Below are 72,089 nucleotides of genomic sequence, written 5' to 3' on the forward strand. Positions count from 1 at the left end.
ATTATTTAAACTAGTTCCATAATTCTCTTTGGTATCTTTTTTGTAGTATAATTGTTATAGCACCAAATCTATATGTTAATTTTGGAAGTATTACAGTTTTTGCTATGTTGGCATGGCCCAGCCATGAGCACTGAACATATTTCTAGCTGTCTAAGTTCTGCTATATTTCTTTGAGATGAATTCTTGTAATTGAACCTATACAAATAATGAGTGTACTTTAGTAGAGTGACTTCCAAATATTTTACACATTATGTAGTTATTTTGAATGGGATTCCCCTTACTGTTGTTGCCTCCTGGGTGGGATTATCATTATCTAGAAATTATACTGATCTTTTTTTCAGATTTGTTTCATAGCCTAAACTTTACTGAAGCTATTGTTCCAATTAATTTCTTTGCTGATTCCCTAGGATTTCCTAAGTAAATCATCATGTTGTTCACCAAATATGAATATGTATGTCTCCTCTCTATCTTTATGTCTTCAATTTACTTCTCTTTTCATATTGCAATTGCTAGTATTTCTAGAACCAGGGAAAGGAGACATTTTGCTTTACTCTTGTAGTTATTCAGAAAGTTTCTAGTGTATTCCTACTACATATAATGCTTACTTTTGGTTTTAGATACTCTATTCCTCTATTACTATACTTTGTATGTTTTTTAAATAAATTTGTGTTGAACTTTGTCAAAGGCTTTTTTTTTCTGCATCTACCGATAGATCAACTTCAATTAAATCTCAACCTGAGTCCCAACCAGAATCCCACGGGTTCCATGGGTTCCATGGGTTGGTTTGTCCAACATACCAAATCATGGAGGCTAGTGAGGGAGAGATCTTGAGTGAGTGCTTATAAGGAATAGCATTCTCCAGTGTTAATTCATAGAGCTTTTGCCATGTTGGGCTTCTTCCTTTCCTGTCCTGTGGATTCACATGTAATTGTTCAATTTCTGATACATATTTGGAGGAGAGGTAGGTGAGACTTAGTAAGGACTGAAGAAAACATCTAGTACATTTTGTTGATCACATGACCTAGAAGTTCATAATTCTGTGAATATCTAAAGAATAACTGATGCTCCGTACTTTTAAAAAAAAAACACATAAGAACAAGTGAGTGTTGCCTTCTTTGAAGGGATCGCTATGAGAGGGATATTGAAAGGAATCTACATTGCTCAAAACACCTGTGGAGCACCTTTTTAAATCATCTTCGTACAATATATACAATGATTACAAAAATGTCAATCAGTGGTATGGAACTCAAATAGAAACAGGGCCATAAAACAATGTATAAAGATCCCTACAGATTGAATACTGACTTAGAGAACCACATATTAGCATTATCTATGTTCTACTGTAATTTTATTTATTTTTGTCAAATATTTACCAAATTCATTTTAACCTGGCACACACAGGAATGTTACAGGCTGGAATGAGCCAAAATACATGATCTATGATATAAATAATAACACTAAAAACCTGACAGACTCTGATAAACTGTAATGTACAATTCTGGTCCTGGAAAACTGATTATGACATTCCTCCTCCCTCCTAATAAAGAGGTAGGGCCACATAAATTGTATGTAAAAATATTTTAACATTTGTTTTTAAAATTTTTTAGTTCCAAGTTCTTTCCCTTCCTCTTTTTCTTTCCCTCTTCTTGAGAAGTCAGGTGATTTGATATAGATTATACATGTTAAATCATGCAAAATATATTTCCATATTAGTGATATTGCAAAAAAAATACAACATCCCCCTCAAAAAAAACTCAACAAAAATAAAGTAAAAACAGTATGTTTCAATTTACATTCAGACTCCATTAAGTTCTTTCTCTGGAGGTGGATAGCCTTCATAATTGTCTTGGATCATTGTATTGCTGAGACGAGCTTAGTCATTCACAGTTGATCATCGTACAGTATTACTGTCACTGTGTACAACGTTCTCCTGGTTCTGCTCACTTCACTTGGCATCAGTTCATAAAAGTCTTCCCAGACTTTTTCTGAAATCATCCTATTCATCATTTCTTATAGTACAATAGTACTCCATCACAATCATATGCCACAATTTGTTCAGTCATTTCCCAATTGATGAGCATCCCCTCGATTTCCAATTCTTTGCCACCACAAAAAGAGCTGCTATAAATATTTTTGTACATATAGGTCCTTTTCCTTTTTCTTTGATCTCTTTGGGATACAGACCTACTATTGGTCTTGCTATGTCAAGGAGCATGCACAGTTTTATAGCCCTTAAGCACAATTCCAAATTGCTCCACAAAATGGTTGCATCAGTTCACAACTCCAGCATTAGTGTCTCAATTTTCCCACATTCCTTCCAACATTTATCATTTTCCTTTTATGTCATATTAACCAATTTGATAAGTGTGAGGTGGTACCACCGAGTTGTTTTAATTTGTATTTCTCTAATCAATAATTATTTAGACACCTTTGATTTCTTCTTCTGAAATTTGCCTGTTTATATCCTATGACTATTTTTCATTGGGTAATAACTTATATTTTTTTTTTACTCAATTCTTATATATTTGAGAAATGAGGCCTTTATCATTGAAACTTGCTATTAATTTCCTCTTAGTTTCTGGTTTTCCTTCTAATACGGGCTCTACTGATTTTGTTTTGCAAAAACTTTTTAATTTAATGTAATCAAAATTATCCATTTTATATCCCATAATGCTCTTATCTCTTATTGGGTCATGAATTCCTCCCTTATCCATGAATCTGACACATAAAATTTTTCCATGCTCCCCTCCCCTAATTTGCTTATGAAATCAATCTTTATGTTGGATCGCAGAATTTTTGAGTGAGAAAGGACCTTAGACAATAGGTAGGCCAAATCCTTCATATTATATAGGAAAAACTTGAAGCCCTGAGAGTGTTAATGAGTTGCTCAAACAAGTTAATGGCACAGCTAGTACTAGAAACTAAGGTTGGTTTTTTCTGCCTAAGCCAATGTTCTTTTTGTTACAACAACCTTATTCAGCTCCAAAAATCCTCTGTTTTCAAAAATTAAACATTTCCTTTAAGTATAAAACATTGCCACATTGCAATCAATTCTGAAAGAAATTTGAATTAATTAACCACAAGAATTAAAAACCTATCAATTAATACCATTCAATCAATCAACAAATATTCAAAAAGCACATATGTGCCAAGCATAGTGTCGGCCACTAGGGATACAAGTACAAAAATGAATCATTGATTTATCTAATCTATGATCAGAATTTAATTCATTAGTGTCTAAGTCTCCTGCTAAAAGGAAAAGGACACTGAGCTTCAATACAAGTATTCAGGCTAATGGGACAGGGTTAATTTAACCTTATATCAAATATTAAGGACTCATACCTGGGGCTCTTAAAAAGTCAAGACAACTCTTCCTCTGGTTCCTCTAACCTTCTCTAGTGACCTACATAGTCCACATAACTCACAGAACCAACAAAGGGATGGGTCCAGGTTACTCCTACCCCAGACCTCGACTTCCTTTCTCCTATGGTTCCATAGGCTTCTCTACAGAGAACTCAGTCCAACTTTTCTCATTTCATCATAACTTCTCTCTTTGACTTTGGGAGTCTACTCTTGAGGGTTGTGTAACCTCCCTACTGGTGGGTATTACCTGCTACTCTGATATCTCTGCTCTCAGCCTTTCTTTCTGTCACTGTTCCTCTGTCTCTGTCTCTCTGTCTCCGTGTGCATGTGTGTGTGTGTGTGTGTGTGTGTGTGTGTGTGTGTCTATCTGTCTCTCTCTTTTCTTCTTGAAGGTTGGCATGTCTCCCTCTCTCTTCCGGATTCTAGGTACTCCCCCTATCTCCTTTTACAGACACAGACAAAGAAGAAGTTGAAGTGTATAAATTTCATCTTCAGTGCCAGAACTTAAGGCTACATCTATGGGGTAACAAGGACCCCAGGTCTAGGCAAGTTCACACTTTGTCAAAGAATTAAGTTTCAGATCTCTCAGAATTTCATACCTTGTTTAGGAGATAGTAGAAGGGAGAGGGGCCCACCTGACTTCTCTGTAGCATGTGTTAACAAGCCTGCTACACAAATATAATTTTTTAACCCATAACATTCTTTTCTACATGAAGTTGATTTTCCCACTGCCCATTCAGTGTGTGTGGGAACATAACAACCCTTTTGGGTTACAAGACTCTTATCTTGGGCACAGAAACAATAACTTGCAGTCTACAAGAGTTCATGAAGTATCCAAAGGTCCCTAACTTACAACCAGGGAATATTTTAGACCCTGGCAGCATCTGGTTCCTTTTTAAATATGTTTACCTTTGAACATTGTACATTACATAGTCAGTACAATCTTTATAATATCAACTTACTTCAACTTTCTTTTGTCCCTCTGCCCATTTCCCCACTTATTTTTTGGCTCCTGTTCCTTCCTAGTGTTGCTCTTTCATTTTTCAAAATATATACACTTTCCCAAGGGCATAATAAAGACTTTTATGAAGCAGTACACCCATTCCTATTCTCTGCTTTATTCTAATTCTCCTCAACATTAAGCCAAAAGAGGCCAGATTCACATCATCAACTTCACTGTAGACTCCCTCCACACTGAGACCTTCATGTAAAGAATGACCCACTGAACAAAAAATCTGATAGACACTCATTTTATTGCCTTTTGAGAGCAATGTATGTGTTGCCAAAGGGCACCAGAACAGTCAAAAGCTTTGTTAGAAAAATAGATTCTTTCCTATATCATAGAAAAGAATTTCAATGCTTGTCTTCCCCCAAACTCCCCTCTCCCACTAAAGATTCTCATTATTTATGATGGAAAGGCAGCTGAATTGCCACTTTTAATTCCTGCTTGCCTTCTCTGCTTTTATTATGAACTCAAATCCATGTAATCTCATGAAAGTAATTTCAACACTGTATAAAAATTGTATATATTAATCAATCAACAAGTATTTATTATCTACAAAGAATGAAACAAACCCTACTCACAAATATATTACTTTTTTTTTTACATTTTAATTTTTTTAATTAGCAAAAAAATTTTCTTTCACTTGGACCTCCCTTACCCATAGAAACTTGCACTCTTTTTTCTTTAAATTTAATTTAGTTTTTAAACAAAAATATATTTTCTCTCTCTTCCAATTCCCCTAACCCACAGGAACTTATATCTAATCAATTGTACAACAAATGCACATTTAATTACATATAGCATAAATATAAAGTGAATAAATACATAAATAAAAGGTAGGTTGAGAGGTAGAGCATTAGCAGAGAGGGAGAATCAGAAAAGACTTACTGTAAAAGAAGGCCTTAGAAAGAAGAGAAGGATTATATGAGAGAGAAGTAAAGAAGGATTACCTTCCAGGCACGGAGAACAGTCAGGACAAAGGCACAGAGATGAGAGATGGAGTGTCATGGGTGAGTAAGAGGGAGAGAGAGACAGAGAGACAGAGAGAAAGAGATAGAGATAGAGAGAGAGAGAGAGAGAGAGAGAGAGAGAGAGCACCAGTCTGATTTGCAAAATATGGGATGGGGAGTATTGTACAATAAAGTAAGATAAGCTAGGGCCAGGAGGTTTAGGAATTTAAAACCTAAACAACGGTTATTAGCAAAGGATTTACTGTCTGACTAACTTTCCACATAATAGCATAAAAATGTACACTCTAACTCAGGGAAAGGCTATGCTTTTAAGAATTCAATTCAATTTAATTCAATTAAAAAATTTATTAAATCACTCCCATGCTCAAAAGAAATTATTGCATTTATGTCATATTTTTTCTTTGTGAATGTCTCATTATGTGCATGGTGGGCTGCTATCTGTCATCTGAGAACTAGCCTGGCTACTTTAGAAGAGAGCATCCTCAGGTTGGTTGCAAAGAGGGATGGATTTTTTGGCCACTATCACTATCAATCTGTGTCAGTGGAGGGCAGTGTCCACATCTAGGAAATTATATATATTTGAAATACTGTAATAATCGATTTTATAAGAGGGGCTTTCCATGTTAGTATGGGTGTGCATATGGTTGTATGCTCATAAGTCACATACTCTGAAAGATCAACAATTTTGTCAGAGTGGAATTCAAGTCACTAATATAGATTAGAAACCCTCCATACATCATCAGATAGTCTCAACAAGATGTCACAAAATCTGCATCGCTAGATGGCCGACCTTCTTTCTGTTAATTCAGGGGTTCTTAACTTTTTTGTGTTATAAACTCCTTTAACAGAGACACAATAACCTATGGGCCCCTTCCCAGAATAACGTTTGTTACCTATGTTCATATCTGAAAGTGCTAAATTTCAATTAGAAGTTAGTGATTTTTTTCCCCATCCAAGTTTATAGACACTCTGAACCTCTGGGTGAATTAGCCTCTCGGAATTTAACTATATTGGCGCTGGAAGGCTACTCTGTCACCAGGCCCATACTCAAAGTCTTTCAAATTGCATAGGACTTCTGCCTCTTTGGATCTTTGGTTTCCTTCAAAGGTCAGCTCAGATGCCACCTCTTACATGAGGACTTCCCTGATGACCTGTCTCCCACCTCAATTACCTTATAACTATTTGGCATATTCCTATTATTTTATATACCTAGATAACAGGGGAGCTGGTTGATGAGAATCTAAACCATGATGAGCATGCACAGGGAACCCATGTGAATACCTGCAGAGTCTACTTCTGGATGTGCATAAAGAAATGGAATGGAAGAACCCCAACGCAGATAGAGCATATTTAGACATTCTGTATAGGTATTCCTATTGGCCTAGTGCCAGGTTTAAAAAAAAAAGCCTATTAAATGGCCACAGAGCCAAAAGCTAAGTGGTATTAATTGCTGATTAATGATACCAAGGAGATGATCCAATTATATTGGGACAGTAATAAATAGTATTAATATATTCAAGAGAACACACTAGAATGGGTTCTGGAACTGATCACATTGGAGAAAACCCATTACCCCTGAGGGTTCCCTTTAGAACTGTAAGGTGAAGATTTATCCAACTACGCTCTGAGGGACCTAGCCTTCCAGTTCACATATAATTTGGGAGAGTAGGTCCAACATCTCAATACATTTATACATCTACATGCTATATGCTATATGTGTTGTCTTTGCTTACAGAATACACATTCCTTGAGGTAAGCAATGTTATATTTTTAGCTTTGTATTCCTAGTACCTAGGACATTGCCTGGCACATAGTAGATACTAAATAAATACTTATCGGTTGAATGAATGAATGATTCTGCATCAAAGGAATATATAATACTATACATACTTAAAACTAGCATCCATATACTCTGGAAAGCCACACCACATAAATATGGAATGGCCTGATGCTTTGTGCCAGCTACTACATAGTTGGGAAACTATGCATCCGTTAAACAATGAAATTAAACACATTGAACCTGCTATATTTAAATATTTAAGTGCCATATTTTAAACAAATCATACTAATGGACCTTCATGAATAACCTTGAGGATTTCAAAGATGAAAATGAAGTCTGAACCTTTGAGAGTCCTCTCTTTTGGGGGGTGGGGGGAAAAGTGGGGATAAAAAGTGAGGCATAACTTCATACAATGATGCTATTCTGTTCCACACTTTTTTCAAATGTTTTCAACTTCTTAGAAGCTACATTGTTTTGTAAGAATAAACTGTAGGTCTTCCAAAGTGCCTCTCTCCCACTCAGCTCCCCCAGGGGATCTGGAGCCTCTGCACACAGCTTATTTTCATTTCCCTTGCCCCAAAATGATCAAATAAGGACTGTATTTCCCTACCCAACATTTCTAGGACAAGGAGATCTGACAAGCGCAACTCTATCACTACAAATATCTCTCCTCTTTCCTGCCGAGGCAAGTCCGAAGGAGGAAAAAAGACTCTTTAATACACACCAGCCTCATTAGATCCAGGTCCTGAGAATAATAACAGTGAGACACAAGGTGAATGTTCAGTGTTAAATAATCAAAAAGAGAACACATTCCAGCTCTCTGGAATCCTGCCACCAGCCATTGGGAGAGCTCCATGAATGCTACCAAATCAGTGCAATTCCATTTTGGAATCCACTCTCCTGCCACCGAAATAGATGCTTGTTGGCTGCTGGACTCTAAGCATCCTGGTTCAAGTAAGGATACTGCACATTACATATTCTTTACTATTTTGAAGTTGCCATGGCAGAAAAGGGAAGAGATATTTTTGTTGGTGCAGCTTCATTCGACACAGCTCCATATTTTTGTCTTCCTGACCTTTTGCCGCAGTTTTACAGATCTGGTTTAGAATGCCTCCATGTTTGTTTGTTTGTTTGTTTTTTTATTTGAAATAACTAGCATTCCAAGAGACTAGCAAGAGTAGCCTCTATAATATATGAACTATTAAAATGAGCACCTGTCCTGGGGTAAAAGATCTTTTAGACCAAGACTAAAATAAGTCAGATAACAGTGCATCTGTCAAAATTTCAATCAGTTCTTTCCCTTTCATGTAAAACTTGTTTCCCCTTTTCCTGCTTTTTCTTTATCTTCCCTCTATCATGAAAAAAAAATTATAACTCTGAAACAGATAAATTAGGGAGGATTGATAACTCATACTGCGAAAGGATTCAATTCAACATTTATCAAGTATATGTTGTATGCAAACACACACACACTACATGCTAAAGACCGAAATGTAAAGTTTAGTGAAGAAAAGGTCATAGGATCACAGATCTAGAATTGGAAGGGCCCTTCCAAGCTACCTGGTCCCACCCCCTCATTTTAGAGATGTGTTATTGTCCAGAGTCACACAGGTAGTAAGCGTCCAAGACAGCATTCGAATCCCGAGCCAGGGATCTTTCTACTGTACCACAGATATGGCATGGGAACATGATATACACAAAAATAATTAAAGTACAAAATAACACATTTGTGATACAAACCAAGTGTTATAGGCAGCTCCAGGTGAGGTAAAGTGATCATTGAAATTGAAGGAGGAGGAAACTAGGGAAGTTTCCTAGAGAAATGAGAGAATAGATAGACATCTGAGGTGGGCTCTAAAGAACAGACAGACATTCACTTGGTGAAGGACGGGGAATTCTAGACATAGAGAACAACAGAAGCAAAAGCAGGAAGGAAAGAACATGTAGAACATGTAAGAGTGTAGAACATGTATAGGGGAGTCAGAGGTACTCCACAAAGTGCGCTATATTTGGAGTTGGCTGACCCAGGTTCAAATGCCACCTCTGAGATTCACTATCTGTGTGACCTTGGGCCTCGGTAAAAATAAAGGGATTGGAAAAGGTAGAACTGAATCGCCTTCAAGCTCTAGGTATATTATCCTATGATCTTCCATTACAGAGCAGGTGTTCCAATCTGCTTAAGTAGAAGGAATTTCCTTCCTAGGAATTCTCTATATTAATAAAAATCAGAGTCCAACCAAAATAAGTAAAACAATAAATGTGCAGAATTCTGAGAAACTGAAAAAGATTTATGAACTGACAAAAATGAAGTAAGCAAGAGCAGGAGAACAATTTACATAATTATAATGATGACAAATGAATAGATAAATGAAAAAAGCATGTGTTAAAGTTATTGAGTATCAAGCACTATGCTAGTTGGTGAGGATGAAAATACAAAAGAGGAAAAAAAAACCACTTTGGTCCACATGGAACTTTTATTCTAATGGGAAGGGAGGGAACACACATAGGGGAGTGATAGCCAGGGAGGGGTCAGGTGGTTTGTAAAGTTACCAGGCTGTTGAATGGGGCCAGAGGGTAAATTGACACACCCTTTACAATATTGACTGCATTGATTTGATTATAAAGGGTGGGGAGGAAGAACAGCTTACAGAAGGCTTACACACAACAGTCAGGTAAATGGTGAGGAGATGGCCAGATAATAAAGTGAAACATGACTGGAGCAGGCCTGGTTTGAAATAGTGGGTCATGTGAAGCACTTAGCAATCATGATCAGCCACCATGCTTCACTTCATTCCCTGCACTCAAGCCGTCTCCTATACAGTCCCACCACCTGCCTTACCTCCCTGTTCCTCCTCCCTCATCACCCCTACCCCACCACTATTCGTTAAAGCCCAACTAGAAGCATGAACCAGAAGCAAATAAACTCGATCACTGCCCCAGATAGGTTGTGTCAAAATACCAACACCCGACCATGGCTCCCACTCAACGACAGGGCCCCAGGGTGGGGGTTCCAAGACAAAGGATAAAGTCCTCCAGGATTAAGAGAATTCTTAGAAAAACAAGAAACAGAAGGGACCATAAAAGATAAACCAGACGGCTTTGATTATATAAAGTTAAAAAGCTTTTGCATGAACAAAATTTGTGTAGCTAGGATAAGAAGAGATGAGAGAGTATCTTAGAAACAAATATCCCTAATAAAGATATGATATCCACAACATGTAAGGAATCAATACAAATATATAAAAACAAATGGCATTCCCTAATAGATAAATGGCCAAAGAATATGCACAAGAAGTTTTCCAAGTGACCTTTAATTTTGGACCTTCCTCTCTCTCCTGTTTCTATGCCCTTGAGATTCCTAGACACTACCACCTAACCTACCAATGCACCGAAGGGCTTTGCCATCCATCCCAACACTGAGCCCTTAGGACTTTGAGACTTTCCATTCACCCTTCAGCTGAACACTCCTATCTGTGTTGTTTCCCTCAATTAAGAGTGAACTCCTTGAGAATAGCTCCTTTCTGGATTTTTCTATTTATATCCCTAACTTAGCACTGTGTTTGGCACAAAGTAAATGCTTAATAAATGGTTTTTTTTTAATTCATTCACATTAATAAGAAATAAATGTTAGTCTCACCAACTATAAATTCAGCCGGCATTACCATCCAGGGAAGATTAATGTTGATATAAATACTTAATCTCACAGGTCTTATGTAACCAATTCCATGTTAACATCAATAAAGGTAGTAAGAGCAATCTCTGACATGAAGGGAGTTGGACCACTTGAAGAAAAGATTGCAACTGTGAGTTTGACATTTAGGATTTTGCTAGGGGAAGGGGGAGTTATAGTTTTTTTCTTTTTAAATGTTTTCCTGATGTACTTTCAAAAATACATCTATTACTTCCCAGTTACTTTCCCCCTTGAACCTTAATAGAACTCTGCCTTGTAACCAAGAAATACAGTTAAGAAAAATAACTCAATACATTGTCCATGTTTGACACGGACATGTCATTTCCTTGATAAAAGGAAAGAAGCTGTTTCACTGACAGTCCTAAGAATTCATGAGCAGGCACTGCATTGATCAAAGTTCTTAGATCCTTCAATCTTGTTTTTAATACATTTATTCCTTGTCTATCTCCTTCTCCTTGATGACTGCCATGCACTCAAATCAGATAACCTGTTATGATGTCATTGACTAACAGCTCCTTCAGATGATATCTGACGTCCTCAATATCTTAGAAAGCAATTTTCTGAGACTGTTCTTAAAAAAGATCAAGGGTTGTTGAGGTGAACTGTGGGCAATTCCATCAGTGCATCTCACAAGCCATTCAGACAATGAGAACATACCAATTCCCAAATTGAATTTCTTCCTCAGATGAGTCTCCATTCATAGGATTATTCATTCAGAGATGGAAGGAAACTTAGATGTCATCTAGTCCAACAAACATATTCTGCAGATGAGAAACCTGAGGCCCAAGGTCACACAGGTAGTAAATGGCAGAGCTAAGAGTCAAACTCAGGTCATGTGACTCTCAGTCCAATGCTTTTCCCATTACATTACATTGCATTCCTCAGACACTGAAGAATAACCACAAAATCTCAGAGTTGGAAGAGTCCTCAGAAGTGATCTGTGTCTAACTCCCAACAGAACAAAGATACCCTCTATAAGAGATTAGTAATAATAGGTAGCATCTATATAGTTCTTTAAGGTTTGCAAAGTACTTCACATATATAATCTCATCTGAACCTCACAACTCTATGAGGTAGGTCTCATTATCTCCTTTTTACATATAAGGAAACTGAGACTGAGATGTTAAGTTACTTGCCCAGGAGCCTATAATATGTGCCTGAAGCAGGATGGATTCAGATCTTTCTAACTCCTAATCTATCATTCTATCCCCTGTGCTCCTCATGTCTCTCAACAAGTTATTCTTCAGAGATTATAATGTTCTATGATTCACAAATAGCAGCCATGGAAGAATACTGGTATTTAAAAATGAGTATTGATGTCAAAGAATAGCTTAGGATTCTTAATTTAGAACTGTTGAAAGCACTTAACAATTTGCAAAACGCAACCCAGGAAGCAATCTTCCTTCTGTTCAATTTTGGGCCCAGTTCATTGGCTGTCTGGATTGCCTATCAATTACATATGTATTACTGAGCCAATTCAATGGCCCATTCATCCAACTGCACATCATAATTTGGACAATAGGTACTCTTCATATTTTTCCTATGTCAGTACATTCTCTTGAGATATTGTGGATCTCAGTGACAAGCCCTGTGATGCTCTGGGACTTGACGCAAGAAGCACTAAATCATCGAAAAACAGGAACAGCTGAAGGACCTCAATATCTATAGGAATTCCCTCTTCCACCTGGACTCTTGCTTAAGACACCCTCCATTACAATGACAAACTGGCAAGCTTATGTCTTCCTTCAAGTCCCAGATAAAGTCCAACCATCTACAAGAAGCCTTTCCCAATCCTTCTTAATCACAGTGTCTTCCTTCTGGGACTACTCCCCTTTTATATAACTATTTATATTTTTGTTTTTATATTTATGTACATATATGCATACATATGTGTATATATATTTGTACATATATAGTCTGAACCTAGGTGTTTGAATGTTGTCTCCCCAATTAGAGTATTAAGTTCTCCGAAGACTGATTTTTTTGCCTCTCTATCCCCAGAATTTAGTACAGTGCCTGGCACATAGTAGATGCTTAATAAAGACCTGTGGACTGGCTGATTTATGCTTTTCCTAATATTGATTGCTACAGGTTTGTTGAACAAAATTATTGCTGTAGTTACATCTGTCAAGTAATCTTGTATCATTTTAATATGCATGAGATACCTTGTTGAAGAAAAGCCATTAAAGAAGTATTTGCCTCTACCAAATAAAATTTTCAAAATAGCAACAAACAGTAAACACAGTGAGATCTTATATTCTCTATTTTGTTCAGTCAACTGTGTGGCTGTAAAGATGTGGTATGCTTTATAAAATCAACGGTGAAAGTATGCCCATTCTCTTCTCATACTTTAAATAACGCCACATTACATGTGTAAATTGGATTTGTAAAGATTTTTAGGTCAAAGGAATGTTTTTCATAAGAAAATTATTCCTAGCACGTTCCTTCAAAAGGCTAAGATCCCGCCAAAGAGTGAGACTTACACAGTTCTACCTCACTTAAATCCAATTCATGCATAAGTCAAGACATTACCTCTATGATATCACTAGTCTACTTCAAGAATGAAGGATGCTGTGTGACCCTGGGCAAGTCACTTAACCACATTGCCTAGCAGAAAAAAAAAAAAAAGAATGAAGGATCAACAACAACAAGATGCCATCATAAAAACAACAACAACAACATAAAGAATTCAATCATTTCATATGATTCATATGGAGTGATACAGGGTGAGGAAAGTGGGACCAAAGAACAATATAAATAACAATCACAACTATATCAAGACAACTATACATGTCAACAAAATTAAGATCAAATAAATAGATCACTCAATAGTCAACATTTATTAAGCATTTATTATGTGTCAGGCTCTATGCTAAGTGCTGGGGATACAACTACAAGTAAAAAGAAAGTCCCTGACCTCAAGAAGCTTGTGTTCTAATGGGGAAAATAACACTTAAAAAGAAACTAAAAAGCAAAGGGCCAGGGAATAAGACACCAGGGTGGGAGCACAACAGAGCAATTCAACTGAGTGTAGCCTGGGGGGAAACAAAGAGATAGCTAGTCCGAGAAGCCTTCTCCTTTAATGGAGGTTCTGGGAGGAGCCCTTCACTCTCCAACCAGAGGGAGGAGCCCCAAGGCAGACAGTACTTCTGGGATATGTCATTGGTACTAATTAAAGTTAAAGCACATCCCTCCTTTCTTTTAACAGACAGACACAATGAAATACATGAAAAAAGGTTTAACTCTTCTAAAGGAAGTGGTCTCCAAAGTAGAGTTTGGCATGACTCAGTAGGTATGTGATCAACCAATTGTGGGAATATGGATCAAACATTACCCTCCCCATGACAGCCAATGGTGACAAGTTTGTTTTGGGTTTTTTTGGGGGGAGGGAGAGGGTTGGTAACATAGCCATACCTACCCTTATCCCCAAACACTCCCCTTCTCTGCTCTTCCCTTTTATATGCAAGTTCCCAAGACACTCCCCTACACACATATACACTTCTGAGCTAAGCACTGACCACTGACCCCAAAAAAGTGCCTTGGCACTTAAGGAGCTTGCTGAAACCTATTGCTGCTCTACCCTGACTTTTGATGTCAAACTCTATTATCAAACAACGACATCTGAAAACTTCAACTGAAGCTTCTTCCACATTTTCTGAAACCTGGCTTTTCTCTAAGCATATTTCATCCCTTGCAATCATCTGCATTAGTAGTCATTCCACCCAATCCCTTCTATCTCTGTCACACTGATGTATAGGACCAAATTTTCTAACTGCTTGCTTCCCACTACCAATGTCCAGACTATCAGGATATATTTAGCAAAGGAAAGTCAGAGAAGTAGTTCTCTGCTGAGGCCACAGGATTGTACAATCAACCCACTGAGTTCTAGAAGCTTTCATTTCAGGTAAGTGGATCTACTCATTCATTGCTCCAGGACAAAAATGGTGGCCTAGGAGTACTTAGACAATAACCTAAAAAAGGGGACTGCTGAGAGCTCTATCCTAAAAACAAAGAATAAGAATTACTGCTTGAGAAAGAAATGAAAAAAATGTGGCATATGAATGTAAGGGAATGCTATAGTATCATAATAAATTACAAATGTGAAGAATACAGAGAAATTTAGGGAAGATACATAAAAACTGATGAAAACAAAATACACAAGACCATGTGAACAATTTATATGATGAGCACAACAATTTAAAGAAAAACAAAATAAATGACTTTTGAATGAATGATTTTTAAATTAAGATTCTGATTAATACAGTGTCCATTTATTAATGAAAAGAACTAATGGGGAAGCAAGTCTCCCACCTTTTGCCACAGCGGTAGTAGACTTTAAGTGAAGAAATGAAGCATATGTTTACAAACATGACTAGTTATTCTGATTTGTGTGGCTTGACAATTTTTTTTTGTTGTAAGAAAAGGATATATGGGTGGAGTAAGTCATTGGAAAATGATAAATATATATTTTAAAGATTAAAACATTAATAAAATACTTTTAAAAATATATAGGGTATTCTTTCATGATGACAGAAACATACAAAAGTCACTTCCTCTCAAAGTCTCCTTCATTTGTACTCCAGAGATGACACCAGCACCAGGTATTGGCCAAATTAAGGAATGCTGTTTGAAAAGGAGGAAATAAAATTGCTAACAGTACAGATTGACCCACAAAAATCAAATGTATTTCTGTATCACAATAGCAAAATCCAAGAAACAATGATAGAAAGGAAAATTCCATTCAAAATAACTGCCAAATATACTAAATATTAGGCAATCAATCTATCAAAGTACAGAAAATGTTTGGATAGATTAAATTATCAAGAGCTTCTTAAAGAAATAAAGAAAAACTTCAATGGCTGGAGTAATATTCAGCGCTTATGGCTGGGCCATGCCAATATAATAAAAAAATTATACTACTATCAAAGTTAAGTTAGTTTTAATGCTTTACCAAGCAAGCCATCAAAAGTATACTTTATAGAACTTGATAAAATAATAACAAAATTTGTTTGGAGAAACAAAATATCTAGAATATCAAGAGAAACAATTGTTAAAGGTATGGATGAAGAGGAAATAGCAGTTCTAAACCTAAAACCATACAATTACAAAGCAACAGTTATCAAAACCATTTGAGATTGGTTAAAAAACAAAATGGTAGATCAATAGAACACACCAAAGAAGAGAATCAGAAACAGTGGAGCTCAATAGCCCAGTATTAAATAAATCAGGAAAGACAAATTACTTAGGAAAGAATTCCATCCATCTTTTCTTTTAAACTGATAGAAAAATTGGAAAGCTATCTGAAAAAAAAAACAAAAACAAAAAACTGGCTTAGACCAGCATCTTATACCATATTCCACAATAAATTCAAAATGGATGTGTGACCTTAATATTAAAAATCATGCCATAAACAAATTAGAAGAAAAGCAGATCATATACATTTCACAGGTGTGGGTGGAAGATGTATTCTTAACCAAAGGAGGCATAGAAACAATTACAGAAGATAAAAACAATAACTTTGATTACACGAAATTGAAAAGGATTCTACACAAACAAAATTAATGCATCTAGGATAAGAAGGGAAACAGTTGAACAGGGAAGAAAAATCTTTGCATCAAATTTCTCAAAAGAACGTTGGTATTCCAGAAATATACACAACTAACAGATACACTGAAGACCAAAAAACCTTTTCCCCAATAGATAAGTGATCAAAAGATATGAACAAACAGCTCTCAGAAGAAGAATGATAAAGTATTAACAACCATATGAAAGAATACTCCAAATCTCTCATAGTAAGAGAAAATGCAAATCAAACAACCCAGATACTTAATCTGACAACCAGTAAATTATCAAAGATGGTAAAAGATAGGAATAGTCAATTTTGGAGGAGTTGTGGAAAGATAGGGACAGCATGCATTTTTGGTGGAGCTGCCAATCAGAACAACCATTATACAATTTAAAATTATGCAAATAAAGTAACTAAAATATTTATGCTCTTTGGCCCAGGTTTGTGCCCCAAAGAAATCACTTGTAAGAAGATAGTACCCATAAAGATCAAAATATTTATAATGGCACTTTTTGTGGTAGCAAAGAATTGAAAACAAAGTAGATAGTTATTGCCTGGGAATACAGTGGGGTATTATCATTCAATAAGAAACAATGGATGTAATGAATACAGAGAAACATGGGAAGATTTACACAATCTGAAGCAGAGTGAAGTAAGCCATCAAGAAAACAACATATATGACCATAATAATGTAAAAATAGAAAGAACAATAAACACAAAGTAATTGAAACTGAATATGGAATACAAACAATTCCAAAGGACTCGTGATAAAAAATCCTATTAGCCTCCAGAAAGAAAACTGACGAACTCTAAGTGCAGATTAAAGCATATTTTTTTCACTTTATTTTTCTTGGGTTTTTGGTTTCAATTTTTTTGTTTTGTTTTGTTGCTAATATGGAAATATATTTTGCATGACTTCACATGTATACTGGGTATCGTATTATTTGCCTTCTCAATGGGTGGGGAAGGGGCTGGAGGGAGGGAAAGAATTTGGAACTGAAATATTTTAAAATAAATGTAAAAAAGCTAAAAGGGTGGTTTTTAAAAGAAAGGACACTGAATGTGGCAAAATTTAAAGAACAAACATGGATTGAAAGAATGATATGAAAAAACGCCCTCATCCCACTCCTTTACAGAGATAGGACATTCAGACTTTTTCTATATTCCATCTATGCCATCAATTTTGCTAATTTCTTTTGTCTCTTCTTTCTCTTTTTTTTTTAAAAACAGTATTTTTTTTAATATGGAATGGCTCTCTGGAAGAGAAAAGAAGGAGAGATAGTAGAAAAAATTCTGGTGATGTAAAAACAAAAGATATCAATAAAAATGTGTTTTAGAAAAACAGAAGAGACTTGTGGGTGATCCATATAGAATTCACATAAAGTAGAAGCCCTATCTCAGTGGGATATTTCTGCTTCTGCAAAAGATATAGTAAAGTTCTTTATCTTGACAAAATACTATTATCACCTTCTTCATAGCTTTTTTCTTCCTCAACAATGCCTCTCATTGATCTACTAAAACACCCAAGCCTTTTCAATCAATGCTAAAAGCTGAAAGTACATTTTATGATCTGAATAATTAGTTCAGCTCAGCCCTTAATACATGGATTCATAGAAAGAGATCATTTTGTACAATAGAATGTATTCAATGTTGCCATGGAGAATATCCTCTTTCAGGCCATGACATCTTTCCTTAAACTATCAATCAACAAATCAATAACAATCATGTATGAAGTGTTTACTACATGCCAGGCATTATGCTAGATGCTAGGGACACAAAGACAAGAATAAAATATTCCCTGTCCTCAAGAAGCTTACATTCTATCAAGGGAATCAATACATACATAAATAAGCAAACATACACACACACACACACACACACACACACACACATACACACACACAAAATTCAAGGTAAATTGAGAGGGGGTGGAAATGCAACACTTCTAAACCATCCAGTTCTCATCTCATTCCTCTGTATTCATTCATGGCCAAATTCCTGGGAAAAATAGCCCATACCTGATTCCTCTGCCTCTTCAATATCATCTTTTGCTTAAGCCCCTTGCAATCTGACACTTACCATTCCTTTTATTTCTTTCCACAATCCTTTCCTCAGCCACCACCAATGTTCTATTGAAACTTTTCTTTCAAAGGTTATCAATTACTTCCTAATCATCAAATCCCATTGTCTTTTTCTCTGGCCTCATCTTCCTCGACTTCTCTTTCACTCTCTCTATTTTTTTTTTTTTTGCGAGGCAATTGGGGTTAAGTGACTTGCCCAGAATCATACAGCTAGTGAGTGTTATGTATCTGAGGCCGGATTTGAACTCAGGTCCTCCTGACTCCAAGGCCAGTGCTCTATCCACTGCGCCATCTAGCTGACTCCCTTGACTTCTCTCTTCCCTTCCTTCAGGATACTCTGTTTTAACTTGGTTTCAAAGATACCATCCTAGTTCTCCTACCTCTCTAGCCACTGTAACATTCTTTATCCTCTTTGCAACCCCTTAAAAGGAACATTCCCCAAGGTTTTGGCCTTGTCTTTCTCTCTCTATACTCTCTCACTTGGCAATCCATGTACTCACACAGCTTCAGCTTTCACTTCTAGGCAATGACTCTGAAATTTCTGTTTCTAGGTCTGACTTCTGTTGCAAGACACAAATTTGACTTTTCTACTGTCTATACTCAGTCTCCCACATTTAAAACTGTAGAGTTATTTTGGACTCTTCCCACTCTCTTACCTCTCATATCCAATTAGTTAACAAGTCCTGTTGATTCAGTCTCAATAATATGTCCCTACTCTCTCTTCTCACTGCCAACACCTTTGTACATAACCTTATTAAAATCCATCAGGGGGGCAGCTAGGTGGCACAGTGGATAGAGCACCAGCGTTGGAGTCAGAAGGACCTGAATTCAAATCCAGCCTCACACATATAACAATTACTAGCTGTGTGACTCTGGGTAAGTCACTTAACCCCAATTGCCTTGCCAAAAAAAAAAAAAAATCCATTAGGACTGCTGTGATAGTCCCATAACAGCTCTTACTAACTCCATTATCTCCATCTTTCATTCCTTTATCTGAGTAATTTTTCTTACATCAGTCAGTCAACAAGCATTTATTAAACATTTACTATGTGCCAGGCACTGGGCTAAACACTAGGAATACAAATGCATTTAGGAAGTTAGACAGTCACTGCCCTCAAGGAGCTGAAATTTTAGTGAGGGAAGACAACACATAAAAGGAAACTGGAAAGGTTTCTAGCACTGGGACATGATAGAGGAAATCTTAAGGCAAAAGGAGAGTAATGAGATATGTCTACCCTAGTCATCCTCTTGAAATGAAGGTTCGGGGAGGAATCATCCAATCAGAGGGAAAAGTCCAAGGGATGGCCAACATGTGAATTCTAGGATAAGAGTGAGGCATCAGGATAAAGAGCTGGGTCATGGCAGAAGAGGTCCAGGGTACATACTGGAGAGTACTGTCCTTCTCCCATTGAAATATGAATGGCTTGAGTGTAAAGACAATCCTTAATAGAGAATTCATCTCTCACCACAGGCTTTAATTCTAGGGAAAGAGTTCTAATCTGGGATTGGTGGATATATATATATTTTTTAAATTTATGACCATATTTCAATATAATTTGTAATTCTATGTATTTTATTTTATGCATTTAAAAACATTATTCCAAAAAGGTATCCATTAGCTTCATGAGACAGCCAAAGGAGTTCATAATACAAAAAAATGTTAAGAACCCCTGCTTTAGACTAAGTCTCTGGTTATTATAAACATTAACAAATCTAATTCTTCCATTATGTAAATGGACACAAATTGAATTAGATATGGTTGCATGAGGGGAAAAAAAGAATCACAAATATACAGTCTAGCTTCCCAAGAAAAGGCATGTTTATGCCTTCTTCCCTGCTGGAGAATTGTGTTCAAAGAGTCCTAATGTTGAGTTCTATTCTCCCCTTTCAATGAAAAAAAAAAAGAAAAAGAATGAAAGCAAGGCTACACAAAACACAGACATGGCCTGTTTGCTCATCATCCAGCCCAGGATGCATCTCTCTGTACACACAGGGGAATATTATGGCCACACACAGAGAGCCTCAGAACCACCACACACCCTTTCAACAATCCTGGCTTTCCACGCTACTCACAGAGGCTGTTGAATTCCAACCCATCCTCCCTGAACTCATTGTTGCCAACTTATTTGAAACATTATTTTGGGAGTACCAGTGTGTGCACAGCACTGAATTAGATACTGAAGTGCAGAGAGTGATGGAGAGAGGAAGGTGTGGGGGAGGGGGAGTAAAAAGTACAGGCAAGAATTTCCCTCAAAGCTAAGCTTAAAATGCATCCTGGAAGTCCAGGCCATCATCTGAAAGATTCAGCTTCATTTAAGTACTGCGTTGCAGAGAGGGAAAAAAAGAAACCTAGGCACCCCTCCCTATTTTTAACACATATACATTCCAGCAGCCCCTACTTATACTAATTGGCCCACTAATCAAGACATTTTGCCTTCCAGCTCTGCTTGAAGAATCAGAGAGCCTGCTTATGGCTGATTTGAATGTCTGGAAATCAAGAACATTCCATTAACGAAGAGCTAAACTCTATCCACAACACCACCTAGCTGCCGTTAATAATTTTACCTATAATAAAGGCAAAATTGCTCCACCTTCTATGATAACTTGTCAGTTGCAGAGGGACTTAAAAAATAAATGTAGTTATGCCTTGGTCACTTCGACTGGGTTTAAAGGGAAGAAACTGGGAGGAGGGTGGAGTATTGAGGCATGCTATTTCATTGATATGTGTAACCCTTATCAGTGCAGATCAACAGTTCTTCTGCAATTTATAATCTTAGAGATTTGCCCAAGACATCAAGAGGTCAGAGATGTGCCCAGGGTCACACAGTATGTGACATAAGATGGAGGATTTGAACCCAAGTCTTCCTAACTTTGCAGTCAGCTCTCCCTCCACTAGGCCAGGCTTCCTCTCTGCTTTGCTCATGGTAGGTGCTTAAAAATAATAGCTTTTTAACATTTCAGAAGTGTTTTGCACACATTACCTCCTTGGAATCCCATGCCAACTTCATGAAGTAAATACTACAGATGTGATTGTTCTCACTTTACAGAAGGGGAAATTGGGTCTAAAGGACATTAAATGACATGCTTATGGTCACAGAGAAAAGCCTTGGGCCCACTTCTTGATTCCCAGTTTAGCACTCTATCTAGGCTACTACTCTGCCACACTTAATAGATGGTTGTTGAAAGAAATTGGACTGGATTTTTCTTAAAACCTTAGCAAGTTCCTGACCCTTCCTCACTCATATCCAGACAGATATATGTTTGCCTTGTGCCACTGCCTGACATGCTAAATCAGAGGTGGATTTCCAAGCCCACAGAAAGCATCATTTGAAAAAGAAATCCCAATTACTGCTGGGGCAGGAAGTTTTGGATTATAAGACCCTGCATGAGGTTTCTAGCTAGAGAATCATACACATCTTGCAATAACATTCACTTACAAAATGAAAAGGGATGAGCAGCTAGGTGTCGCAGTGGATAGTGCACTGGCCCTAAAGCCAGGAGGACCCGAGTTCGAATCTGATCTCAGATCAGACACTTGACACTTACTAGTTGTGTGAACCTTGGCAAGTCACTTAATTCCAATTGCCTCAAAAAAAAAAAAAGAAAAGGGAAAGTTGGGAAGAAAGAACTGGAAAAGTATGCACAATTATCACTAGCGCTAGATTTTTCCCAAACACTGGCTGTGTTGTTGTTATTCAGTTGTTTCAGTCATGTCTGACTCTCTGTGACCCCGTTTGGGGTTTTCTCGGCGAAGATCTGAAGTGATTTGCCATTTCCTTCTCCAGTTTATTTTACAGATGAGGAAACTGAGTCAAAGAGGGTAGATGACTTGCTCAGGGTCTCATAGATAGTAAGTATCTAACACCATATTTGAACTCAGGAAGATGAATCTTCTTGACTATAGGCGCAGCACTCTGTCTACTATGCCATCTAGCTATCCGCTGGATGATATTTAATTCTCCTTCCTTCCCTAAGGTTTCTGCCTACTAAGCCTAGAAATACTCCAGAAGCAGCCAACTAATCTCTTCCAAACCCTGGTATTTCTTGAGGAAATATAAATTCCCCTTGACCAGAGTAACAAACAGCTGAATCATATGAATTTGCTTATGGAAACAGAGGGATTTATGATGATAGTTCAAGACCAGGTCATGGCCATCAGAAATGACAGAAGGACTTTTATTAAGGAGCCCAAACTAAGGAACCATTACAGATTAGGCAAAGAAATGATAGGAACTGTACAGTATATCAAAAAGATAGCATGATATACTATAGTACATAGGTGTGATATAGTAGATAATAGATATAGTAGATAGGGCACTGGGCTTAGATTCAGGAAAAGCTGTGTTCACATACTGTCTCTGATGATATCTGTGTAATGCTGGACCACTTAGCCTCTCTAGGTTTATTTATCTGACCTTGAAATATTCTTGGGTGCTAAATCAATAAATTATACTGTAACCAAGCCATTAGCATAGCATAAATGGTTGCCCATATAGCCAGCATATAACAGAAATCCACAAAAAAGTCATAACATTTTAAAAAAATGTTTATGTTTACCAAATACTCATAATCTCCAAATTGTATAGTACAAAAAGCTTAGCAGTAGACTTTACTTTAGAAGTAAAGAATGTAAATCTTTAAAGGTTTCTTTCTTGACTCTGTATCCACAGAGCCTGGCACAGTACATAACATACAACAGTCAATTAATAATGATTATTGAATGAAGCACAAACATTGTTATCCCCATTTTATAGATGAGGAAACTTAAATAAAGAGAAGTTGCTACATGGTCATGGTCATACAACTAATAAGTGTCAGAGTTGAAATTCAAAGACAAATCTGCTGTCTCTACATCCAATTCTCTGCTATAACTTCTGATATTAAACCATGTTACAATGTCAAGGACTCTTCCAGTGACAAGAGCTTTCTTCTTCATGTCTTAAGGAACTATGGTTGCTAAGGAGTCTGGGGCCATAGAACTTGCAGAAACAGGTACCACGTCAAATCTCCATAAGGGTTTCTTCCTAGAGGGTAGCCACAAGGGTCTGGGCCAACTGTCCAACCTACTATGTTTATACAAAAGAATGAAGAGACTCTTTTTTTATATTTAACAGAAACCTGTCAATCTTCTTATTTCCATTTTAAAAAGTAAACTCCTAAAGTTGAACATCTATGCCACCATCTTTATATAGAGCTTAAGTAAAATGAATAACCAGATACTTGAAAAATTATTTGATAACACTGTTAGTAATTTAGCATTTACAAAATACAAATTAGTTTAGAATATTAGTCTACTAACAAGAAAAATTGTGCATGCATGTAGAAACAACCATATGCTGTCTACAAATAACTATTTGGTGCCTTAATCTGGGTAATGAGAACATGGGTGAGTCAAGCAAAATACACAATTAGTGATTTTTTTCATGACCTTTGAGATACCACATTACTGCAGAACTAAAGAATGAAAAAAAATTGTTGAACGGTGATATAATAGAAGAGTGCAGTGACTCACTTTGTAATGCTCCTGCTTTTGAGCTAGAAGGTCAAACAGTCACAGTGCTCATTCTGAGTGGCAGTGCTTCAGTGGCAGGCGTGGAGTGGAGAAGAAGGGGCATGGAGAAGACAGTAACATGCTATAAAGTTGAAGTGGGTAGCATTAGCATACTACCCAGTCTAACCCGTCAGATGGACAGAATCTAGGGTTGGGTGCTTTGTAATTGAGAGAGAAGTTAGAGAATCAGAAAACCTTTAGAAAGACAGACACATATATGGTTATACATACATATATACACACACAAACAAGTAATAACAAACTTGGTATTCAGACCTAACACTGCCTTATTCTCAATATTTGGAAAGCATCTCAACTGTCCTTTTAGCTTATACTCTCCTATGCCAATAACTCACTGATATATACTGAGAATGTCCTGATGGGTTTACACCCACAGAGTGTAAACTTCATTGCAAGGAAATTAAGCTAACTTTTTAAAAAAAGTGACATGCCTGCCACATGTAAGATAGCACGTGAAATCTTGAAATGCTTGCGTCAGTCATCTTGCACAATGCCTAACACATAGTAGGCACTTAATAAATATTTGGAGATCGTTTAATTTTGTAAACTCTGGGTCTTCTAGTGGGGCTTGCAGACCTTGTATTATCACATATGGGATACACAAAAGATCACTATTATGAATTTTGTTCCTAATCTGGTAGAAAGAGAGTTTTGGAAGGTGATGTGAAATACGAATATGCTAAGAAATAAACTATAATACCTTTTGCTCATCTTTTTCATGAAAATTCTTAATCAAAACTATTCTTGAAGATAAAAAAATATGAAAGGAAATCCATTTAATTTTCAAATATGTTGCAATCATTACTCAAATTCTGAGAATGCAAGCCAAACAATTCAAAAAGCATCTATATACCTATCATAGAGCATTGTGATGGGTCCTAAGGATACAAAGACAAAAAAAGTTTGCTTCTGCCCATCAAAGATTTTATATTCTACTAGAGGAAAACAGAAAAGAATTACTGGGGGGAAAAAAAGAAAAGAATTAGTGCAATAACACAACTGATCTGATTTTTTTTTCTATTTTGAAAAATCGATACAAAGTGTCTATAGCATTCCCTTAGACTATAGAGGCAATTTCCCAATCTTCTTTGTTTGATGAAAGGAAAAGTAACAATTCCCATAAAGGACACAATGTTTCTGTGGGAAGAGATTTGCCTAGCCCTCCAGCTAGAGCAAGGCTAATACAGAACATGATTGCAATCTCTTTACCAAGCAGTGTAACAATGCTACTTGGGAGAGAAGAAAGGTTGGAAACTCAGATTTGCTTTGGAGACCAACAAAACACATAAAGGTCACAATTTTGAGCCATATCATCTTTACACTAGAGCATTAAAAAAAAATTTCAAATAGTTTAAAAAAAAACTAACTTAACATTAGCTTAATTCAGATTAAATGCAATGGTCAGTCTTTGTTCCAGAAGACAGATGATGAAACATACTTCTCTGAGAAGGAAATGAAGAAATGCAAAACCCTCTTTTCATTGGGAAGGTGGTAGACTAGGTTAGAATGATGTTGATTCAGTTGCTATCTAGGTTAGTTTTGCTTAACTGTTTCTCTTTGCTACATTCTAGGTACTAATTGTTGATTACAAGGAAAAGTTTGCTTTTAGAGGGAGGGTATATTCAGAAAAGTCTAGGATGTAAAAAACAAAAGATATCAATGCATCTTAAAATTTACAAAAGTTAAATTTGTCCTCCTCTTGGTAGGGTGATAGAGGATTACAGGTACAGAAAGTTTCGCACACTAGTAAACATAGTTGCTATACTGATCAATTTTACTTAGTTGTTTTGTTTAATTGGGAAAATATCTGGAAATGGTTTGGGTTTAATACACAAAAGGTATAAAAAGCTTTTAAAAATAAAGAAATAAGCACATACTTTAGCAAAAAAAAAAAAAAAAAAGATGTGTACTACTAATGTTTTCCAACTAGGTATTTTTATTCCACAAACAACACGCAGTTGTGCTGCAAGTCAAAAAGCAAATAATTTCTCTCCAAGTTTAATGCTTGGCTCATTGCCAAAGACTTCTGCAAGCCAAACTAATGATTCTAGTTAGATTCCATAGGTTGCATGCAGCCCTCTAGCCGAGCACAGTCTACACAAGTGAAATGCATGCTTTGGATAAAAGCTGCCTGTTTGGACAGCCCTGTCCATTATCTACACACTGAAGAGCTGCAACTTGGACAATTCCTTTCAGCTGAACAAGGGTGTCAGTGACAGTTACCCTTTGGTCAGGTCACATGACTTATCTACCCAACAAAGGCCTGTTTCCTGACTCTGGTGACTGGGATTCACTCCTAAGTAAGCTATTTCAGCACTGGATGTCATTCTGTGATATCAAAAGGACTGCTTTCCCTTCAATATGTCCTCTGCTCAAAGTGAATAGACTCATTTTTAAAAGGAACTCTGGTTCCTTTAGAAATCATTTTGGGCAAAATGAAAACAAAAAAGGACCCCAAGGACACCAAGATCTGTCTACTGCAAATGCTGAGTTTCCTTCACAGACATAAATTCCCATGAAAACTAAGCCAAAAGGTAACAGGGAGGGGCAAACTTCAATCACAGCAGGCAGAGGGTATAAAAGAAAGAGTCTCAAAGAGTGATGTTAAGTCTAGCTGAATTTCACAAAAGTCACACATACACTGACAAGGCTGTACATACCTAGGCTAGTCAGTTCGGAGCTGGCCGGGTATATTAGATCTTTCCAGGAGGCCTCAGTCAGAAGCAAGGCTCATCTGCTAAGCTTTGGTCTTTCTTCCAGTTTCAAGCACATACTTGCAAACTATGTCCCCCTCACCACCACCCTGGCCCCCACAGACACAGACACACACACACACGCACACACAGACACACACACACACACACACACACACACCAGGCATTATGAATAAAGCAGTACATATAAAGTATAAACAAATATAATGAAATGGCCTTTGCTGTATGCTTCCTAGTGTCACTATTTCTGACTCATCAACTTCTTTGACTTTGGACTCTGCCTCCCTAGATACTCCAAACCTGCCTGACTCTCATGCTTTAGGTGACTCCCTAGATTTGACCTATTAACAGCCTGACTGCTCTGAGATCTCTGCTTAATCAGTACAGACAAATCTATATTTCAGGTCTCAACCCATTTCCTGTGTAATCCTCAATACCTGCCACACCTCTCTACCAAACTGTCCTCTTGGTCATCCATATCTTGCTTCACCATCCATGTACCAGCATGCAAGTACATTCATTCGATGGGGAAAAAAAATCCCAACAAGTCTACCTAAAAGTCAATAGTAGTAATGTATCGTTATCAATGCATTTTGTTTTACTGCTATTTTCTTTTTTTTTAATAACATTAGTCTGTTCCCAATGCCCTCACCCCTACCCTCCCTATAGTAAGTAAATTCACAGTCAAGCAAAAAGCAAATCAACACATTGGCAATGTCTGAAGGTATATGCCTCATTCTTCACCTATAGTCTACCACCTTACTGCTAAGAGATGGGAAATATGTTTCACTATCAATCTTTGAGTAGCTCAGTTTTTAAGAAGGCCATCTGCAAAATAGTAAACACAGCAGCATCCCTTCCAAAGATCAGGAGGGGAAAAAAAACTTCATTTCACTGAGGCATTCCTATCTAACATTAGAAACACTGTGAGGCCGCTGCAACCTGTCCCTCTCCCCTAAGGCACCCATCTGCTCTATAGCCATGGCTACAATCTAGACTGAGTTCAGTCCTGGGGGAGCCTACCCATCTAAAAGATGGGCCACACTCCTTTTCTTGAACTTTGAACTTACTACACCACCTCCACCCCATCCCTCAAAGCCCAGGAAAAATATATTTAAAGCTTAGGTTTCATCGTGTCTACACATCTGTATCCCCCAAGGTGGGAGTAAAAGAAAGGTATTTAATGTACAACAAAATCAGAAATGGGATAGGTTTTTATTTCCCATATACAATAGAAATGCTTAACACAAAAGACTCTCATAGGCTCCCATTAACAAACAAGTGGCAGTAATAGCTATAGTTACACTCTGCCAGCAATCTAAGACTTAAAACAATCAAAATATAAAATATCTTCAGACACAGCAAATTAGGCATTTTATCTCTGTTCTACACTGTATCCTTTAAGACAGATATATTCTAACAAGCCATTCAGCCAGTGGTCATGTTCTCTAAGAGCTCTGGGATAGTTAGTGGGGACTCCTGCAAAGTTCAGCCAGAAACGACTAGGGACCCGGGATCTCTAGACCTCTTAAGCTCACATGATCATCTCCAAACCTGAACATGTCCATCTCCAGATAAATATCAGGTCACCTAGGAGAAGGCAAAGAAACACAAAATAGAAGAGGTAGTCAGAGACATGAACTCAGTTTACCAAATGGAGACTCTGTTCTGGCTGCCATGGTGGAGCAGCTGATGTACTACTAGAGAAAAGTAGGACCACACCTCCTCCATACCTCACAGAAAGTCTTAAAGTTATATAATAATAGTAGGTAGCATTTATATAGCTTTTTTAAGATTTATAAAGCCCTTTACATAAATGTTATTTCACTTTATCACAACAGCAACCCTTTGAGGGAGGTACTTAGCTTCATTTTACTGTTGAGGAAACTGAGACTTAGAGAGATTAAGTGCCTCGCTCAGGGTCACACAGCTAGTAAGTGTTTGAGGCAGGATCTGAACTCAGATCTTCATGATTACAGGTCCAGGACTCTTTAACTACTGTTCATGCCACTTGGGGGATTAAAAGAAAAAGAGGGGCAGGAGCAAAGTCACTCTCCTTTTAAAAGTCCACCGAGTCATCATTCTTTCTGACTTAGTGGCCATTAAAAGAATTGCTTAATCATTCCCCAAGCTTCCATGCTCGTAGGCAGCACATGTGGTCAGCCAAAAGCAGGCAGAGCAGCTATGCTCATTGAAGCCCCGTTACACCTGTTTCCAAACTGTCAGACCTATCCAAACACAGACTATTTCCCCCATCTTCCTGTCAGTAATTTTATTGTATGCACATTGAGTTCAGTTTAAAAAAAAAAAAAAGTTTACTTCATGAATAAAAATTTTAAAATAAAAGTTCCAAAGTTTATAGAAATTTTTACCAACCACCCCCTTCTCATACTTCTTAAATAGCAAAAAAAAATCAAAATCTGAAATGAAAGCAAAGATCCCACTCCTTACCTCCTTTCCCTCATCTACTCACCAATAAAGAAAAGACAAAATATTAACTTTAACAAAAGTTCAGAAATACTTCAAAAACCCTACAAAACAAAGTATATTATTTTTCTTAGATAGAAATGTTCTATCTGCTGATTTGCAATTGTACCCTTCTCTGCAGCCAGACCAGGAATGACTTGTTAGATGCCTTTAAGGTAAGAACTTAATGGTGAACATGGAGGATAAGTAATGGTTGCACAGGAAGAAGAAAAAAGCAGAAGTATTTGGCAACAGATACTGAAAATACTCTCTGGGAAAGAGATAACCAAAGTTCTTTAGGGGGGAGGAAGTAAGAAAGGAATCTTCTCAGGGGTTCCTCACTTTCTGTATATCATAGATTCATTTGTTAGCCTAGGGAAGCATGAACACCTTTGTAGAATAAAGGCTTTTAAATTTTTTTTTAATTAATAATACAGTAACAGCAATATTGTTTTAGGAATGACTTTGAGTGAATAAGTTATTTTAACTATTATAAATACCCAAATTAACTATAAAGGTCATATGAAGAAAGACACTATATGCATCCAAAGAAAGAACTAATAAATAGATATATAGAATAATTTTACATATACATACCTATTTCTGTCTAATGGTAGTCATCTTTGAAAGAAGCAAGAAAAAAAGAAATTTACATGATAATTTTGTGTATTTGAAAGGAATAGCAAGTTATGCATAGTGGATTTTCAGTTTCATATGCGATTATCTTTTTTTATTATATTATGTTATGGAAATGCCTGTTTTATTCCATAAATTTTTTTTAAAAAAGTAAATTAACTGAAGAAAATGCTAAATTTCAGTTAGAAGTCAGTGAAAATAAAGAAATAATTTTTCCCATTCAAATTCCTGTATCCCCTGAAATCTATTTACAAACCCTTTGGTGGTCCATGGACCTCCAGGTAAGAACTCCTGTAACTGCTACGAGCACAGCAGCTACAGTTTGAAGTGGAAAACAATACCCTTTGTTGCTTTGCTGTTATCTAGTTCAAATATAGGAAAGAATAACAGTAATGCCAGCAAATGTTGATGAGTCATTGTGACAGTCACAAGAGTCAGGACCCGGCATCAGGAAGCCAAATCCAAATCTTGCCTTATCAGGCAAGCACTATGGCAATAATGCCACCTGTAGCATCTCCCTCATGTGATTGTTGTGTAGCTCCAATGAAATAACATGTAATCAGCTCTGTAAATTTTAAAAGGCTATATAAATGACATATCATCATTCTGTGGACAAGAAACAGCCTGGTATAGTGGTGAGAGCTGCTGGCCTGGGAGCCAGGAAGCCCTGGGTTCAAGTTTGACTTCTGGCACATTCCAGCTATGTGGCCCTGGTCGAGTCATGTAAACTCTGTTCTAGGCAACTCCCTAAGACAAAGTAATAGAAGACATTTCCTTATTCTGGAGCTGCCTATCCCACACAATTTACATTAGCACCTCTTCTTTGCTGTAATTATCCTCTATACCTGTGGTGTTAAATTCAAATAGAAACAGAGCCCACTAATCCACATGTAAAGATCACTGGGGCAGCTAGGTGGTGCAGTGGATAGAGCACTGGCCCTGGATTCAGGAGGACCTGAGTTCAAATCCGACCTCAGACACATAACACTTACAAGCTATGTGATCCTGGGCAAGTCACTTAACCCCATTGCCTAGCCAAAAAAAAAAAAAAAAGATCACTGAGGGCCACATATTGATTTAGATTTAAAATGTAATATTAACTATGTTTTATTGTATTTTAATTTTTTTTCTTAAACATTTCCCAGTGACATTTTAATCTGGTTCTGGAAGTATTGAGGAATGCTGGGGGCTGTATGCTGTCTACTGTATATCTGATACTTCTGGTCTACGCCTGCACCAGCTTCTGATGAAGCTTTGCTATGGTGGAAAGAGCCCTCAATATGGAATCAAAAGATCTAGGTTCAAGTCCTACACTTGCAATTACTGTTATACTAGTCCAAAGCTGGAGAAGTTAGCATAGTATCAGTGAAGAAACACAATGATTAACAGGACAGGTTAGAATTCAGTGGAAGTAGCTCAAAGTCAGGACAGGCTGGACCAGTGGAACACAGAATGGATGCATGACCAATAGGGCACTCCTGGCCCGTAGGTCACAAGGCTTATCACTTGAATGATGAGAAAAGGGCCTAACAATTGGTACCATGCTGCCTCCCTGAAAAAATCTTTCCTTGTTACCTAATACATTGTGCCTCCTGCACCACCAGATGAAATCCAACATAACATCTACCACCCAATGCCAGGGTGCACTCTGGAGTCTCAGGCAAACTCCCTATTCTTCTCTCTGGCTGTCACTCTGACTGTTGCCCTTTGGCTCCACCCCTTCAGGAGCCAATACCACTCCCATATCTGTTCCCCTTCTTCCTGTCCCTTTGGTTACTGCCATGATTCCACTTGTCTGAGGTCACTTAAAAAGAAAACTATATTAAAAGGGCTTTAATCAGAACAGTGAGAAGCAGCATGACGTACTGAAAAGAGCACTGAACTTGGGTCCTCAGGACCTGAGAAGCAGCATAGTGTAGTGAATAGGACACTAGACTTGGATTGAGGAAGATCTCAGTTCCAATCCTACCTTGGATACTTACTAGTTGTGTATCTCTGGCCAAGTTACTTGACTTTTTCCTGTGCCTCAGTTTTCTTATTTATAAAATGAGAGAAGTGGACTAGATGCCTCTGAGGTCCCCTCCAACTCTAATTCTATGATCCTATGAGATAAATAATATCAATGCACCTAGCTTGCACATACATTTCTATCTTGTGTTCCTGGCAGACAGGGCAAAGGCCCAGAAATTTAATTCTCCATAGCTCCCAGCAAGGGTTTTCACTCAGGGATTGTACTTACAAACCACTTGGGTAGATAAACTTCCCATTAAAGAGATGCAGTGACTCAAATCCAGTTGGGGTAGGGGCTCTTTTTTTTTTCTTTTTTTATGGTAATTTTTATTTATTTTTTTGTTTTCAACATTTACTTCCACAACATTTTGAGTTCCAGATTTTCACCCCATCTCACCCCTCCCCCCACCCCAAGATGGCATGCATTCTGAATACCCCTTCTCCTAGTCTGCCTTCCCTTCTATCTCTCCTCTCCTTCTCTTATCCCCATCCCCTTCAATTTTCCTGTAGGGCAGGATGGATTTCTGTACCCCATTTCCTGTATTTCTTATTTCCCAGTTGCATGTGAAAACATTTTTTTTTAAAACATATGTTTTTAAAACTTTGGGTTCCAAATTTTCTCCCTTCCTCCCTCCCCACTCACCCTCACTGATAAGGCAAACAATTAAATATAGGTTATATATGTGCAATTATGCAAAACACTTCCACAGCAGACATGCTGTGAAAAACTAACTCTATGTCCCTTAATCCTATCCCACCCCCCCATTTATTCTATTCTTTCTTTTGACCCTGACCCTCCTCAGAAGTATTTGCTTCTGATTACCCCCTTTCCCAATCTGCCCTCCTCTCTATTATCCCCCTACTCTCTTGTCCCCTTCCCACCCTATTTTCCTGTAGGGTAAGACAGATTTCCACACCCAATTGAGTGTGTATGTTATTCCCTCCTTAAGTCAAATCCTATGAGAATAAGATTCACCCATTCCCTCTCACCTTCCCCCATTTCCCCTCTGTTGTAAGAGCCTTTTCTTTTCTGGTTTTTTTTGGGGGGGGGTCAGATAATTTACCTCATTCTACCTCTCCCTTTCTCTTTCTCCTAGTATAATCCTCTCTCACCCCTTAATTTTATTCTCCAGATATGATCCCTTCATTTTCAACTCACCCTGTGCCCTCTCTCTACCTATCTATCTGTATTTATATATATGTACATATAATTTTTTCCCCTCCAACTACTCTAATACTGACAAAAGTCTCATGAGTTACAAATATCATCTTTCTATGCAGAAATGTAAACAGTTCAACCTTAATAAGTCTCTTACGATTTTCTCTTTCCTGTTTACCTCTTCATGTTGCACTTGAGTCTTGTATTTGAAAATCAAATTTTCCATTTAGCTCTGGTCTTTTCATCAAGAAGCTTGAAAGTCCTCTATGTCACTGAATGACCATTTTTTCCCCTGCAGAATTATACTCAGTTTTGCTGGGTAGATGATTCTTGGTTGTAATCCTATCTCCTTTGCCCTCTGGAATATTATATTCCATGCCCTGTGGTCCCTTAATGTAGAAGCAGCTAAATCTTGTGTTATCCTGATTGTGTTTCCACAGTACTTGAATTGTTTCTTTCTGGCTGCTTGTAATATTTTCTTCTTGACCTGGGAACTCTGGGATTTGGCTACAATATTCCTAGGAGTTTTCCTCTGGGGATCTCTTTCAGGAGGAGATTGGTGGATTCTTTCAATTTCTATTTTGCCCTCTGGTTCTAAAATATCAGAGCAGTTTTCCTGGAAAATTTCTTGAAAGATGACATCTAGGCTCTTTTTTTGATCATGGCTTTCAGATAGTCCAATAATTTTAAAATTCTCTCTCCTGGATCTGTTTTCCAGGTCAGTTGTTTTTCCAATGAGATATTTCACATTGTTTTCTAATTTTTCATTCTTTTGGATTTGTTTTACAGTGTCTTGATTTCTCATAAAGTCACTAGCTTCCAATTCCTCTATTCTAATTTTTAAGGAAGTATTTTCTTCAGTAATCTTTTGGACTTCCTTTTCCATTTGGCCAATATTGCTTTTTAGGGCATTCTTCTCTTTTTTGGCTTTTTGGACCTCTTTTGCCATTTGGGTTAGGCTATTTTTTTAGGTGTTATTTTCTTCAGTAATTTTTTGGGTTTCCTTTAGTAAGCTGTTGACTTGTTTTTCATGATTTTCTTGCATCACTCTCAGTTTTTCCTCTGCTTCTCTTACTTGCTTCTCAAAATACCTTTTGAGCTCTTCCAAGGCCTAGGACTGTTTCATATTTTTCTTGGAGGCTTTGGATGTAGGAACTTTGGCTTCGTTGTCTTCTTCTGGTTGTATGTTTTGATCTTCTTTGTCACCAAAGTAAGATAATATAGTCTGACTCTTTTTGTGCTGCTTACTCATGATCCCGGCCAATTACTTGAGTTTTAAACTCTTTGTTAAGGTAAATGTCTGTTTCCAATGTGGAGAATGTACTGTCCCAAGCTTCGGGGGTTTGTACAGCTGTTTTCAGAGATACTTCTAGGGACCTGAAAATTTTCAGTTCTTCCAAGGTGCTATGATAAGGGTCGAGGTGTTCTCTCTCCACCGCCACAACAAGCTTCACCACACCAGCGTTCCTCCTCACCCTAGGACTGTCCCTCAGAACTGTGAGCCAGATAGAAGCATAGGTAAAGCAAGAGATTCCTGCCTCAGCACTGGCAAAGAGATCCCAGCAATCCCCCTCTGATCAGCCACTTGATTCCCCCTCAGTCTGTGGGCCTGAAGCTCAGGAAACAGCCAAGGCCCCGGGCTGCGCTCGAGACTTGAGGCTGAGACCTAGCTCCTCTCTCACCACAGTCACAGACTTTTCCCACTGACCTTCTAAGTTGTCTTTGGCGTTCATGGCTTGAGAAGTCTGGAAACTGCCATAGCTACCCGAGATTCAGTCCTCAGAGGCCTGCTCCAGGGTCGCTGCAACCTGTACGCCCATGGTGAACTGTGCTCCTCTCCCCGCCTGGCGCAATATACCTTTGGGATCAACCATGCAGGCTGTCTTTGGCTGGAAATTTTTTTCACTCTGTCTTTTTGTGGGTTCTGCTGCTTTAGAATTTGTTTAGAGCCATTTTTTACAGGTATTTGGAGGGGTTTGGGGGGAGAACTCAAGCAAGTCACTGCTTTCCCTCCTCCATCTTGGCTCCGCCGGTAGGGGCTCTCCTGAAGGTGATATAGGTTGAGCAAAAAGGGTGGCAACTGGAGATGGTCTTACTTTCAGATGATCCTCCATCACCAGCTCTCTATCTCATCTTGATGTCAGGTCTATTTTTAATTGCATTCATTTTAATGCACTTAATTGCATTTGTCTCTTTAGAACAGAATTAGTTGGGGACAGGGATGGTTCCCCATCCCACACCCCCAACCTAAGCTTCCAGGATATCATAGTTTCACCAACAGAGATGGAGGTCAGTGCTCACTGGCTGAGCTTGTGGTCTATTTTCCCAACCTTTCTCTCTTCATATTCACACCCAGTCTCTTTTTTAAACCCCCAGGGCATAGCTTTTTCTATCACTTGCTTAGACACAGGTAAGGTCCTAGACCAGCCCTCCCTCTTCCCCAGGACACTCTGGGAAGATATGGTAGGAATAACATTAGCTGCCAGAATCTCTCCCCAACCCCCCAGAATGGGGACTGGTTAGCTTCTTTTAAGACTCCACCCTCTAAAGGTTAGGTTAGTTTTTTCCATAAAAGGAATTAAATCTATCTTGAGATCTGATTGGTTCAAATCGACATGGCTTCCTGGTCACCAAAGGACATAAGAGGTTCACCTCTTTGGAGCAGTCATGGTCCTTCAAACTTGGCAGATAACCCAGTGACTTCTGAGTCACAACACCCTGCCATATTAACTTCATGTATTTCTTTATGGAAACTAAGAAAGTGGGGCCTATCTGAGCTAAGTGTTGTGTCCTTGAGTATCCTTTCTATGCTATGGCTAAGTAAACCTCTTTTTGTTAACTATTGAATGACCTGTGATCATTTCTTTCCAACAGCAAACCTAAACTACCAGAGGATGGGCCCAAGTCAGGCCTGGCCAATGCAGAGGGACTTACATGCTACAAAAAAGACTTATCCTTAGCCTTCTCCTGGGCTAAGTCATTATGAGTGAGAATCCACAGACAGTCTAATTTTAACCAGAAATCTTGGTAGTAAAAGGTGAAAGAGTGTGGAGTGAGGAGGGAAGGGGTAGCTTTACTATGCTGACATTCATTATTACCTGATAACATCTACCCACTTCTAGAGGTTCTTGCTTCCTACAAGGCTTCAAGTAATGCACAGAGAGGTCATTTTGGTGGTAGTATCTAGTCCAGCTGCTATATTTGGGTTGCCCCAGCACCAATCCCAGATGAGTTTCAGAGTCACAGGCAATTCAGCTATGGTCTGAATTTAGCCAGGGAATTTGTTTTGGTTTGGAATAAGACAAGCGGTCAAAGTTCCAACCTCTAGGGAAAGGATGGACCTGTTTAGACTTTGTTAAAGGCAAACAGGGCCTGAGTGAAACATCCATCTTGGGGAAAGAGGTATGGTCTAAATTGAGATCTCTGAGATCAACAGGATTCCATGCCGGATCAAACCATAGCTCAGAAATTATCCAAATCCAAGATCAAATCCAAGGGATTGGCTGCTATCCAAAGTTGAGAAAGGAAGCAAGGAATCAGGGACATTCATTCATCCATTCATTCAACGAACATCTTCTAAGCCCTTACTACATGTAAGCTTCTGGATACAGAGACAAACAGGAAACATATGGGTGCCCTTCAGGAAGCTTATACTCTCCTCAAGAGGAGCCAACAGGTGAGTAGTTAAGAAAATACAAAATAAACACAGATTAATTTGAAGGGAAGGATGCTAACCACAGGAGGCAGAGAAAAGGGGGAGGAAAGGGCAGAGGTGAGGAGGAAGAGCCTTCCACAAAGGGGAACAGGAGGGCATCAGTAAGATAATGGTTTGTCTCAGAAAATTTCTCCACCCAAGACAACATGGCATTCTTGACATTCTCTCTCCTCTGTCCACTACTCTAATGCTGCCACAATCCCAGACACTCCCTGACTATATGATATTGGCCAAGTCAACCTCCCTGAGCATTGGTTTCTTCATTTGTAAAATGCCTAATATCCCTCCTCACAGATAGTTTTGAGACCTGAAGAAATAATGGATTTAAATGCACTTCGTAAAACACTAAATAAATGTCAACCACTCTTACTGAATGTTACATTTACACTCTTCTCAGTCATAGAAAAGAGAACACACATCAATATGTAAAGCTGAATAAACTTGGCAAGGAGCAAGGTTCAGTAAATGTTCGAAACTACTTTGAAACATCTTGCGTACAACCAAACCCTGAGAATACTTTTCCAAGTAAATTTCAATCCCTTGTGTATTTGCAAGGAAATGTAACTGTTGTGGTTTTGGTCAATTTACAGTTAATTCATCAAAATGGCATAGGAGTTTATGAGCTATTTGACCTCTAAGAAATATTTTGAGCTTTCTTAAGAAGAATAAGCTTCCTCTCATCCCCTCCACAGAAGTAAGATTGTATATTTTGAGAAAAGGAAGTGGCTTTAAACCCCAAAGAAACTGGATTGCATTCCAACATTAGTAAAAGACATCCTGTTGTCCCCAAAAGTAAAGGTCCCCAGTGTTCAGAGTGGTAAGAATGATAGGGTCAACATGACTGATAGAATGTCATGGAGCCTCATTGTGATAAAAGTTCATGGGAAGGGAGATTGCATTAGGAAGAAAGCCTGTTTTTAAAGAGCTTTATGAACATATATATACCACACCAAACTACCCTAAACCACATAAGGAAAGAGTCACAGGTTCTGTTTCTTACAACTTCCTCTTGACTTGACCTCTTGATGTTCTATGTTTATCTGCTTGTTCAACAATAACTTTTGAAGGTGCTGACTAATTCTCACTAAATTTGGCACATGCTAACACAAAGTAAAAGGCAGTTTGGGGTAGTGGAGAACCCTGAATTTGAAACTGGGATGATATGATTTCAAATCCACCTTAGACATTTATCACCTAGGTGACCCTGTTCTCAGCCTCAGTTTTCTCATCTGTAAAATGAAGACAATAACAGTATCTAAGATCGAATGAGCTTTATATAATGCATATAAAACTCTTTGTAAACCTTAAAACTTTATATTATTATAGGATCAGTAAGAGTAGTAGTAGAAATTTCAATTTGTGGATCATGCTATATCTCAAAATAAAATGGCAACTGACACATAGAGCACATCAATGCATCAGTTCATTTTTTTGGTTCATATTTATGAACTTTTTGTTCAAGTTCTATGAAGATTTATTAAGTGTCCACTACGGGCAAAGCCATGTACTAGGCACAAAGATGAAATCCCCTGCCCTCTAGGAGGCAGTGTTAGATAGTTAATATAGCACTGCATTTGGATTCAGAAAGAACTGAGTTCGAATCTCACTTCTGACATTTAACCAGTTGTGTAAAGTAAAAATTTGGGAGAATAGAAATGAGAGTCCTGCTCACACCAACAGAGCATACCTAAAGGAGAAAACTCCAGGAGACTGGACATTAATCTAGTGTCCCCAAAAGACTAATAACTCCCTCCCAATATCTTGTATTCATTTTATACACATTCTATATATATTTACATGTAATATGGTATCTTCCCCATTAGAATGTAAGCTTGAAGACTGGGGCCAGGACATTTTTACTTTTGTCTTTGCAGTTCCATTGCTTAACAAAGTATGTGACTTGCACTGAACAGTTAATAAATGTTTGTTGATTGAGTGATTGATTGAAGTCACTTCTCCTCCAAGAATCAGAAAATTCTAGACTAGCAAAAACTGAACTTGCACAAGCAGAGAAACACAGCTGACTTAGAGAAGAAACCACATTGGGGTTCTAGATTCTATCTTGAATTCTGGGAAACACTGACTACAAATCCACTAGTGGTTTTATTCTGTCAAAGTAACTTGCCACAACAATCTACCTCCTGGACCCTTCTCATCCAGTCTCTGGACCTGGAGTTCAAATAGCAAGCCTAACCTACCTCTTCCTAAAGCCAGGGGTAGGGAACCTGCAACCTCAAGGCCACATGTGGCCTTCTAGGTCCTCGGGTGCAGCCTTTTGACTGAATCCAAGTTTTACAAAACAAATCCTTTTATTAAGGGGATTTGTTCTGTGGAGTTTAGATTCAGTCAAAGGGCCACACTTGAGGACCTAGAGGGCCACATGTGGCCTTGAGGCCACAGGTTCCCCACCCCTGTAAACCTTCAGCCAAATTCTAATCACCCCTGCTCTCCTCACCCCCTATTCAAAAATGTTGATCCATTGCTCAATCCGTTCTATGGTGCCCTTGGAAATCTTTCTTTGTCCATTGTCCACAAATAACTTTTATATCTTCAGATTTTTCAGTTACTGTTTCTTCCATCCCTTTGAATCGAAACATGAGTTTTTCTTGAGTACATTCACCATATCCTTTGAATGCTTTTCCACTAGTGACTGCTCCTCCCAATGTTCTCAATTCAAAGAAGCGAAAAGAGAGATAAGTATAGTCTTTGCTTCCCTGTGCTATTTCCAAACTATTGTACCATCGTTATTCAGTAACAGCTTTTGAGGTCCATGCAATCTACTTATACCACCCTCTCTTCAAACTAGCGGCTATCAGCCATTGAACATCACGTCATTCCTCTAATATTCTTGATAGCTTTAGTACTTGGCTTTATCCTCCTGTCTATCTCATTCCCTGCCATCATCCTTGGGAATTTCTGTATTCATTCTGACCACCCCTAACAAAAAGCTGATCATATAGATCCTCACCCTCCATAGTTCCAGTGACCCACATCTTTACTTTACTTTAGCCACGTACAAATATGATCACATATCCGTGAAAAATTGCACCAACCCCCAAATCCGGAACTTTTAAAACACATTGTCCAACCACAGCTTCCTCCTCTTCTATTTCTCCTTCTCTCACCACACCTACTCTGCTTTTGTTATGACCTTCAGTCCCTTGGTCCATTCCCATTTGCCCAGTCCATCTGTCCCAACTCAAACACGATCCTGATCCCATAGCTTGCCACTTTGATGATTCTCTAGCTACAGTACTATTCCCAGCAATCCTCATCTGTCTATACTTCTGTCATTCCTGACATGCAGATCCTCTTACATTGCATTAGGTATAGCTTAACCTCTGTTCTGTATTCAGGCCCAGCTTCTTAAGAATCTTGCTACTCTACCCTTATCAAGACCTTTTCCCTTTCTTTATAATGACTCTCTCATATCTTTTATTTTCTCCTCTCACCACCAATAGTAGTACCACCCTGACCCTTACACCCAATGATCTGGCCTCCTACTTCACAGATAAAATTGGGGTCATCTTATGTGAACTTGTCCAAATCCTTTCCTCTATTCCTCAAAATTGCCCAGCACTATTACCACCTCTCTCTTCAAGGTTCCAGTAACAGAAGAAAACCTAGTTCAACCATTTATTAAAGTGCTCTACATACATACTTGAGCCTATGGCCTCCTGTCTCCTCCAGGCACTTGCTCCTCCCTTTCCTTCTCCTATTCCTTCTTCTTCTCCCTCTTTTTCTGCTTCTCCTTTTCCTTCTTCTTTTCTCTCTCTCTTTTTTTCTCTCTCCTTTTTCCCCACCCTCCCTTTAATCTCTTCACCACTGGCTTCTTTAAATCAGCCTACAAACATGCTCAAATCTTTCAATCCTTAAAAAAAAATTACCTTCCAATGACTTTCCCAGCACACATAACTATTCTTCCCAGCTCTTTTCTCTCCCTTGCTACCAATACTCGGTAAAAAGTTGTCTAAAATGGAACCTTCCATTTTCTCAAGACCTATTCCCTCCTTGGTCCCTCATCTAACTTCTGCTCCTACCACTCTAATGAAGTTGCCTTCTCTAAGGTTACCAATGATCTAGTCACCAAATCCAAAGACCATTTTTGCAGTCATCATTCTCCCTGATCTGTGCAACTTTTGACAGTGTTGGCTAAGTCCTCCTACTGAACACATCTCCTCTTGACTTGGTAGACACCACACTCTCCTGGTTTTCTTCCTACTCCTTTAATGAATCCTTCTCTGTCTCTTTTGTTAGCTCCTCATTTTCTTCTCAGTCCTTTAATGTAAATGTTCCTCACACATCTATACTTAGCCCTATTTCTTCTATATTTTATACTCTTTTCTTAGCAATCTTATTCAGTCCAAATATCATTTCTATGCAAAAGTTTCCCAAATCTATATTTACAATCCTGAATTCTAAGGATCTCCAGACTCATACCTCTAACCAGAACTAGAGGTAGCAGTTTTTGCATTTGGAGCAAGGTGTTTGCACAGAAAGCAACATGAAACTTGCTTCCAAACCAATGTTTTCAGACAATTGCAGTTGAGAAGAGAAGAATTGAGGATACAATCTATCCTGTGGATAGAGAACCTAGAATGTTTAGGTTGCTACTAGTAACGCTATCACAGAGCCAAGGGAGCAGGGTGAGACCCAATCAAAGACAAGCTGACCTGAGGTGCAACTTCTAAGGTAGAAATTGCTCCATCTGGTTACTTCCTATTTTATCTAATTATTCTTGATAAGTAGACAATTATGATTGTTTCTATATTGTGGAAGACTGGCCATGCCACCTAAATCTCTGTCCTGAAACAAGCTCAGGTTGTCCCACTAGATTACCACCAAATACTTTTAGGTTATCTCCACCTGGTTGGACTACTCTTACCTGAAACTCAACATGGCCAAAACTGAGTTAATTTGATTTTCTCTTAAAACGTGTTGTGCCTTCTGATTTCACTATTTCTACTGGTATCACTTAGTCTCCTATGTTCATAACCTTGGGGTTATCTCTGACTCTTCTCCTTCCCTAACATCTCATAGCCAGTCACTTACCAGGTCCTGTTGATTCCATGAACACAAATGATTTTCATCTATCCCTTAATCTCTATTCACTACCACACTCTAAAGGCAGCTAGCTAAGTGATACAGTGGACAGAGCTCTGGACTGGGAGAACCTGAGTTCAAATCTTTCCTCAGATGCTTACTAGCTATGTGACCTAGGGTAAGTCACTTAACCTTTGTTTGCCTCAGGTTCCTTATCTGTAAAATGCAAATAATAATAGCACCTCCTTCTCAGGGTTGTTGTAAGTATCAAATGTGTTTATATATGTAAAGCTCTTTGCAGATCTTTAAACCCTATATAAATATTAGCTAGAATTAACAGTGGTAGCATAGGGCCAAATTACCAACCACTTTGATTACTGCAGTAGCCTCATAAGAGGTCTACTCTCTCACTTCCAACTTAGCCTTCACACATCCAACAGAATAATTGTTCTTAGGCATAGAACTGGTCATGTTACTACTCTGCTGAAAAACTTCTGTGGCTCTCTGTCACCTCTTAAATAAAAGTGAAAGCTCACTGGCCTGGCATTCAAAGTCCATCATAATTTGGTACCAATCTTTCTTTTCAGTCTTATATTCTTCTTCTTCTTCATGATCCCTATACTCCCAAACATCTCTGGAATTGCACTGTCATAGTTCATGGCCTTTGTTTAGGTTTTCTTTATGCCTGAAATGCAGACCCTCCTTCTCTTTGTTGGTGAAAAGTCTACCCATCCTTTAAATCCCAACTAAAATGAAATTTCCTCCATAAAGGCTCCTATTTTCTCATTGGTAAAGACTTTCTTCCTCCTCCCAGTCGCCTATATATAACACTTTGTTCCATAGCTCCCTAACGAACTCATCACGTAAAATTGGTATTACAGCTCTCTTATGTTGGTGCCTTATTGTTTTCCCAGACTGTAAGCTCCTTGAGGGCAGAGACTATGTCTTATCCAAACTTTGTATTTCTCTAGCACCTAGCACAGGCTCCATATGCTCAGAGTGCTTAATAAATGTTTGTATTTGTACTGCAAAGGGCTTCACATATATTAACTCATTTGATCCTCACAACTGCCCTGTGAGGTAGGTGCCCTTATTATCCCCATTTGCATACCCAGAGTGCCTACATAAATGTTTATATTTATACTGGGTGGGGAAGGAGAGTATAAAATGTAAAGGGGGCAGTATTTCCATTTCTACAGTATATCCTCATTAAGATACAAGGATACACATCCAGGTACACAAAATACACATGGATACTCTTTTGATAATTCAGAAAGCATTTGTTAAGTCCTAACAAGTGCAAATTATGGTGTTAGGTATTTGGGAAAGAATTAAGACAGAGAGCCTTAGTGTACAAAGTGCTGTATCTAGTTGTATACACAGCTACACAGCTGTTCTCGCTCTTAATTCCCCACCCAAGCCCCACCCTGCCTTTCACTTGATAGCTACTATTAAGATAGATTTTATATAAGAACTACAACTCATGGTCCACCTTCAGTCATTAGATCTGTTTGCAGAGACAAGAGCCATGTTGTTGCTCCTCCCAGTTGCTTAAGGGAGGTTAAAAAAAAAAAGTAAATAGTGATATAGGTTCATGCTAAAGAGAACATGGTAGAAAACACTGTGCATAAGAGGAACAAAGGTTTCTTATGGGAATGTGCCTTCTCATAATCCTCATCCTCCCTTCTGTCCTTGTCACTAATATTGCCACCACTCAGGACTCTAGTTGTTCTCTACTCTAATGATGGCAGGTGTTGGTCCAGTTTCAGAAACATGACCCTCTAAGCCTTCCCAACAGAGAGTGAAGTTTGAAAGTCACCTATAAACATATTGACTATTGAGCACCACAAACACACCGGTTATTTGTGTTACTTATATCACCTTTCTTACCTTGGTCTTCAGATACATTACAGGTGGCCAGTAGATAACTGGGTGTGAGATCTAAACGCCTAATGGCACAGAAACTTTTGTCAGTCACAAAATCACCAAATCTCTGAGCTGGAAGTGATCCACAAGGCCATCTAGTCTAATTTTGACCAAACTCTTGTTCACAAGCATCCTTTCTATAACACACTAAACAAATGACCATCTAGCCTTTGCATCAGTGAGATAGATCCCACCACCTCCCTAGGCAGCCCGATCCAATTTTGGAAAACATTAATCGTTACGAAATATTAACTTACACCAAATCAATATCTGTCTCTCTATACCTTTCACCCATTGTTCCTAGTGATGCCCTCTGAGGCTGTAGAGAACAAGCCTGATCCTTCTTTTACCTGACAACCCTCCAAATAACTAGAAGACAGTGATAATAACGATGATAGTAACAATGATAATAACTAGCATTTATATAATGTTTTAAGGTCTGCAAAGTGCTTTACATATCTTATTATCTCCTTTTTACAGATGAGGAAACTAAAGCATATGGAGGTTAAATCAATTGGTCAATAAACATTTATTAAACACCTACTATGCCCCAGGCAATGTGCTGAACATTGGATTTGCCCAGGGTCACAAAGCTAATAAGTGTCTAAGGCAGAATTCAAATTCAGATCTTCCAGACAATTTGGAACTATCCACAAAGAAGACTATAAAACTATGTGTACTCTTTGATCTAGCAATACTATTACTATCTCTGTATACCAAAGAGATTTTTTTGGGGGGGGTGAGGCAATCAGGGTTAAGTGACTTGCCTAGGGTCACACAGCTAGTGTCAAGTGTCTGAGGCCATATTTGAACTCAGGTCCTCCTGACTCCTGGACCACTGTTCTATCTGCTGCACCACCTAGCTGCCCCACATACATGTGATTTCTTGAAGGAACAATGATCCTTTGGCCACTTCTCTGTGCCTGGAGCTACAGAATGGATGTGCTGTCCACTTTTCCTAGACTGTCCATTCTTCCCAAATTTCTGTGGGCATGGCTGACATCAATCGCTCAGTCAATGAACAAACATTTATTAAGTACCTACTATGTGCCAGGCACTGTATTAAGCACTAGGGATAAAAAGAAGGCCTTCACCCCTCCCCTCACCCCCAAAAGCTGCCCCTGTTCTCAGGGAGCTCATATCAAACACACAAGAGTTAGTGGCCACTATTTTCTTTGCATAACAGTAGGAATAAATGGTAGCAAGGGAAAGAACAGAGAGTGCAAAAGAAAAGAGATACCCTGTAAACAAATGTAATACTACTGCTAAATGCTACAAGCAATGTTGTCTGTTGTTGTTCTTGTTGTTGTTTTCTAACTCCTTCCTCCCACAGGAAGGAGTTGAGGCAAAACCTTGAGATAGTGAATAGAATACTGTGTGTGGAGTCAGGAAATGGCAACAAAGTTTTAAATACAGAATATCATCTCCACATAGGATTCAAATATTACCAGTTATGCTTTGGAAATATTCAGATAACACATTACTAAGCAGCTTCTTTAGTCAATCAATCAACAAGAAAATAAAGTGCCTACTATATGCCAGACATTATGCGTTAGCCACTTGGGATACAAAGACAAATAAGAAGCCCTTGCTCTCAAGGAGCTTATATTCTTTTTGGGGAAACATACATATAAGGTATAAGTAAAAAGTATATACCAAGTAAATCCCATCATAATAATATTAATAATAATAGCTAGCATTTGCATAGTACATTAAGGTTTGTAGAGCACTTCACGTGTTATTCATTTGATCCTCACAACAGCTTTGTAAGATAGCTGCTATAATTATCCTCATTTTACAGATGAGGAAACTGAGACCCAGAGAGGTTAAGTGATTTGCCCAGGGTCACACATCGAGGTAATTTTCAGAGGCAGGATTTGAACCAAGGTCTTTCTGACACCAAATCCAGCATTCTATACACTACACCACCCAGCTGCCTAGTTGGCTAACTGAATGGATGTGGCGGTAGAGCATAGTATATGGGAATCAAAAAATGCCTTATTTAGGACATGACACTTGAGTTGGACTTTGAAGAAAGCTGGGGATTCTAGGAGGCAGAAATGGGAAGAGAGAGAATTTCAGGCATGGGGGGACAGCTCGTGAAAAGCTGTGAAATGTGCAGTGCAAGAAAAAGCAATTAGGCTAGTTTGTCCAGGACATAGAATACCTAAAGGACAGTAATGCGCAGTAAGTCTGGAAAGGTGTGTTGAAGCCAGATTATGAACAGCTTTAAAAGCCAAACAGAGCTTATTATACTGGACCCCATAGCAATCAGGAGTCACTGGAGTCTTTGGGCAGTAACATGCTTACACCTAAACTTTATGAATGTCACTTCTGCAGCTGTCTGTGGGTAGGATTGGACAGGGGAGAGACTTAAGGTAGCAGACCAATTGGTAGATTCGCGACAACAGTCAAGGTGATGCAGGCCTGAACTAGGGTGGTGGCTATGTGAGTGGAGAGAAGAGGAGAAATGAGAGAGATGTGGAGGTAGTATCAAAAAAACTTAGCAACTGATTGGATACTGGAGATAAGGGGCAGGAAGGAGGTGAGGATGACTTCAAGGTTGATTCTTTCAGTGACTGGAATGATAGTGTTGCCCTCAACAGAAATAGAAAAGTTAAAAAGTTCCAAATGGGATATAGAGAGTTTAAGCTATCTATGGAAAATCCAGTGGGATTTTCTCTTCCAGTAGATCATCCCCTCTGGTCCAATAAGATAATATTTTTTTAAAGTACTTAACACAGTGCCTGCCCCTGTGTGTGCTATATTGTTGTTCATCCTTCATTTTTGAAGAGGACCAATGACATTATGGGGTGATGTCATGATTTGTGCGTTAATTAGGCAGAGTTGTGCAAAGTCATCAGCCTCACTCTTTCTTTCAGAGTTATCAAAGTCCAGTGGCAAGACAAAAATCAGGATGACTGGTGATAGCCTAGGATGTAGTGACTTTGGCGTTTCTAAATTAAGGTCTTTACCAGGTCTCATTTTGTTTGGGTGAAAGTGGACATCAAAGGTAGATGAGGTACATAAATGCTTATCCTCTTCTCTTCCCCTTTCTCTTCCCTCTGTCATTCCCACTCTATCACTTATTTTCCATCTCTCCTTCTCTACTGACTCCTTCTCTACTGCTTACAAATATGTCTGTCTTCCTCATCCTGAAAAAAACCCTCACTTGATCCTTCCACCCTGATAATTATCATCCTCTATCTCTTCTACCTTTTGTGGCTAAACTCCTTGAAAAGGCCATCTCCACTTTCTCTCCTCTCACTCTTCCTTACAATCTGGCTTTTGATCTTACCATTCCAATGAAACTACTCTCTCCAAAGTTAATAAAGATCTCTTAATTGCCAAATCCAGTGGCCTTTTTTTGACCTCTCTGCAGCCTTTGACACTGTTGATCATCCTTTTCTCCTTGATAAAACCTCTAGGTTTTCAGGACATCACTCTCTCCAGATTCTCCTCCTACCTGTCTGACTGCTCCTCCTCAGTCTTCTTTCTGATCCGCATCCAGATCATGCTTTCTAACTGTCGGTGTCCTTCAGGGGTCTGTCCTGGGCCCTTTCCTCCATCTATACTACTTCACTTGGTGATTTCATCAGCTCCCATGGATTTAATTACCACCTCTGTGCTGACGATTCCCAAATTTACCTATCCTACCCCAAACTCTCTGCTGACTTTCAATCTTGCCTTTGTCCAGCTGCCTTTCTGACATCTTGAACTAGATATCCAGTAGACATCTTAAACTCAACACGTCCAAAATGGAATTCCTTATATTTCTCCCCAAACTCTTCCCAGTCCTGCCTTCTCTATTACTGTCAAGGGGCAACCCCATCCTCCCACTCCTTCAGGCTCACACCTAGAAGTCATCCTTCTCTCCTCATCTGTGTCTCTCTCTCTCTCTTTCACACACACACACACACACACACACACACACACACACTCACTATTCAGTCTATTGCCAAGGCTGGTCAATTTCACCTTTGTAACATCTCTGGTATATGTACCTTCCTCTCTGACACTGCAACCACTCTGGTGTAGGCCCTCACAACTTCATGCTTTAATTACTTTAATAGCCTGCTGGTGGGTCTGCCTGCCTCAAGTCTCTCCTTGCTCCAGTGAACCTTCAATTTAACCACTAAAGTGATTCTCCTAAAACACAGGTCTGACCATGTTATCCCACAATTCAATAAACTCCAATGGTTCCCTATTGCCTCCAGAAGCAAATACAAAATGTTCGGTCTGACATTCAAAGCTCTTCATAACCTAGCCCCTTCCTACATTTCCAGTCTTATTCCCTGCTACACAGACTTCAACTCAGTGACACTGGCCTCCTGGCTGTTCCATGAACAAGACATTCCATCTCTCTGGCTGTGCCCCATTCCTGGAATGTTCTCCCTCTTCTCCCTGTCCGTTGGCTTCCCTGGCAACCTTTAAGTCCCAACTAAAATTCTATCTTCTACAGGAAGCTTTTCCTAACTCCTCTTAATTCTTAGTGCCTTCCTTCTGTTAATTATTTACTATTTGTTCCGTATATAGATTGTTTGCATATTTGTGTTTGCGCCTCCCCCATTAGATTGTGAAATCTTTGAGAGTCAGGGCTGTCTTTTGCTTCTTCTAGTATCTCCAGATCTTAGTTCAATGCCTGGCACATAAAAGATGCTTAATAAACGTTTTTGATTGATTAATTGATTGAAATATGCAGTAAGCAGTTAGTGATGTAAGCTTCGAGCTCAGGAGAAAGACCATGGCTGAATATTAGGACCAACTAATCAAAATCCAAGGATTTCATGACTGCTTACTGTGTACAAGGTCCTGTACCAAATGCTAGGAGGTAGTCAAGACAGCAAGCATTCATTAAGCACTTCCTATGTGCCAGGCACTGGGGATACAAAGTAAGGCCAAACATATCTATATCTGTATTTATCTCTATATGTCTAAGCACACACACACACACACACACACATATGCATTATATGTGCGTATAATATACACACATATAATGTATACATACACGTGTGTGTATATACATATATATATATATATATATATATATAATTCCTTGTATACTAAAGAATACAAGACATAAACCAAGGACACATGGAACTTACTATTTAGTTGAGAAGACAAGATAAAAGGTAAAATAGCAATACAAGAATTAAATAACATAAGATGACAACAGAGTAGGAATATGAGGCAGTTCATGATTGCCACCATAAGGCAGGAGGCCACTGAAGAACACTGCCAAGTTGGCAAGTTAGCATATGCTATGCAAATGAGCCCTGAAAGGGTTTGTAGATGACAAATATAGTCTAGTAGATTTTAAATATAGATCCAGTCAGAATCATACAGGATGCCCATAAACGCTGGTGTAACTGCCTTGGGCTGGGCTGCGGCCTTCAGAGTTTGTTGAAACTTCTAATTGAACTTAGGACAGACAAACTTCATATGGTATATAATAAAAGTTATAACCTTTGTGGCCTACTTCTTGTCCTTTTTCTTTCTCCCTCCCGCAATTTTATCTGCCTGGCTACTGAAAGCTCAAAACACAGAGTCAAGTTAATGATACACTAAGCCGGGCATGGACTTGCAAATTCTAGTACTACACGATCAATTCAACTAATTAGTGGCACTAAGAATAAGAACATTTAAAAGAAACTTAATGCCAAACTGTGTCAGACTCATGACCCACCTAGACAAAGATGGATCCTACACTTTGTACAGAGTATGGTTGCCTTCCACATAAGCTTCCTCCCCCCTCATCCCCCCCCCAAAAACCTTCTGGTTTCTTTGAATAATTATTAGTAACTGAGGAGTAACAAAATTTAAAAAATGATCTCTAAGAAATTTTTTGAAAAGGCATCCTATTGCCATGTCCCATGGAGGATTCTTTTCTTTCACTAGCCCTTTCCCTGCACTATCCCTGCTACACACACACACATACACAGTTAGCCTAAATGAAAGGGACTACTTTCAGAAGAAGCCCCGGGATGACCCAAAGAGAAGGCAGGGAAAAAACTTCACTTAAGATTTTATGGAAAGGTTTGCAAGCCCTCCCTCCTTCAAAGTCAAATTAAACTCTTCTGAACTGGGTCCTTATCTGCAACAAGAAGGGGGAGAGGGGACAAAATTAGATAATCTCCAAGGTCCCTATCATTTCTAAAAACATTCTACTCTATTCAATTCTGCCAACTCCCAAAAGCTTTCTGTAATTACCTTTCCGTCCAGATCTGGTGTCAAGTGTTTATAGTGGCTAAACACTAGTGAAAAGCTTTGCCCAACAGGATGATTAGCTATTACTTTCAGAGACAGCTGATTCAAAGGAAAAGGGCAAGTCTGCAGACCACAGTTTAAAACAAAAAAAAAAAACAAAAACGAAGGAGGGGAGTGCCTAAGGGAGTCATATAAATCCATTTACTGATAAAATAAAGTGCAAATCAATTTAATGTTCAAGTGTCAGCCTTTGAACTGGCAGAGAGCCAGACTGACATTCTGAAGTGAGGTTAATTCTGTAAACCTTTTCGAATAACAGATTATATATCATCTGAACAGCCCTACTCTGATCTCACACTGCAGTTGGGCCCTTCTCTTCTTCTCTAACCGAGCATGAACTGGAAAGGATTCTTGCAAGGAAGCAGTCTGCCTGTGCTTCCACTCCCAAACCACTTTACTTTCAAACATCATTTCAGAAATTCATCAATTTATTCAAATACTTATTAAATACCTCCTACAGGACAGGCATTGTGCTAGGCACTTGGAGATATAAAGATGAAAAAACACATTCCCTGTTCTCAAGAGACTTTATAATCTGATACAGGAGATAATATATGCAGACATGAGCATGATACAGGTTGAATGTTATAAAGGATCATAGATTTGGAGCTGGAAGGGATCTAAGAAGCAATCATGTCCAACCCCTTCACCTTAGAGATTCAGAATAAAGTGAGACAGAGAGGTTAGTGACTTGCCCAAGATCATGCAGCTAGTGTGTGAGAAGATCATCTTCTTGATTTCAAGTACAGCAGCATTCTATCCAATACTCCAGTCTAGGACTCAGATAAACTCCCATAAGAAATATGGGGGTGGAGAGGGGGATATCACGTTCAGCTGAGGAGAGATAAAGGAAGACTCCATAAAACAATGACAACAGTAACAATAATAACAATAAAAATGGATAATAATAGCTAGCATTTATGTATTGCCTACTATGTTCCAGGCACTATGTGAAATGCTTTACAAATATCTCATTTGATCCTCATAACAACCCTGAAAGGTAGGTGCTATTATTATGCCCATTTTACAGTTGAAGGCACTGAGGAAAACAGAGGTTAAATAGTTAAGGATTAAGGTTAACTTGTCCAAGGTCACACAGCCAGTAAGTGTTTGAGGCTAGATTTGAACTCAGGTCTTTCTGAATTCAGCCTATACAAATTCATAAATGAAGGAGGAGAGGAGAGGGTGGAATCTGGGTGCAGCTAGCAGTACAACTTGGTTAGAACAGGGATATGTGAAGGTAAGAAATGAAATCAGGCCACAAAGCTAGACTGGAGCCAGACTGCAGAGGAGCCTGATATGCAAGGCAAATAAGTTTGTCTTTTACACTGTAGGCAATAGGATACCATTGAAGATTTCTGAAAAGGGGGGGTAGCATGATGACACCTGAGCATCAGGAAGATGAATTTGGCAGTTATATGAAGGATGTATTGGAAAAAAAAGAAAGGATGGAGGCAGCAGGAGCATTTTAAGGCTCTGGCAATCCTCCAGACAAATTCTAAGTTAACAAGTTAAAAAAAAAAAATGACACAACCCAGCATCAGCTGCCATGTAGAAACTGCTTAACCAACTAGTAATATGTTTCAGGAAAATGAACTGGGATGGAGAAGCCTGGGTCAGGGAATGGTAGTAACAGAGTGATCCCTGGAGGGAGATATGCCCTCTGATCCTATGATGAGTGAAATACCCTCTGTGGAGACAAAAGAGCACTTCCTGGCCAGGCACTGGTGATGGGGGTATACCAAAGATGACTGGCCACAGAGTCAGGAGGAGTCACTCTCTTAGGCGGCAAGGAGAGGAGCTGAGGAGAACCAGCTCTGTCTCCCTCTTTAGTGATTCATTAAAGTACTTTTTCTGTCTTGGACTTCAGCAGGAGTGGGAGGAAAGGCATTTATTTCTCTTGCCTCCCTCCTCCAGCAGCAATTGTGGTGACAAGTACATGGAGACACTTGTAAAAGTGGGCCTGAGCTAGAAATGTCTTTTTCTTAAGTTTATTGGTCATTGGCCTATGCTCAGGAGAGAAAAATATAAGGAAGCTATCCAAGACTCAGGGTGGCCTAAGCAAGAACACATTCTTGCTGCCATCATTGATGGTAGAGAGGGAAAGAGACAAAACCCTTGCCACCCTCTTGCTGAAAGTCCAGGTGAGAGAAAGGACTGGATGAGTCGTAAAACAAAGAGGCAATCCTGGTTCCCCTTAGTAACCTTTCTAGCCTACTGAATGGGTGGCTCTTCCTGACTCCAGCCAATCACCTTCAAGAAGATTCTTGTTACTGGCGACCAATCAGAAGTTGCTGCATCATCTCTGCAAGGAGCATATAGCTCAGGCAAGAGCCAGATCATATGGGATCACTCCCATTATCCCATTAAATTGACACTTACAGGAGCCAGAGTCACCCAAACTTCAAGAATGGGTAGTGAAAGCTAAGGCAAACAGCATGGGACATTAGAAAGAGCACTGAATCTTGAATCAGAGGATTTAAGTTCAAATCCCACCTCTGATGCTTACTCCTTGTGTGATGTTGATAGTTAACTTCACTAAAGTCTCAGTTTAAACATCTGTAAAATGGTCTCTGATGTTCCTTCCAGCTGTAAATATAGAATTCTCTATAACTACAACAGGATCTGAAGTTGTGGGGTATATTTAGAGATTCTAAGCCTGATGTCTAAGACCTTCCATAACCTGGCTATGACCTAACTCTCCAGCCTTATATCATTCAATTCCCCTTCATACAATCTACTTTATAACCAGGGTTGCACTGGAACCAGTTCAAACAGGTTCACAAGAGCTGGTAGTTAAATTTTCAATGTTAGCATTTAGAAATTAGCAAAGGCTACAAATCAGGCTTGATTTATTATTCTGTTGACTGTCTAGACTTAAGAAAGTGACAGAGAAATTGCTAATAATGTAAATTAAATGTAAAAGTAAGTCACAGGTACATTTCTTTTCAGAGACCTGACTGTTAGACATTTTACCAGCACCCCTGTCTACAGTCAAATTTACTAATGTATCAGTTGTTTAATATTGTATATGTTAGCTATCTGTTCAGGTATTTTATGCCCCTACTAAAGTACTAAACTGTACTTTTTTTGAAGGCAGGGATCATATATTATTTAAATTTTATATCTCTTTCCATTCTTGTTGATTAGCTCCTTTGGAAGTCAAGGAGGATGAGAACCAAGAAAGTTGTTGTATTTAGCAAGAGACAGGAATGAAATCCAAGCACAGGGTCATTTGCCAAAGGGGATATATGATTGGAACAGAGCCAGAGATCCATTTTCTCCTCTAGTTTTTTTTTTTTTTCCCAATTACAGGGCTCTACGTATCTTTCTCCATACATTCTATCCAGTCAATCTGAACCTGGAGTAGAAAGAGGCTGGTGTTTAAGAACTGAGCTGGAAGGAAGAATGAAATTTTAAAGAAAAACAGGGTCAGGAGAAGAATGAATATGGAATACCATCAAGCAAGACTGGCCTGTTTCACAGGGAAAATCCCTCCCACTAAATCTTGGTGCCCTGTCAACTTGAGAAATCCCAAGGGATCTGTCCAAGTCTTTTTCTTGCCTCATTCCTCCATTTTCTGTTTTTTGCTCGCTTGTTTTTTTAACGTCAATACTGCAAGGATCTGTGATTTTATCAATGCAAGATTTCCCTCCAACAACAAGTTACAAATAGTCTATAACTTCAGAGATGTTAAGTGATTTTTCTCCTGGCCACACAGCTAGTAAGTGTCAGGAACAAGACTTGATTTAAGTTTTCATGAGTCCAAGGTCATTACTCTGTCCATTAGGACACACTGTCTTTGTGGTTTCATTTTAACCCAGAAAAATGTGTTTAAAGTTGTAGTTTATTGGTAATTCATTCATAATTCCTTCTAATCAGCACCGGAAAGTGATTTCAAATCATTGTGAAATGACTATATAATTCTGGTTTGGGGCATTTTTGTGCTCAGTCAGGCTTTGTTTTCTCTTAGAATAACAAAACCAGCTATAGTTTTAGAATTCCTATTGATTTTAAGGTAGTTTTAAAATTGTTTTATTTTGTAGTATCTCCTTTGACATTTTTTGTAATTTAAGCTGAAATAAATATTTTTTTAACTCAAGGCAAATGAGTTGAAAATTACAATATAAACATAATGTACTACAAATAATCAAATATGAATACAGTATAAATAATTAAAATATAAATATGAAGAATAGTTCTTTATGTGTTATTTGACTTTTAATCATTTAACCAGAACAGTAAAGAAGACAAATAAAAGATGCCTGAAGTCCAACCAGCAGGGTGAACAGAAAAGAGACAGGAAGAGATAAGTGATTGAGAGTAGATTTCTACTTAAGACCTCAAAGACAATAGCTGAGGGCAGTTCTTGTTTGAATTAGGGCTTTGGCCAAAAGTGGAAAAGGCAAGGAAAGCCCTAGAAATAAACAAACAGGAAAATCTGCTATTTATAAAATCTCATTCAGGAGCCTCCAGTAAGAGAAGATCTGGTATAGCCAGCAAACATTTTACAACCACAGTTAACTAAGAGATAATAACAAGAACTACAGAAGACTGAATATTTCTGGCCCAGAAAACACAAAGTGTCCCAAAAGTCTTCTGTGTAGTTGTAAGTATTTAAAGTTAAGGGGAATTTTTGATCGATTCATAGAGCATTTTTCTACCAATAACAAGTAACATCTATGTGTGCACATGAAACAATTGGACTCCCAAAGTCCCCCTGAACACTCCACCTCTAGCAACCCTTGTTACCTGTCCCAAATTCACTGTGGGTTGCTTTTGTCAATAAGTAATACAAATCAAGGCCCAGGTCCCAACCCACATAATATAGTCTCTATTCATAAGCTATGTAAGAGTCATAAATCTAATGGCAAAATCACTTGATTAAGCCATAAAACCGGTGTAAATAACAAGAGATTCAAGTTGTAGAATTGTGTTCTGTCCCTATATTCAATTAAATTAAACATTTTCCAGATGCCAGGCTGATGATATGCCTTTTTGGTCCCTCTGCCTCTTACGTCCAGGCTACAGGCTTGAGCTCAGAGTTCTCAGAATTCTACTAGGACTCCTGTGTTCAAGGATCTCAAAGCTAGGCTAGTCTACATGATCCCCTTTCCAACTCCTTGCTCTGAACACAGTGGTTGTGTGACATCTCCAACTCCTTACTCTGAACACAGTGGTTGTGTGACCTCTCCTAACTACCTCCAACAGCCTTCCTAGAAGATTCAATCAGTCTCCATGTAGTGATCCCACTACTCTGTAATCAGATAAACATACTTTTTGGAAAATGTAGTCTAGGGAAGTACAATTCTCTTCAGGTTCCAAACATTACGAAATAAAATGAAGTCTTAGGGACTGTTCCCCTTGCTGTGATGATCAAACATAAAATTCTATCCTAACTACACGTAACGTGAAGCTCAATGTTCATTTGCATAAGACTGTCCTCATTGGTGCAGAATAATTACTTGATGTTCCCAGCATATGTGAAGGGTGGCATTATCTGGTCTTCTGGCTTCTCTTTCGGGAGAGGACCCTGAAGGGAGAAAAAGATTCTGGGATGAAGCCGACATGTGGAGAAGTCAGCAACTCAATCGTGACCCTATCCACAAACTGTGGGGAATTTTCCCTTAGGTGAGATCTGGAACTCTCTCTCTTAGTTGAGCTGAGATCTTTCTCTCTCAGTGGAAGAGCTCATTCACTCTGTGAATGTCTGATATATTCTCATCTGCATAACTTCTTTGATTTCTGTTTGCTGTCAGACTGGATAAATGAATTTATTTGCTATTTGCTGTGTATAGTCTTTGTATAACAAACATTTGGTGAGAAAGGAGTCAAGCCTTGGGTATATAGCTTGGGGCACTCCTTCCCTGTCAAGGGATAGCAATCATGAGTGCAGCTTTAATTTAAAAACTCATTTCCATAGACTTACATTTAGGGAAGGAGATAGATATAATTCTAATCCAGAATCCTCTCCAAGGAGAGCAGAGGGGCCAGTCTTGTGGCACCAACATCCTGCTCCCCCTCCTGGTAGGAATCTGTCTCCCTTAGAGAAAAATGGACAGAGACTAGGATATCTATTCATACCTCCTTAGGAGCCACATCTAGACATACCCATGTAGGTACACATAATCTACATGGACCACACACACACACACACATACATCCTACATGATTGCTGTCTTTTGTTCTTGAAGAGGACCAAAATGACATCACTATGTTAGACTCAAGTTACAATGTGTCCAGCTGAGGCTGATAACACCAATACAAGCTCAGAAGGCTCTAACACTGGTTGAATACAAATAATGCATGTGAACACTTGGGGATGGATTCTCTAAATTTGTGCATCTCACATTTCTTTTGAGCTGCTTCAATTATGCTTTGTTCATAGAACACTATGCCTTCTTTGATGCAGATATGCTATGCTGGGTGGTCCTTTGCCAGTGTCTCTCATGTCACACAATCAATTCCAAGTGCTTCACAGAGACATGTCCTACATAGAGAAGAAGATAAAGGGCAGATTATCAGGAGAAAAGAAATGTTCATGGAAATAATGGAATAAGTGCTTCAAAGGGTAAACAAAGAAGAAAAACAATCTTAAGAGGCAATGGGGAATCCTAATCAGTATAAGGAGATGAGAGGGGAAAATAATTTGATACTGACAAAGAATAGAAGGACCACAAAATCTTTGGAACTATGTCATGTATGAAGAGGTTCTTCTCACAGAGGATAGAACTCCATTCACTGAAGAGGAAGCAGCTTCTCTTCCCCCATTTGAAAGAGTGATGAGGATCCACAGAGGTCATCAGGAAAGAATGAGGCTAATCAGATTCAGAGCATGATTCTTCTTTCAAAAGAAGAGATGGTGTTCCTAGAGAGGACCTAGTGCCCCCTTAGTCACATAGTTGTGGGCTCCCTTGTTCCCAGTGATGATAGCCATGTAGAGGCAGTGGCAGAGAGGCCAAAGTATTCTGGGAGAAGGGAACTAATGGGTCCAGAAGAGGAAGTAACTACATAGATCCAGAGATGCTCACAATAAGAGGCAGTGGTGGAGTAAGAACTCATGGACAAAAAGCCTTCTACTACAGAAAAAGAGAAATTCCATTTTAATTCTTGCAACAAGTCTCCTAGAGAAGAAAGGTGCAACCAGATGGCCCTGAAGATAGAAAAACACTCTAACCTTCCAATTTCTCAATCCATGCAACTCCCGTGACCTTTTTCTCTACTCTACCTCAGCTATATATAGGAATATGAACAATCTTTATCTTACCATCACCCACAAGTATTCTACTTCCAGGATCAAGAAGTCTGAAATTTCTTTATCTAACCTTAACTTTAATAATAAACTATCATTTCATCCCTCCCTCTTCCATGCTCTTTTGGCCCATTGTAACTTGTGCCTTGCCAAACCCTAACCCTGGCTTACTCCCATGATCTTCCTTCTCCACTGTGAATATACCCAAAGTTTCTGTCTGGAGCCCTCTTCTCTTGCTACACTATCTCAATTGGTGAACTCATCAGTTCCCATGATTTAATTATCATTTCTATGTCAATAATTCCTAGATTTATATATAGAGCTGTACTCCCTTTCCTGAGCTCTGGTCCCAAATCATCAACTGCCTATTAGACATTTCTAACTGTATGTATCATAAGCATTTCAAACTCAAAATATCTAAAACTGCATGTCCCCCCCAAGCTCATCCCTTCCAAATTCCACATTTCTGTTGAGAATACCATCCTTTCAGTTACCCAAGTTTATATAACCTTAGTGTCATACTTGACGCTTCTCTCAACTCTCACCATATACACAATCAGTTGGCAAATCTTGACATTTCTACTTCTGTAGCCTCTCTTACATTTGTTCCCTTTTCTCCACTTACACAGCTACCACCTTGATTCAAGTCCTCATCACAAAGATTCTGCCCCGGCCATTGCAATAGCCTTCTAAATGGTCTTGCTGCCTCGGATTTTGTCTCACTCCAATTGATCCTCCACATAACTGCCAAAGAGATTTTCCTAAGACGTAGGTCTGATCATGTTGCTGTCTTCTCTGTAGGATCAAATATAAACTTTTCTGTTTGGCATTTAAATCTCTTCACAGCTTTTCCAGCCTTATTACACATTACTCCCCTTCACATATTTTGTAGTCCAGCCAAACTGTCTTTCATACTGTTCTCTATATAGGATGCCCCATCTTCCAGCTCCATACCTTTTCTCTTTGGAACCTCCATTTTAGAAAGTACTCATGACAGCAGTGCTTATCTCAAATCTGGGTCACTGCTTGATGCTCTGGATAACTTTGCCATCTCACCCTACCTGGGTACCTTTTCCCATACCCTCACTTGCTTTTCAGATGTCCTATGTGTTGTCTTCCCCCTTTAAAATTCAGCAGTTTATTATTTGATAGAGGTAATATTGCATAACAATAGACCACCAGAGTTGGAGTCAGGAAAAACCAGTTTCAAATCTGGTTTTTGATACTTGCTATATGACCTTGAGTAACATATGACCCTGAGTCATTTAATCTCTCTGATCCTAAGTTTCTCCATCTGTAAAACTGGGATAATAATGTTTGTAACATCTTGCCCAAGATGCTGTTTTGGAGACAAGATATAGAAAATGTTCTGCAAATCTTAAAATGCTATATAATGATCAGGTGATATTATACACATAACAACCCAGTAAGGTTGATACTGCAGGTATTCTTATCCCCATTTTTTGGATGAGCATATTAAGATTCAGAGTGGTTCACCGCTAGGAAGTGTTGAAGGTAGGATTCCAAACTAGGTCTTCTCAATCCCACAGCTGGCATTCTTTCCATTATACCATTGTGGCTCACAAAAATGTATGGACAACATATTTTGCACAGAAATATTCTGTGAGTTTTCTTGGTGGATTGCCTAATGTCACAAAACCTACCTGCTGTCCCCACCTCAAGGAGCCATTTCTGTGTGCATATAACTCTTTGCAAAGCTATATGGCATAGAGACAAATGATACCAAGGTCAGGAGACATTTGATGTTAAAGTCAGGAAAACCTGGCTTCAAGTCTTGCCCCTAACACATACTGACTGTGTGACCTTGGGCAAGTCAACCAACCTTTCAGGACACCAGGCAGCTCTCTAAGTATATGAGGTGCATTAGGGTCACAATTCCACATTGGTGGAGAGATATCCCACACTGGGACCAACGAAGTCATAGTCTACATTGGTGGAGGGAGTTTCATTGGATGTTCCCTACACAGAGGAAATAGAGGTCTAGAAAGAAACAGAGACAGAGAGAAAGACAGAGAGAAAGAGAGAGAGACTGAGATACACAGACAGAAAGAACTAGAGAGAGCAAGAGACAGAGAGAAATAGACATAAGAGACAGAAATAGAGAGCATGACACAGGCAAAGAGGCAGAGACAGAGAGAGAAAAACAGAAACAGAGACAGAGAGAGGAAGTGAGCTAGGAGTTTTTGAAGGCACAATAGCATTACTCACTTTAAATATTAGTCATCTTCACTGGTTAGTTTTTGAAAAAAGAGAAACAATGTGGATTTTCCCTTAAAACATCCATGAATTCTTTAACATTCCAAGAATGGAAAACAAATTATTATAAAATACTTTCTGGTCATGGACATTCTGCATGTCTACAAAGGGGATTCTTACTGAAAGCTTTTCCAATAAAATAAATCAGTCCAAAAAGCACGTTCAGGAAACTCTAGATATGGGAAGGAGACAAGAACATTCTGCCCCCCCATAGCTCTATATTTGTAGGTCCTATCACCATAGTACTTTGTGCATTCTACTCTTTAGTGTAACGAAAACAATTCCCATTAAAAACATGTAAGACAAGCAGCTAAAAGCCTGAAAATGAATTTATTCTCTTAATTTTTAAGTTTTACCTAAGTGCAGTTTCCTATGATAAAGTCAGAAACTCCCGAAGCATAAAGCTGAGCATGAAACCACTGAAGCAGTGTTACCAACAGTCCCCTAAGGGCGCGAGCTCCTGGCTACATTTATAAATGAGGCATTTATTTATTTATTTTTGCCTTTATGTGGATACTAGAGATTTACCTCTAGAGAAAGCATTTGTTCAATATCTTTAAGAGCTATTTAATGATAACAGAGAGCTAGCTATACATTTATGCTCTGCTATACAAATATGAAGATGCACCAATTTTTACCAAGTACTTCATTTTAGGTTGTGGAATTTAAAATCTCGAAGTCTCAAAAGCCACACTATTAAACTCCTCTAGCAACTATTGTTTATTTTTAGGGTAAAATTACCTGAACAAGAAAATCTCTTCATACTAATAAGAAGCCCTGGGTTTGAATTCGAACCAAGAGCAATAGGGGGACAGAGCAGAGAGGCAGGTTTTGTACAGAAGGTAAGAAAGGAAGGGGGGAAGCACTTATTAAGCACCTACTATATGCCAGTCCCTGTGGCAAGTGCTTTAAAAATGTCTCATCTGATCCTCACAACAACTCTCAGAAGTAGGTGTTATGATGTAGAGGTTACATGACTTGTCCAGTGTCACCAGCTAGCAAGCTTCTGAGTCTGATCTGAACTCATGTCTTCCTGATTTCAGGCCCACTACGATACTTTGCTGCCCCTGTGTCAGGAATTCTTAATGTCTAACCTAGAAAAAAAATTTTTGGTAAGTGTATTTAAATATAATTGGTTTCTTTTATAATCCTATGTGTTTTTATTTTATCCATTTACAAGAATTATTTTGAGAAGGGGTTCATAAACCTCTCCTAAAGACATGGTTGTAAGCGGCCCATGACCTACACAAAAAAATTAAGGACACTTGATGTCAGGAAAAACTTCCTAACAATTAGAGCTATGGCTTTCTCTGAAAGGGCTGCTTACTACCTGTATGACCTTGGACAAGTCACTTGATTTCTGAACCTCAATTTCCTCATCTCTAAATGAAAGAGGTTGGACTAGATGACCTCTGGTGTTTGTTCCAGCTCTGAACAAAGAAAAACAAAACAAAACAAAACAAAAGAGCTAACAAAGAGTAAGCTCCTTGAGGGCAGGATCTTGTTATTGTTCAATCTTTGAATCCATAGCCTAGGTCAGAGTTTTGCAAATAAGAGGCACTTAAATGTTTGTTAAATTGAATTGAATTGAAGATAAGTAAGGCATTGACAAAGGACCAACTAATTCCCCCTATTTAGCAGACAGAGTCAGGGAGGAAAAATTCATTTACTTCTTTGCCATTTCTTCCTAAACTAGGATGGAATTTTAACTAAGGTGATTTTTACAAACTTCTTTATCTGGGTCCAGAATGCCTTAGCACTTTAGTAGAATCAACAAGAAGTAACTCATCTGGAAGACCAAAGAGAAACATTTTCAGATAAATGTTCAAGATTAATTTATTTTCATTGCCCAAGAAGCAAGTGCACATGCAATAAGAACTTAATGTAGCAAACAGCAATAGGGATCAGGGAGGAATCAAGCAACTAATATGACCATATTTAGGCAAGAACAGTTTCTTCTTTTATTTAGAAAAAGCCTCTGATCATAAGTGAATTTCCACGCTTCTCAGACAAGTTTCTTTGCAAAAGAATATTTAGTTCTATCATATTGAAACCATTGCTGCATTTTTAAATATCATTGCCCTCTACATTTGAAGATGATGTCAAAGGTGCTACTATCTCTTTGAAGGAATATAGATTTTAAAAGAAAGTATGATCTCAAGCTTTTTCTGCCTTAAGAGCTATGTAAATTCTTAACTCCCTAATTCACCACTTAGCTTGCAGAATCCACCTCATTGTAATTTGGATTATCGATCTACTAGGTTGCAATAGGATATGTGCGGGTGTATATATGTGTATATATGTAAGTATGTCTTATGTCTAATTGGTATGTGGTGACACAAACTATATGCAGATTCCTAGAACATATTTGGTTCCATCATCTAATTAGAGCTTCTGCCCATATGCTGCCATTTTCCTCTGAATCTCACCCTGACAACTAGAATTAAGCATGTGATATCATAGCATAAGGGTAAAGGCCCACTAACTCTGATCATTCCAACTCACTTAAGGTAACTAACAAAACACTATAATCCTGACACCTTCTCAAATGAGAATACTTCTACTGAATCACTTAAACTAAATTGGTAAGAAGTAAAGTGTCTCAAACCTTTGGATGAAATCAAATGATACTATAAAGTATGCTGGGATTAGTTATGCCTTGTGGGTTTTATGTAAAATAGCAAGCCAATTTGGAACCCAGCATTTGAGTGGTAGGCCACCTCAATGATGGAAGCAATTCCCACTAAGCTGCTGGGAGACTACTTGAGGGTGGAGGAATGAAAGAAGGCTTCTGTCACCCTTGCTCCTCTCCCCATTAGGATGACCTTTTAAACTTTGAAAAGTGGAAAGATTTTGTATTTCCCATGGGTATCCTAACAATGTCCTTGGTATAGCTGAAGGCAGTGTGTGCATTGGTGTCTGAGGACAAATTAGACACACTGAAGAAAGACAACCTCAGGATGCTACGAGAAGCCCAGCTTAAAGCTATAGCATACTTAAAGGGAACTTGATAGAGACCTTACAAAGGAGAGAAAAGGACTTTAAGCAATCAGAAGCTATGAGTTAACCCTTTGCCATGTTTGCTCTCTAAGCTTGAGCCCACTTTGCCCAGAACTTTGTATGTATCTGTGGAAAAGCGTGTTCCAGACTGTAGGGGGAACATTTACACCAAATATTCTAACCATACCACTTTAGTATATATCTATTTTGTAAAGCTAATTAATTTCAGTTGGGCTAATTGATATCAATTAATAATCAGTGGAAGAAGTACAAAAGTGGGGACTCATGAGGTATAGCACTAGTTTTGTTTTGTTTTAAGCCCCAGAACCCTGAGGGAAGAGCCAGTCACCCTCTGGGGGCCCAACCTGCCAAGGTGAGTGGGTATCAGAAGAGTGACCCCAGAGCCCATCTTAGAGTGAGAAACCAAAAACCACTTTTAAAAAGATACAGTAAACTACAAAAGATTAAATGAAGAAGGAAGCATTGCTAGGATCTGTTGTCCAAAATAGCTTCCATCTCCAGCCCAATATCAAAACTACTGTAACTAGGTGGTGTCACCATGCTACAAGCCTACCACATAAGCTTACAATGGCTGTCCTACGAGCTTCTGCACTATGCTAGGCACAATGGAGAACATAAAAGGATAAGACATAGTTACAAAGGGTTTGCACACTAATGCAGGAGAACAATTCAGTGCTAAACTCTGTGTATTAGTCATCAGGGTAATAGAATGTTAAAGGAAAGAAAGAATAAAGTGGGCTAGAATATTCTTAAAAGAGGAAGGACTTGATGTGAGTCTTGAGCAATAGATAAAACAATAGGCTACGTGTAGGAGGGGAGAAAGGTAAGCAAGGACAGAGACAATAAAGGATACAGGGTATGGGCAACTGAAAAGAATAGCTAGATAAAATGAAGGGTGTCTTTTGTATGTTCATGATAATAGAACTTGGATAGAAAGGATGCAGCAAGATTACAGAGGACCTTGAAGTAAGGGGCAGAAATGTGGTTTCAATGTGATGGAAACCACACATGGAGCAAGGGAATGACATAATCAAAGCTTCAAGCTGAGCTTCTTTGCAAAGCTTTCATGCCAATAAAAGACACTAAATAGTCTTTGCAACATGCAACCCACAGTATTTCCCAGCTCCTTTCTGAGGCCATGGAAAAACATACTGTTGCATAATTTGTTTCAATTTATTCTTTAAAAATTTTTTTCTACCCACTTACCTTATGGTTACCTCCATTAATCTACCCAATAGTACCCTCACATGCAAATTTGCTCAAGTCTCCATTTTTTTTTAATCATCCCACTTGTTTCTGTTAGAGACACTATGTTCCTGGAACACCTTATCTCCAGAGCCCTCAAAGTCTTCCCTTTTGCCTTCCAAAGTTCTTAAAACCTTCCTTCCCCCATAAAGCCTGTTCTAATTGAAATTAGGTAGCATATTCCCTCTGACCTAAATCTACAAAAATACAATTTTAATCTCTGAACACAGGTTTACCTTATTTAGATATCTTCACTTAAAGAATTCAATCTGTAAACTATAGGCCACTGAGCTTGACTTTAAGTCCTGGGAAAGTTCTGGAACAGAGCATTAAAGAGCTTTGGCAAAAACCCAGATAGGGAAGTGGTGATTAAAAGAGTCAAAAGGGCTTCATCAAGAACAAATCATGCCACACTGATCTTCTTTTCATTTTTGAAAGGATAACTAAACTAGTAGGTGAGGGAATGTTGTAGATATAATTTAATTGGACTTGAAAAAGAATATTGATTTTAAAACATTTCATGCTATTGTTGTTCACAAAAGTGAGAAATATGGATTGCATGGTAATATTGTCAGATCTATAGAGAACTGTTTAAAAGGCCAGAGTCAAGGGGTATTTATTAATGGTTCAATGTCAAAGCAGGAAGTCCCTAGTGAAGTACCCCAGAGATCTGTGCTGCTTAACATTTATATCAATGACTTGCTTATTGATACAGCTGATCTACTCATAAGGTTTGCAGAAGACACAAAACCAGGAGGGATGGCTAATAAGTTGGATAACAGAATCAGGATCCAAAACAATTTTGACAAGTTAGAGTACTGGACTGAATCTCTGAAGGTAATATTCGACAAGGATAAACATGAAGTCTTGCACTTCAGTATTGAAAAAATTAATTTGACAAGTACAAGCTGGGAGTACTGTGGTTAGAGAGTAATTATTCTGAAAAATCTTGATGTTGTAGTATAGTACAAGCTCAATATGAGGCAGCAGTATGACGTAGAAGCTAAAAAAAAAAAAAAGCTAATACTATGTTAGCCAGCATTAAGAGGGGCATACCTTCCACAAAATGGCAGCTAGGTGGTGAAGTGGATAGAGTGCCAACCCTGGAGTCATGAAGACTCTTCCTCCTGAGTTCAGATCTGGCCTCAGACACTTAGAAGCTACGTGACCCAAGTCACTTGACACTCTTTGCCTCAGTTTCCTCATCTGTAAAATGATCTGGAGAAGGAAATGGAAGATGACTCCAGTATCTTTGCCAAGAAAACTCAAATGCAGTCATGAAGAGTCAGACATGACTGAAATGATTCAACAACAACAATAAAAAAAACTTTCTAACAATTAGCTGTCCAAAACTGGAACAGCTTACTTTAAGAGGTTTTCCCTCTTCAGATATCTTAAAGTAGAGGCTAGAAGATAACTTTTTGGGGTACATTATAGGGGAGATTCCTTAATACAGTGGACTGGAATACTCACTGAGATCCCTTCCCACAATAAAAAAAAATCTGCTAGGTGGTGCAGTGGATAGAGCACTGGCCCTGGAGTCAAGAGGACCTGAGTTCAAATCCGGCCTCAGACACATAACACTTACTAACTGTGTGACTCTGGGCAAGTCACTTAACCCCATTTGCCTCACCAAAAATAAATAAATCTGTCTTTCTGTACATCTTTTGTGTGTAAGTAACTATAAATTTACTGAAAATTAATTTCATGTTTGACTTGAGGAAGAAAATTCATTACTTCATAATCCCATTACATAGAAACCAATCTGTCTGCAAGCATCAATGAGTGAAAATCATTTTTGCTAGATCTGTATCATGCCTTGCATAGCTATACTTTAATAAAAGTTTTTTAAATGAAGATGGTATTTTAAATGGTAAATTGGGAATGAATCATAAAACATTTGTTAAGCATTTACTATATGGCAGGCACTGTGCTAACTACTGGAGATACAAAGAGAGAGAAGGAGAAGAGCCACACCAGCACAGCCGACATCACATCAGGGAAGGAACAAGCAGAATCCAGGATCACTGTCACTGGGCAATCTCTACTTCATTCTCCTATCTCTAAGACGAGTATCAGACCAGAATGATGTCTTCCTATCATACTTCAAATAATTCTATTCTACGGCTATGATAAAGGATTCAGAATAAAAATAATTTCCCCTCATCACTCCCAAGGTAAGGTAACAGTTAGCTTACTATTGCCAGCTTGGCTTACTCTCTCTAAATGCTGGTTACCTAAAGGACTGTCATGGATAATTAGTAAACCTCTTTATTTAATAAATAAAAATTTAAAAAATTTATAAAGATTAGGATAAATAGTACAGCAGAGTAACTAAGTTTTATGAATTGTGAATGAGCTAAAATCTCAGAGCCACCAATGGGAAAAAAAAAACCTGATGGGGGGGCAGGAGGAGGGGTCAGCTTCTTAGTCTCTAGGGTAGCAGGCACCAAGAATCAAGGAACATATCTGTGTTTGGTTCTGAGATGTCCCAACTGCCATTCAAAAGTTTGTCCTTACCCCTCACTGGCCTTGAACCATCTCTTCTGAACTACGTCTCTGAAGTTCATCTGCCCTCTATTCAGCTACATAGAATCATCTGCTCAGTCTAAGAGTCAAATCTCTGTTCCTGTATGTAGCATTCAGTATCATAGAGCTGTCCTTCAGGAAAATTGCTTCAGGATTACTTATGGATAGCCAGTAAGTGACTTGTACGCCTGGTTCTAAGCAAGGTAAAGCAACGATCAAAGTGATGAAATTTCCATACCTCTTTAAAACATGTTGCCAAACTAAGATGAGTTACAAAACCACAGGTCTTATAAATGGGCTGACCATTCCCTAGAAATATTATCAGGGGCCTTATTGTTATTTTTAATGGTAATTAGCCAGAGTACCTGCTTCTGAGCCATGGCTATGGTACTTACTGCCTGTGGGACTTGTACTAGATTTTCTCTAATTTCCATAAAGCTCTAAAGATAAATTTTTCGGGGCAGCTAGGTGGCACAGTAGATAGAGCTCCAGCCTTGGAGTAAGGAGGACCTCAGTTCAAATGTGAACTCAGACACTTGACACTTACTAGCTGTGTGACCCTGGGGCAAGTCACTTAACTCTGATTGCTTCACCAAAAAAGAAAAAGATTATAATTTTCTTTCCTCTTAGTATCTCTTCTCAAGCTCTCCCTAGCCCACTCCACTCTAGAGAGGAACTGATAAACTAATTCATCCTTCAGATCTTATCTCAGTTGTCACTTCCTACTACTGTTGGAAGACTTTCCTGATCTCCCTCCTAAAATTATAGTACATTGACTTACCTGTGTATGTATATGTGGTGTCCTGCTGTTCATCTACTACCTCCTCACTATAACATAAAATCTCTGAAGGCAAAGATTGTCATTTTTTGTCTCTGTACTCTCAAAACCTACAAAGTGTCTTGCACGTGGCAGATATTTAATGTTGAATTGAATTAAATGTGCCTTATAAATATGATGAAATCACTCAAGAAACTGAATAAAAAAAATCTTTAATAGCGCCAATCTTCACACCTTTATACACTTCCTATACTTTAAATTTAGCCTGTGCCACAATGTTACCTTCTAAAAGATGTATTGACTATCATGAAGATACTCCACAATCAAGCTTCCAAGCTACCTTTCCAGACCTACTCCAAGTTATTCAATTTCATATACTTTATATTAAGGTTTCCCAACTGGTCTATGCCAAAGTTTTACACATCTGAAAGACTCTTCTATTAAAAGTCTTTTATTTTCTCCTTTTCTTTAGTTCTAATTACCCATGCACTGTGCCAATGAGAATCACTAGCCTGAAGTTGGGTCAAGGAGTCCATGGTAGACAAATTTAATCATCCTAGTGTCCTCACAACAATTTGAGTCAGGAAACATGGCTCTATGGTCCAGCCAGAAATGCAGAAAAGAAGGTCTATAGAGGTTAACAAGACTTACCAAAGTCATGAGGCTACTGAATGGCAGAGGCAGGGCTAGAGCTCAGGGTTCCTGTCTTTTGCTCATTACAGTGAACTGCACTTTCTCAGCAAAGCATCATTTATGATTCTTCTTCAACTATGTTGCCGATAAGCTGTTGTAGTCAGCATTTTGCTCTAATTTTTTAAACACATAACATTTCAAAATTATGAAAATGAAGGCAGACTTTTTAAGGGAAGTCAGTCAATCACTTCATTAAAATATTTACTCCCATTTTTTAAAGTTAAAACTGATTTTTGGATAATTGTTATTCCATTAAAGGAAGAATGCTAAAGCTATAGGAAAGAAGGTAATTGTTCTCAAGATCAAGTTCACCTTTTTCAAATTTTGACACAGGTTCAGGAGTTGTAGACTAACTTCAAGGACTTCTGATTTCCCCGATGTGACTTCTTCATTTCCTTCATGTCTTAGAAGAAGGTTTCATGAGTTGGTTTAGCTGAAAAAATTCATCACCTAGAGGCCCAATGTCCTGGTAAGGATCCTCCACCCACACACTAGATTGGTCCTCAGATGACAAACAAATGTTACCAGGCCCTTGATCAAAGGTTGGTTAGACCTTCCAGAGCTTGTGTTCCATAGATGCAACTTTTGAGGCTCCCAAAGTCACGTCCATTATGTTGAGGCTTCAGAGGAAGTACTTTTGGGGAGGTGCAAATTATATAATCAGGAATTTCTCCCTGTAGGATTCTAGGACCGCAGCTTTGGAGCTGGAAGGGAACACAAAGGCCATTTAGCCCTAATCCCTCATGTTAGAGATGAGGGAACTTTAGTCTAGGGAGGAAAAGGGACTTGTTCAAGGTCATGTAAGTAGTAACATCAGAGCTGAAATTTAAACACAAATCTGTGATAGGTGAGAACATTTCAAGTGGCATATCCTCCTCTGCTTAGATAGAGCTGTCTCCACTAAATGTAATGAGAAGACTCCTAAACATTTACCAGCAGAAGGTCAAAGACAGAAAAGAAGGTCCTATAATCACAGCAGCACTTTTAGTGCTAACAAAAAAATGAAAACCAAATGGCTGTCCATTGATTATGAAATGGCTAAACAAATTCTGTTAATTCAATCTATTAGACTAAAATCATACAATATGAGGAACTCAAAGAAACACAGGAAGACTCATAAGAATATCACATAACCAAGCAGAACCAGAAGAACAATATACATGACTATAATAATGTGAATTATAATAACATTAAATGATCAACAGATTAATTATGACTAATCTTGGTCCTAGAAAATGAATGATGAAACACATGTCCCTGCTCTTTGTATAGAAGTGAGACGCTATGGGTGTCATATGTATTCACTGTCAAAGTCATTTCGTCAGTTGGATTTTCTTCATTGTTTTTCTTTATTACAAGAAAGGCTTGAATCTTTATGGGAGGTTGGGAATGGGGAATAATAGCTGAAAAATGTCTGTGGTGTATTAAACAAAAAATGCCAATTCAACTTTTACCTTTTTTTTTCATTTTTTAAAAAATGCTCTACAATGGCAATGAATCTGTTATCTCATCAACACAGGTACTCATTCCAACAGTTCAGATAAAAATCCATACCTATCTTCTCATTCTAAGCAACTCTTGAATTAACATGTAGAAAAAAAAGAATTTGGGGATTTATAGTCAACATGTATGTTTTAGGGTTAATTTATTTATGGAAGATTTACAGATAAACACCAAAATAATATATGTTCAAACAGAAAATCAGAAAAATATGTTCATTTTACTTGTAACATTTAGAAAGTTATGTGATTTTTAAAAATGACTCTTAATTTTTAGTACTATGTCACGTCTACCCTTATATCCTTCCTCAATGCATAGCAAAGCACCTTCGACATGGCACTTAAATACTCTGAAAGAATGAAGTACCTGGTAATTTTTACTCTGTATTTTTGATACTGCTGTATTTGCTGATATAAAAGATCTGGTTTTAATTAGTTGTGATTTATTCATGATCAACTTCCTCCGAACCAGGAGATAACAGCTTGAATGGGTGTTTACCTAGACATTAAAAATATGACCTTATTGTACAACAGTACCAGCACCTTTTTTTTGTTTGTTTTTGGTTTGTTTTGTTTTTGTTTTCTGACATGCTACAAAGTTAGTCAAATGATCACCAGATGAACCAGAAATTGAAAATATATATATATATCTTTTTATAAAAAATGTCAATTTGAAACTATTAAATGGAAACTAAAGTAAAAGGAAACTCATTCACAAGGTGATATGCCTACAAATATATCTTTTATTACAATTGTTTAGATAAAATTTATGGGAAAAGAACATGAAAAGCAATATTTTGGTCAACCAAACATTGATCATTCTAATACTGAGAATGGAAAACTGAATTTCAAGACTAGAGCTGGATTGTCAATGCTGTATACCATAGGCAGCACTGCTTTCTTCTAACATAATCAACAAGAAGACAGTGCTACTTTGTTACATAACGCTGACTATTATATGTCTAACTTTCTTAAAAAGTGGATTCAAAATACAATAACCAAGTTGAAATCGTCCCCTTAGCTTTCTATCACTTCCTGGTTTTGTTCTGGTTTTATAAAGTTTTATTGATAGCTTTTGTTTCTAAGTATATCTCCTAGTATACATGCTCTCCTCCCCATCTTGTAACAGATGCCTCTTCTAGTTCCAAATGAAAAGTTAAACAAAAATATCTGATACAGCAGTATGACAGCAATATGACATTTAGCACCGGGAGTTCCTCATCTTTCTACCAAGAGGAAGAAGGTGTTTCATCATTTGTCCCATGAAGTAATATTGGTCACTGTGGCCAAAATGAAGTCCTCTTATCCCTTCTCATTACAAATTTAAAAAATAAAACCCAAAGTCCTGTAATTGTCTACTTGAACTAAAAAATCCAGTTGCTCAATCAGGTTTTTTGATTTTAATTTTTTATTATATACTTAATAAATATCAATACTTTGATATAAAAAACCTAAAAGGGATTGCATATGAACTGTTAAGTCTAATTTGTTTTTTATTCATTATAAGTTTATAATTTTTCATATAATTCTAATTTAACATGGTAGCCCCAACACTGACCTCTTTTATGTATCCTCTGAACCTCTCTGTTCTCTTCTGTTTATCTTTAGTGATTCATTGACATGTTCTTCTTATTTTGTGTTTCTTTTTTAGAAATAATAACAGTTAGCATTTATATAGCACTTTGAAGTAAGCAAAGGCCTTTACAAATATCTCATTTTATTCTCACAACAACTCTGTAAGACAGGTGATATTATTATCCCTATTAAACCTCTGGTTGAAATTCATTACAACTTACAAACAAATAATAAGTAAAATAGGAATGATGTACATCTGTTCATTAAAACTTATCTTCCTCTCTCTAAGGAACTTTACCAAGAAATGCTTTTATGGCATCAATAAATCATAGTCTTATAGGTTCTGAATTGGGTTACAAACTCAAAATGCACTGAATTCAACTAATGCCCAAATGATGATACTCATCTATACCATTCCCAACAAATGATCATTCAGACTCTAAAGCAAAATGACATAGTAGAAATAAAAATTTATTTGGAGTATGCAGGCTCAAATCCTAGCTCTGCTATACTACCTGTGTGATTTAAATCTCTTTGGGCTTTAGTTTCCTCATTTGTAAAATGAGGTGTTTAGCCTAGATCATTTCCAATGTCTCTTTCAGATCTAAATTCTATGAGAGGCATCATGATGTAATGGATAGACAATGCTAGATTTGAAGTCAGGGAAACCATAGTTCAGTGACATCTTTGACATTTAGTAGCTTTATGCCCATGGGCAAATCACTTAATGTCTCTGAGACTCAGTTTCCGCAGATGTAAAATGGAGATAATACCTGTAGATAATACCTATAGTATCTACTTTACAGGGTTGTTGTGAGGGTTGAAAGAAATACCAAAAAAGTAAGTGCCAGGCCTCGAGTCAGGAAGATTCCTCCTCCTGAGTTCAAATCTGATCTCAGATATTTCCTAACTGTGTGACCCTAGGAAAGTCTTAACTCAGTTTCCTCAACTGTAAAATGAACTGGAGAAGAAAATGGCAAACCACTCCAGTAACTTTGCCAAGAAAACCCCAAATGGGGTCACAAAGAGTCAGACACACCTGAACAAAGCATTTTGCATCATCTAAAGCATCTTATTGTCAGTTATTTTATTATTATGACTCACTTGCTTTAAGATCTCCAGTATTCAGGAACTTACTATTCCCATCACATTTTTTGATGGCTCTGGAGGGATATATTTCCATAAAGAGGCAAAAGTTGACTTCCTGTAATTTTCACCCTAGTTCTGTCTGCTAAGGCCAAAGAGCAAGTGTAG

Source organism: Vombatus ursinus, unplaced genomic scaffold (assembly GCF_900497805.2).
Source record: "Vombatus ursinus unplaced genomic scaffold, bare-nosed wombat genome assembly UNPS02014874.1, whole genome shotgun sequence".
NCBI classification, from domain to species: domain Eukaryota; kingdom Metazoa; phylum Chordata; class Mammalia; order Diprotodontia; family Vombatidae; genus Vombatus; species Vombatus ursinus.